This window comes from Notamacropus eugenii, chromosome 1 (genome assembly GCF_028372415.1).
Source record: "Notamacropus eugenii isolate mMacEug1 chromosome 1, mMacEug1.pri_v2, whole genome shotgun sequence".
In the NCBI taxonomy this organism is placed as follows: Eukaryota; Metazoa; Chordata; class Mammalia; order Diprotodontia; family Macropodidae; genus Notamacropus; species Notamacropus eugenii.
Window position 1 is genome coordinate 491907939 of NC_092872.1, and position 71318 is coordinate 491979256.

At 37.8% G+C, this 71318-nt stretch overlaps 4 protein-coding genes and 1 pseudogene across 6 annotated transcripts; 3 read left to right on the forward strand and 2 right to left on the reverse strand.

Annotated features, from left to right (window-relative positions):
• Positions 1–35: 35 nt before the first annotated feature.
• LOC140519699 (trichosurin-like) lies at positions 36–9598 on the forward strand. The gene is made up of 7 exons (XM_072633006.1): positions 36–208; positions 1767–1900; positions 3619–3692; positions 4154–4264; positions 6709–6810; positions 7008–7055; positions 9389–9598. Exons 1-6 carry the CDS (start codon positions 104–106, stop codon positions 7016–7018), a joined length of 537 nt encoding a protein of 178 aa, XP_072489107.1. The 5' UTR covers positions 36–103; the 3' UTR covers positions 7019–7055; positions 9389–9598.
• An 11716-nt stretch (positions 9599–21314) lies between these two features.
• On the forward strand, positions 21315–32204 carry LOC140519700 (major urinary protein 4-like). 3 transcript variants are annotated; one of them, XM_072633008.1, is made up of 8 exons: positions 21315–21510; positions 22379–23728; positions 26028–26146; positions 26443–26513; positions 27533–27643; positions 28491–28598; positions 28779–28825; positions 29521–32204. In XM_072633008.1, exons 2-7 carry the CDS (start codon positions 23636–23638, stop codon positions 28796–28798), a joined length of 522 nt encoding a protein of 173 aa, XP_072489109.1. In that variant the 5' UTR covers positions 21315–21510; positions 22379–23635; the 3' UTR covers positions 28799–28825; positions 29521–32204. The 3 variants fall into 3 exon arrangements, with proteins under 3 accessions (XP_072489109.1, XP_072489108.1, XP_072489110.1); XM_072633007.1 differs by having other exon boundaries at positions 28779–32204; XM_072633009.1 differs by lacking the exon at positions 21315–21510 and having other exon boundaries at positions 21517–23728; positions 28779–32204.
• A 5341-nt stretch (positions 32205–37545) lies between these two features.
• LOC140519703 (ran-specific GTPase-activating protein pseudogene) lies at positions 37546–38685 on the reverse strand (annotated as a pseudogene).
• A 742-nt stretch (positions 38686–39427) lies between these two features.
• On the forward strand, positions 39428–51475 carry LOC140519702 (major urinary protein-like). Its single transcript, XM_072633010.1, has 7 exons — positions 39428–40340; positions 41485–41618; positions 45098–45168; positions 45771–45878; positions 47357–47458; positions 47665–47709; positions 51281–51475. Exons 1-6 carry the CDS (start codon positions 40257–40259, stop codon positions 47685–47687), a joined length of 522 nt encoding a protein of 173 aa, XP_072489111.1. The 5' UTR covers positions 39428–40256; the 3' UTR covers positions 47688–47709; positions 51281–51475.
• A 10209-nt stretch (positions 51476–61684) lies between these two features.
• On the reverse strand, positions 61685–65669 carry LOC140519706 (major urinary protein-like). The gene is made up of 5 exons (XM_072633012.1): positions 65561–65669; positions 64874–64981; positions 63230–63331; positions 62979–63023; positions 61685–61886 (listed from the first exon to the last, which is right to left on the reverse strand). The coding sequence occupies exons 1-4, from the start codon at positions 65571–65573 to the stop codon at positions 63001–63003; spliced, it is 246 nt and encodes an 81-aa protein (XP_072489113.1). The 5' UTR covers positions 65574–65669; the 3' UTR covers positions 61685–61886; positions 62979–63000.
• Between the last annotated feature and the right edge of the window lie 5649 nt (positions 65670–71318).

Sequence of the window (71318 nt, forward strand, 5' to 3'; positions counted from 1 at the left end):
TGAAGGAGAATAAAAGGAGGTGACCTAGGAACTCAGAACATTCATCAAAATCATTCTCACGTTTTCAGTTGCTACTGCAGACACAGAGACTATCCCCAGAAAAATGAAGCTTCTGTTGCTGAGTATGGGCTTGGCCCTGGTCTGTGGCTTCCAACCTGAGTATAGCAGATCAGAGGAAGACCTGTCAGATGAAAAGGAACAAAAATGGGTACAAGGGCACAGGGTGGAATGGGTTGGGAGAGGAAGGGTGGTTGGGAGTAACAGATAATGAGAACAAAACCTCTCAACTCAACTGGCTTGGTGGAAGCAGGACTTAGGGCAAAATGGAAATATGTGAATGTGTGTTTTCTAGTAGCTAGCATTTCAGGGGCAGATAATTGGTATAGTGGATAGAGTGCCAGATCTAGAGTCTAGGAAGGCTCATTTTCCTCAATTCAAATCTGACCTTAGATACTTACTAGCTGTATGACCCTGGGCAAATAACTTAGCCCATTTGCTTCAGTTTCCTCATTTATAAAATGAGTTGGGGAAGGAAATGGCAAATAACTCCAGTATCTCTGCCAAGAAAATCCTAAATGGGGTCATACAGAGTCAACATAACTGAAATAACTGAACAGCAACAAATGTGGCATTTTATGCTCTATGAAGGACTTTACAGATATGATCTCATTTGATTCTCAAAACAGCTCTACAAGGTCTTCTGACTTAAAGTTGTCCTTCCCAATAGTTGTGCTGTCTGCAAATCTCAGAATCCGAAATCGTGCATGATTATTTATATGTTTGCCTATGACTTGTACGTCCTTCAAAAAAGAATAAGGAGAAATGTTTCAACCTTTTATTCCTGATAATATAATCTCATAGGGGAACTTTTTGTACTTGTTAAATGAAGGGGATGGACCAGGCAAACTTTGAGGACCCTCTAGTTCTAAAATTCTGTGATTCTATTATGCCATTCTTTCAAAAGTTAAACCTAATCCCAGAGACCATGATTAAAATCTCTTCTTGCAGCTTCTCATTGTCATAGAAAATTTGCTGATAGATCTCAGAAAATTTCATAGAAGAACCAGGCACTCCAAGACATGGAGTCTGAAGGTTCTTATTTTTTTTACTGCCATTTCAAATACTTTCTCAACAAGATGCTATTGGTAACTTGGAGCTTTGTTTGTGCACTTGAGTTGCTTTTATGTGCTGCAAGAATTCTGTTATGGTTTGGGGAGTGATCTCAGTCAGACCCAGTCAGAGAAGAGAGGAAGAGGATTTCCTCAGAGGCCTTACTGATTAGAGTCAGATAAAGGACCCAGGATTAGTCCAAGTCTTCCATAAGTGACTGTCATTGCTAAGTTCCCCAAAGGAAGCTCCCTACTGAAAGTTTTATGTTTCTCTTTCTCCCTCCAATTTTTTAGAAAATAAAACTAATTTGTTAGCTGTATTCAAAGGCAAGATACATAGTAACTGGCAATGAAAAATAAAATAACTTGCCAAAGATCACATAGCTAATAGTATTCAAGCAGGAGTGCAAATCAAATCTCCTGACACTGATTCTAGCACTGTTTCTACTCTTCCATGATGAAAATACACATATTAATACAGAACTGGAGTAGGGAACCTCAATATACATGCTTAGGCAGAATTGAGGTAGGAACCTCAGTTTCTTCCTTGATAAAATGAAGGGTTTGGGCTAAGGCCCCTTTCAGGTCTAAAATCCCATGTTCTTGTGATCAGGATGGTTTCTTCTCTTCCACTCTCACCCAAACCTTTTCCCACAGCTTTCTGGACACTGGGACACTGTTGTATTGGCCTCAAGTGATATATCTCTGATTCAGGAGGAAGGTCCTTTTAGGACTTTTGTCCAAAATATCACTGTAGAAAATGGAAACTTGAATGGATTCCTTTGGACAAGGTAAGTGCTGCTCATGTTAGCTGGGAAGAGTGACAGACATCTTGGCCACAGCTTTGGACACTCTCTCCCCACACAGGCTGAGCTTGTCTGTCCTAGATATTAGTCAGTGATGAAGCTTCCCTGGTAATTAGTCTTATAAACATGAAGGGTAACCTTGGAAAGGAGACAATGCTGACATAAGCTCTTTTCAAGAAGGAATTGCTTCATTCTTTTTGTTTATTCGTTTCAAAATTCCTAGCACAGTGCTTGGTACATTATAGGCACTCAGTAAATATTGAGGGATTGATTGATAAAAGGCAAAATACAGATTTGAAGGGTGTGTGCATTGGAAGGACTGTATTGATTGCAAATGAGGTTCAGGTCTTTTTAACTCCAAGCTAGGGGAGCCAATTCTTTCTTTCTCCCCTACTCTTCCTAAACCACTGCTCAGTCACCCACCATCATTTGGAGGCAGATTTAGCTTTGCTAAGAGAACAGAGAGGAGAGAAATAAATGTCACTAGGACATATTGATGTCATACCAGATAATATCAACAGAATCATCTTTTATCCATAAGGCTTGAAATGCTTAACATATTCTATCCACATCAAAAAGGAATTTGTGATTACATCAGTCTTCCCAGACTTTTAATTCCAGAATTTCTGCCAAGAAGAAAATCATAGAAGAGAAAACCCTGGGCTGAGTCCTAGTCTTTATTCATTCACTGACTGCTAGTGCTTAAATGACCGTCTCTTTTCAAGTCTGTGTTCCAATTACATCTTTTAAATGGGGACTATGCTATCTACTCTGCTCATCTTTTCTGAATGTTGTGGAGATAAAATGAGATCATGACATCATTTTATATTTATATAGTGCTTTCAAGTTTACAGAAAATTCTTTCCACAATTATACAGGGAATTATTATTCCTATTTTAAAACTGAGAACACTGAATCTCAGAGGAATAAAGTGACTGATCAAGGTCACTTTTTGGGGGAATGGAAAGACAATTTTCTTTTTATCCCAAGTTCTTAGCAAAGTGCCTGGAACATAGAGTGTACTTAATAAATACTTTTTGATTGACTGACAGTGAGGATCAAACCCAAATCTTCTGACTTCTGACAGTGTTCACCTAAGCCACTGTTCTTTCACAAATAAAGTCAATATCCCAAAGTATGCTTATGCAGACTTTCTGTATAAATATTTTATTTAACTGGCACATATATTCCATAAGCTGATTATGGATGTTAGAAAAATAAGAATTCAATAAACATATTCTTATCAATTTTTATAATGGCGAGCATAGTTTAATACTTTTTAAGGAATCAAAAGTCACTCAGGAGGCTTCATTGCTTATAATTTTATAGTAATGACTGAAGGCATGTAAGTAATACAGTGGATACAGTGCCAGGCCTGGAGTTAGGAAAGAGTTAGGCATTCAGATCTGGCCTCAGACATAAGCTGTGTGACCTTGGGCAAATTACTTAACCTTGTTTGCCTCTACTTCCTCATCTGTAAAATGAGGCGGAGGAGGAAATAATAACAACACTCCAGCGTCTTTGCCAAGAAAACCTCAAAATGGGACACAGAGTCAGATATTACTGAAATGATTAAGCAATAACAACAAAAATGGATGAAAAATAATTTGATGGACAAGATTGAGGTTTCTGGAATAGATTTTGAAAACAAAATTCACCATGCAAAGATGAAGTGTTATTATAATCCTAATCTTTATTTCCAGGAAAAATGGCCGATGCATTCCATTATATCTTACTGCTTTCAAGACTACGGAGGCATGGCATTTTAAGATGGACTGTAAGTATAAACAAGAATACTACTGTCATTCAGTCTTATTTACTGAAATGAATTAATGAACCCATTGATTAACCAGAGTATACAAACTAATGCCCCCCTCCCCCAACTGCTGTCCCCCTGACAGCTGTAGAGGTCAGATAATCTGTGATAGGACTAAAATGGGAACTAAATCATTGTGTGACCTTGCACATGTCTCTTCCTCTCTCTGAACCTCAGTTTCCCCACCTGTGACGTGATATACCTGGACTACATGGCCTCCCAATGTCCCTTTCATCTCTACCAATCTGTGACTTGGGAAGGCTCAAGGGAGGGGAGGTATACAAAACCATAGTTTGTTTGGGATGTCAGAGATGACTGAGAAATACCTTCACCTAGCGTGCAACTACAGGTAGATATCAAGTTTTCCCCCTAGTTCTTGTAGCATCAGAAATTTTAATCTCTACCCTCTCCTGATTTCATAGATTATGGAACTAATGATGTCTACTATGAAAGCTCGAAGCCAAATGAATATGCCACAATCATCTTGTATAACTACCATGATGGGAAAGTGAACATTGTGTCACAACTCTTTGGTATGTAACCTTCCCTGGCACTCATTCTCTTCTTCATTCCCTGACAGAAGATGAGCAGTGAAAGAAAAGAAGCAAGTGACAAAAACTGGCTCCAACAACAATGTGCAGAGTCTAAGACAAAGAAAACATTTTCCAGGACAGCAAATGATCATTCTGAGACCCTTAGAGGCAGACAGTCTGAGAATTTAATAGAATGTAAGCTTGTTGATGCAGGAGGTCATTTTTGTTTGTTGTCATTATATCCAGACACAGCACAGAATTTGGCATGGAGTAAGTTATTAATAAATGCTTGTTGAATGAATTAAGGAATCACCAGCCTTACTTAGCAAATCCTTATGCTGCTTGGGAAAGAATATAGAGCAAAGATCCCATTTAGTAGAGACCTTACTTCATAGTGGAAGAAAAATCTGTTGATTGATTCTCTCATTAATGAATGAAATGAATACAAAAGTGTAAAGTAAAATGGGAAAGTAAAAAAAAAGTGTCAATGTAGTTCCTAGGAGGGAGAGATCATTTCTGGTGGGGGATGAGGTAGGACTTCATAGAGATGATTTTTGAGCTTAAGGAGGGAATTGAAGGGAAAGAGCTGACTGGAACGTCCTTATAGGAGAAGGACCCCCAGGTAATGTGACAGTGATGAGATTGGAGTAGGAGGTATTGGGAAGAATCACACTTCTATATCACTCACAAACTTGTTATCTTTAACTTTAATCCTGCATTTCAAGACAGCCTGAGGTTCTATCAGACAGGCCAGGCCACATATTCCTCATCTTCCTTCTCACTTCTTACATGACCTGAAGGAATCACATTTCCTTCCTCTGTGAAATTAGGGACTTAGGCTTATGATCTCTCCTATATCTTACAGTTTTCATGTTGTAAAGAGTGTAATGAAGTGATTGTCTTCTAAGTGATGAGAGACAGGGAGAGTGAGGGAGGATCAGAATCTCTCTAAAAGGGATTTTCATAATTCCTCCAATCACTCTTATACTCATGAAAAGTTCAGGTTGAACTTCAGACTCTCCTGCAGCAAGAATTGTGATAACTATTGTTCTATCTGTCTCTTTTCATAGCCAGATTCCTGGAGGAAAAGTACCACCTCCACATTCTCACTTCCCACTCATTTTTCACTCTCTTTGCAGGATAATTTATCTGTGTTCCATTCCTATACACAGATATATTCCAGATCCCAGTAAAAGGTTCTCTGCAGATGACACTCCAATCAATATATTCAGTCATTATATCCTGTCCTTGAGTTCCCAGGGATATCTATAGATCTCCCACTGGTATATCAAACTCAATAGGTACATTCATTATATTTTTCTCTAAAATCATTCCTCTTTCTAACTTCACTTTTCTAAGAAATCACCACTCCTCCATTCACCTAGTGTCACCAACAAGAAGGCAGTTTTGACTCTTCCTTCTATTTCACCCATATTTACAATCAGCTCCCTCCAAAATCTTCTACCTTCAAAGTCTCTCTCTGTCCCATTCATTCTCTTCTGTCTGCTTGAAATATGGCCACCCTAATTTTTGTCCTCTTTACCTATGACCTAGAGTATTGCCACAAGCTTACCAACCTAACTGGCCTCCCTGTATTCTGTATCTCCCATCTCAAACCTAAAATTCTGCAGAGCCACCAAATGGATATTCCTAAAACACAGGGGTAACCAAGGCACTAACCAACTAAGCAACTAACAGTGGTTCTCTGTTGCTTCTAGCACAAAATAGAAACTCCTCTTTTTAGCATTTAAGGTGGTTGCTTAGCTAGCTCTAGCTTATTTCTGTAGGCTGATTACATCTGGCATATACTATGTTCCAGTCAAATTGGTCTACTTGCTATTGCTCTTGCAAGACATAGTTTGCCTCTGTTCTACTGCACAGCCTGTTACATTTGTTTGAGATGCTCTCCTTTCTCATCTCTATCCTTTGGGTCCCTTAGTTTCTCTCAAGGTTTGAGGCAAGTACCACATCCTTCAAGTCTTCCCTGATTCCCCTAGTTGTTGATACTCCACCCAACAAAATTGCTTTTGTATTTGTCATATCTATATCTAGCTAGATAACTATCTTGTATTTACTTTATCTGTGAAGATATAATTTCCTTTCTATACCCTCTAGACTATAATCCCTGCTAGCTGTGTCTTTCTCTCATTTCTATCCCTAAATTTGAGCATGTCCATACATAAAGTGTAGTAGGTGCTGAATAAATACTTGGTTGATTTACTGGGTGATTAGGGGATCGTCTCTCCTCCTGTTTTCAAGATACGAGATGTCATACCTCCTATTAGGTACCATGGAAGCTCCAGTTCCCAAAGTTGTATAATGAGTATGAATTCTTTCCCCACATCTCTCCATTCCTCTCCCATGCAGTCATTTCACTCCTTGATATTTGTAAATGATCAGTGAGTGAGACTCACTAACCACCTTCACTTTCACCCTGACTACAGGGCGGACTCCATATCTGAGCAACGAAATCAAGAAAAGATTTGAGGAAGATTTTATAAACAGAGGATTTAGGAGGGAAAACATTTTAGACGTTTCTGAAGTTGGTAAGTCCTGTATATTCCTGTCTCCTTATTTTCAATTTCTCTGGATGACATTTAGGAAGATTCAAAAGGATCAAAACTCTCTCAGATTTGCTTCTCTATCCTTACCCAAGAAAGTCTTATTCCTCTTCCCTCTGGGAAACAAAACCTAAGTAGGTCTTGAATGTAAGTACCATCGGCATCTTGCTTTCTCTCCACAGATCATTGCTAGGAGCTTGACCAATAAGGAAGCTGACTCTGTCCTTCAGGTTTGTGATATTTAACTTTGGTGTTATTCCTTGGGAATCATACTTCTTTAGAAAAATCAGAACAGGGTGCCTCAGGGGATAGCCACAAAAAAGGGGACAAATATAGATTAGGTTGATGAGACCCTGCTTTTTTGTGAGTCCCCAAAGTTTTTTTCTCCTTGGTAATCCTGGTAGATTCCTTTAAAGTAAATACTTAAAATGGGGAGATAAGGGTGATTAACATTCCCTTTCTGACTGCAGTTATTTTAATCATCCTGTATTTATATTTAACGTTACCCAATATTCCTTTTCTCTTCCTCTCTGTTCCCTACCCTTTCATCTTCTCTTCCTTCCCCTTCCCCTGAAATTAATGTGTGTGAGTTTAAAGAGAGTTTGGAAGGAGATCAGTGCTGAAGATTGGAATGAGGATGTGGAATTACCTCAAGGCTGGGGATTGGGAAATGCAAATCTGGAGGGAGATCAGGGCTAGCAATTGGGCTCATGGTGGAAGTGGAATTAATACCTTGTGATTGGGAAACATTCTTCACTTCAGTAATCCATACAAATTATATTTTTCCCATCTCTGATTCTCCTAAAAGATATCTGTATCTGCTTTCCAGAGAGAGTTATAGGAATAAGAAATTGTATTTTCCTGGTTGTTTTATTTTGGCCTCATCTTCACAATTCTTCATCCATGGAGCTTCCATTCATCTTAGATAATATATGCTGAATCTGCCACAGTCTATCTCTCGCCTTCTTATGGATCAAATTTACCTCCACTATATTTCTCTCCCAGGTTGCAAGCTTATTTCTTGCATTTCTGCTAATTATCATCCTATATCTCTCCTGCCCTTGTAGCTAAACTAAAAAAGGCCTCCTACAATAGGTGCCTCCACATTCTCTCCTTTTACTCTCTTCTTAATCCCTTACAGTATGGCTTTTGTCCTTTTCATTCCCCCTGAAACTGTTCTCTTTGAAGTTACTAATGATGTCTTAATTGCCAAATTCAACGACCTTTTCTCAGCCTTCATTCTCTTTGATCTCTCTGCAGTCTTTGACACTGCTGATTACTCTTTCTTCCTTGATACTCTCTTCTTTTCAGTTTTTGAGGATGCCACTCTCTCCTGGTTCTCCTCTTGTCTATGTGACTACTCCTCTATCTCCTTTGCTGGATGCCCCTATAAATCATGCGCTGTAACCCTAAGTATTCCTCAGGGTTCTGTCCTGGATCCTCTTCTCTTCTTCTTCTATATTACTCCACTTTCTCATCTAATCAGTTCTCATATATTTGACTACTATCTCTATGCTAATGATTCTCAAATCTTCCTTAAGACATCTTGAACCTGATGTCCAGTAGGTAACTTAAATGCAATGTGTTCCAGACTGAACTCAATATCTTTTCACCTAAACTATGCCACTCTCCTGCCTTCCTTATTACTATAGAGGGCAACATCATCCCCCCAGTTCCTCAGGATTGCAGCCTAGGAATCATCTGGATTCTTCACTATCTCTCACCCCTCATATCCAATCTGTTGCCAAAGATTGCCAATTTTATCTTTGCAACATCTCTTGAATATGGCCCCTTTTCTCCTTTGACATTGTTACCATTCTAATGCAGTCTCTTATCAACTTAAATCTGGATTATTGCATTGGCTTGCTGCTGAGTCAACCTTCCCCAAAACTCTCTGCACCCACCCCTCAGCCACTAACGTGATTCTTGTGAAAAGCAGCTCTGACCATATTACACCCCTGTCCCCCACCCCCAGTCAATGAAATTCAGTGGCTACCTGTTGCCTCTTGAATCAAAACATTCTGTCTGGCATTCAAAGGCCTTCACAACCCAACCCCCTTCTACCTTCTCAGTCTTCCTATACCTTACTTCCTGATGTCTACTCTTCTATCCTATGACACTATTCTTCTGGCTGTTCCACAAACAAGATATCACATCTCTTGGCTCTGGACGTGTTTTTTTTCTGGCTGTCCTCTATGCCTGGAATACTCTCTCTCCTCCTCTACAACTGCTAACTTCCCTGACTTCTTTTAAATCCCAATCAAAGTTGTAACTTCTATAGGGAACCTTCTACAACTCCTCTGAATTCTGGTGCCTTACCTCTGATAATTATTTCCTATTTACCTAGTATATAGCTTGTTTTGTATATATTTGTATATTGTTTCTATTAGATTGCAAACTTCTTGAAGGTAGAGATTATCTTTCTCCTCTTATTTTATATCATCAGCACTTAACGCAGTACCTACCTGGCATATAGTAGGAATTATATTTAATTGAGTTGTTCCCACTCCCAATTCAATCTGTGACTGTATTTTATAATCAGATTCTTCTCTTTGTTCTTTAGGGATTCCCAGGAGACTAATCTTTTTCTTGCTGGGCTCCCCACCTGCTTTCACCAAAGAATTTTCAGCATGATAATCACAAGTTCTGGAGGCCTCTTTGCCTCTTCTCCAAGCTTCAAGGCGATTCTGTTCTTAGAGTTCTGCCTCCTTTTAGGCAGTACTCTTGGGTGACACAATTCTTGCAAAGACCAATAAATGATTTATCCTGTGCACCAGTTGTCCCTAGCCTGTTTGAGATGCTTGGGGGCTAGGGGAGAGGGGACGATTTGTGAGCAATAGGAGCAGAAGTCTTCAAGTCTGTGAGAGTTTTTCCAAAAACCTCGATTCTTTTGCTTTTAACCTGATTAGCTTGCCTACAAGAATAAAGACATATTATAGAAGCCAGAATTCCATCACTCTGCTGGATTTATTTTAATAGGTTAGGCCTTGAGCAAGGGAAAGGAAAAGGCTATTACCTATGAAGCTTCTAAATATTTTAGGGAGTCATCTACTTTTCTTTGCCTTTTCCAGTACCACTGACTGTAGTTGCTGTGATCTCTCCAACTCTTTCTGTGTCTTTCTTCAGAGATTTTTCGAACTACCGTAGTAGTTTGCTCTCCAGTTCTGATCCTATTATGAGTTTCCTCTTATGCTTCAAAGAAATACCACTCCTAGAAATTGTAGTGACTCAGGCCTCATTAGAGGTAGTCTTGTCAGAAGAGCTATGATGCACAATAAAAGGTTTAGAAATCCACAAATAAATTCAAAATTTGCACTGAAGAGGAAATCTGGAAAACTGAAGAAGCAGAAGATAAATTGAAAAACAAGTACATATGATAAAATTAAGTTTCTTCTTTAAAAAATCTAACAAAATTGATAGATCTTTAGTCAATTGAATTAAAAAGAAGAAAGGAAATCAAGTGAACAAAATTTAAAATGAATGTGGAGAAATAACAACAAATATAAACTTTTAAAAATAACTACCAGAACCTACAATACATAATTATATACCTGCAAAAATGAGAACTTAAAGGAAATAGAGTACTGTCTACAATATATAAAAATACTGAGAATAATAGCACACCAAATAGAGATCTTTAATGATTTAGTTTCAGGAAGGGAAATTGAACTAGCTACAGAAGAGAAGACAAAAACAATAAACTCATTCTATGTGGATGTACAGGAAAATGTTATAAGACTTTTAAAGAACTTAATCCATGTTATCCAAATTATTCTCAGACACTGAGAAAAAACTTTACCAAACCTCTTTTATGACACAAATAAATTCCTAATCTCTAAACTTGGCAAGTATAAAGCAAATAGAGATAGCTATAGATCATTATTAATAATGAATATTGATTTCAAATTCTGAAATAAAATACTGTCAAAAGACTCCAGCAACACATGATTATTAATGTATTTTATATGATATCTATTTACATTACAGCTAACATAATTCTACTCTTGCTATGTTGCAAACTTTCCATTGTAACAAAGAAAAACAGTTAAAATTAGCTAACACAGGCTACACAGAATCAATCACTCAGATCTCGACTTTTCAAAGAAAAGGAGAGAAGTGCACTTGCTCATCCCTTCTCAAGGGACATGACTACTCATTATGACTCAACAGAATTTAGCCTAGTTTCAGCATTTTTTGTATTTCCTTCATTATTAACATATGCATATTGTTCTCTTGATTTTGCTTAGCTTTTTCTGAATCATTCGTACACATCTTCACATTTTTTCAGCTCCTCTTGTCATCATTTTTTATGTCTCAATAATATTTCATTAGAGTAATATACCACCATTTGTTCAGGCAATCACCAAAAGGTATATACATTGTTTCTTTGTTTCTTAAAAAATTCCACATAAACTAATATTGTGACAATTTTAGCATGCACACTTGACCCTTCTCTCATTTCATCCTTAAAGGCAAATTACTGAATAAAAACGTTCAACCCCCTCCTCAGTTCTGTATTAGGACATTTGTAGGTTGTGCCTCATACTTCCTTTTTCTCTCTTTCTCTTTGTCTCCTGTCCCTCTCCCCCTGTGTATCTCTGTCTCTCTGTGCATTTCTATCTCTCTGTGCAGTTCTGCATTTTTTTCTGATATGTCACACTCCTAGAAATATCAACTAATGAAAGAGAACGTCTATACCATTCTTGACACTTGATAACTCCCAGAGGGGTCTACAGTGGTTGTCCTGAGGTTGTATGCAATATTGGGAAGCATAATACTTACCAAGAAGGTGGTCTCCTAGTGGGTCAACTGCCTCCAAAGACACTCCAAACACATGCCTGTTTTCCTCTTCACTTTGAGAATAAACTTTATTGGCATTATTTGATTTTTATTTTAGGCAAAGACCAGCCTCTCAGTATATTGCCCTCCTAACTCTTTTCCTTGGCCTTCAATATTTTTACTCTACTTTCCCACAGACTCTCATGCTTGTAGAAATTACAATCTCTTCTTTGTTTATGTCTGGGTCAGATGGGAGCACATCTCTAGTCCCTCTCTGTCTCTTGTTTCCTTTCTTTCCATTAAAGTGGCTCTGCACTATATTACCAACCATATGCTACAACAAAAACTATAGTTCATTTATGCAAAAATATGATATTTAGTCCACAGAAAACTAATTTTTACTCTTACATTTCTCCTGACTATAACATTGTCTTAAATCTTTTGTCCCTTAGATCCTTCTGTCAATTGATTTTTATACAAAAAATTCTTACTCCTCTTTCTTTTTATCTGTCTTTTTTTAATACTAACTTTATTTATTTTTAGTGTTCTAAAATCACTACCACATAATTTAGGTTTTTTTCTCCCCACCTCCCCTCTCCCTCCTCAAGATGACATTCAATTTTATGTAGGATCTACACATACATTCCTATTAAATACATTTTCACTACAGTCATGTTGTGCAAAAGAATTATAATGAATGAGAGAAATCATATAACAAACCAAAATGGGATATATACAAAAAAATGATCTGCTATATTCTGTGATTGAATTTGATAGTTCTTTCTGTGGATGTGGAAGGCATTTTGCCTTAGAAGATCATTGGGAATACTTTTTTTAGGTCCTTGCATTGCTATAAAGTTTCAAGTCTACCAGAAAAAACTCTCACACACTGTGATCATTGCTGTGCACCAAGTTCTTCTGGTTCTGCTCCTTTCGCTCAGCATCAGATCATATAAGTATTTCCAGGCCTTTCTGAAGTCTTCTTGTTCATCATTTTTTATAGCATTATAATATTTCATTACAATCATATACCATAATTTATTCATCCATTCCCCAGTTAATGTGTATCCCCTTGATTTTCAGTTTTTGGCAACCACAAGGAGTACTGCTATAAATATTTCTGTACATATGGGACCCTTTCCCATTTTTATGATCTCTTGGGGATACAGTCTTATAAGTGGTATTGCTGGGTCAAAGGGTATACACATTTCTGTAGCGCTTTGGACATAATTCCAAATTGCTCTCCAAAATGGTTGGATCAGCTCACAGCTCCACCAACAATGTATTAATGTTTGAACTTTCCCACATCCTATCCAACGTTTATCATCTTCCTGTTCTGTCATGTTTGCCAATCTGATAGGTGTGATGTGATACCTCAGAGTTGTTTTGATTTGCATCTCTCTAATCAAAAGTGATTTAGAGCATTTTTATATGATTATAGATATTTTTAATTTCTTCCTCTGAAAATTGCCTATTCATATCCTTTGAACATTTATCAATGGGGGAATGACTTGTATTTTTGTACATTTGACTCAGTTCTCTATATGTTCTAGAAATGAGGCCTTTATCCTCAACTTCAGCTGTAAAAATTCTTTCCCAATTTTCTACATCCCTCCCAATTTTAGTTGCATTGGGTTTGGTTTTGCAAAACCTTTCAGTTTAATGTAATCAAAATTATCTATCTTGAACTTCATAATGGTTTCTATCTCTTCTTTAGTCAAAAATTCTTCCCTTCTTCATAAATCTGATAAATGTACTATTCTTTGCTCCACCAATTTGTCCATAGTATCAATCTTTATACTTAGATCATACACTCATTTGGATTTAATTCTTGTATATGGTGTCAGGCATGGGTCTATGCCTAGTTTCTGCCACTTTTCCCAGCAATTTTTGTCAAACAGTGAGTTCCTATCCCAGAAGCTGGGGTCCTTGGGTTTATCAATCGGTAGATTGCTATATTCATTGTCTACTGTGTCTTGAGTACCTAGCGTATTCCTCTTGTCTACTCTTCTGTTTCTTAGCCAGTACCAAATGGTTTTGATAATTGCTGCTTTGTAATACAATTTGAGATCTGGTAGTGCTAAGCCACCTTCCCTAGGATTTCTTTTCATTAGTCCCTTGATATTCTGGACCTATTGTTTTTCCAGATGAATTTTGATACTATTTTTTCCAGCTCTAGAAAGTAATTATCTGATAATTTAATTGGTATGGCACTAAACAAGTAAATTAATTTAGGTTAAATTGTCATTTTTATTATATTGGCTCAGCCTATTCATGAGCAATTGACGTTTTTCCACTCAGCGAGATCTGACTTTATTTGTGTGACAACTGTCTTGTAGTTGTGTTCATATAGTCCCTGAGTTTGTTTTGGCAGGTAAGCTCCCAGATATTTTATAGTGTCTACCCTAGCTTTAAATGGAATTTCTCTATCTCTTGCTGTTGGGCTTTGTTGCTGCTATATAGAAATGCAGAAGATTTGTGTGGGTTTATTTTGTAACCTGTGACTTTGCCAAAGATGTTTATTATTTCAAGTAGTTTTTTACTTGAATCTCTTTTAAGTATATCATCATATCATCTGCAAAGAGTGATAACTTAGTTTCTTCTTTGCCTATTCTAATTCCTTCAATTTCCTTATCTTGTCTAATTGCTACAGCTAACATTTCTAGTACCATATTGAATAACAGTGGTGATAATGAACATCCTTGTTTCACCTCTGATCTTATTGGAAATGCATCTAGCTTATCTCCATTGCATATAATACTTGCTGAAGGTTTTAGGTAGATACTGCTTATTATGTTGTGGAAAGTTCCCTTTATTCCTATGCTCTCCAATGTTTTTAAGAGGAACGAGTGTTGTATTTTGTCAAAAGCTTTTGCTGCATCTATTGAGATAATCATATGGTTTCCGTTAGTTTTTCTGTTGATATGATCAATAATGCTAATAGTTTTCCTGATGTTGAATGAGCCCTGCATTCCTGGTATGAATTCTACCTGATCATAATGTATTATTCTTATGATAAGTTGTTGTATTCTTTTTGCTAAAATCTTATTTAAAATTTTTGGGTCTGTATTCATCAGAGAAATTGGTCTATAATTATCTTTCTCTGTTTTGTCTCTTCCTGGATTAGGTATCAAAACCATATTTGTATCATAGAAAGAATTTGTGAGTACTCCTTCCCCAATTTTCCCAAATAGTCTATATCATATTGGAATTAACTGTTCTTTAAATATTTGATAGAATTCACCTGCAAATCCATCTGGCCTTGGAGATTTTTTTCTAGGGAGTTCATTGATGGCTTATTCAATTTCTTCTTCTGACATGGGGTTGTAAAAGTGTTCAACTTCCTCTTCTGTTAATCTGGGCACTTTATGTTTTTTAAAATACTCATTCATTTCTTTAAGATTGTCAAATTTATGAACATAAAGTTGGGCAAAGTAATTTCTAATTATTCTTTTAATTTCCTCCTCATTGGAGGTGAGTTCACCCCTTTCATTTTTGATGTCAGTAATTTGGTTTTCTTCTTTCTTTCTTTCTTTTTTTTTTTTATCAAATTGACCAAATTTTTTCATAAAACCAGCTGTGAGTTTTATTCATTCATTCAATAGTTACCTTAATTTCAATTTTATTGATCTCTCCTTTCGCTTTCAGTATTTCTAACTTGGTATTTACCTAGGGATTTTCGATTTGTTCTTTTTTGAGCTTTTTCAGCTGCATGCCCACGTCATCGATCTCCTCTTTTCCCGTATTATTCATGTAGGCATTCAAAACTTCCCACAAGAACTGCTTTTGCAGTATTCCATAAGATTTGGTAGGTTGTCTCATTATTGTCATTTTCTCGAATGAAGTTGTTGATTGTTTCTATGATTTGTTGTTTTACCCACTTCTTCTTTAGGATTAGATTATTTAGTTTCAAATTAATTTTTGGTTTATCTTTCCCTGGCTTTTTATTACATGTAATTTTTATTGCATTATGATCTGAGAAGGATGCATTGACTATCTCTGCCTTTCTGTACTGGATTGTGAGGTTTTTATGCCCTAGAACATGGTCAGTTTTTGTATATGTGCCATGTAAAACTGAGAAAAATGTATATTCCTTTCTATCCCCATTCAGTTTCTCCAGAGATCTATCATATCTACCTTATCCAGAGTTTTATTCACCTCCTTAACTTCTTTTTTGTTTATTTTAAGGTTAGATTTATCAGAAAGGGGGAGGTGGAGGTCTCCTACTAGTATAGTTTTGCTGTCTGTTTCTTCCTGCAACTCCAGCAACCTCACTTGTAAGAATTTGAATGCTATGCCACTTGGAGCATACATGTTTAGTAATGATATTGTTTCATTGTCTATGGTGCCTTTTAGCAGGATATAGTTTCCTTTCTTGTCTCTTTTGATTAGATCTATTTCTGCTTTTGCTTTGTCTGAGATTAGAATTGCTATTCCTGCTTTTCTTACATCAGGTGAAGCACAATATATTCTGCTCCAACCTTTTACCTTTACCCTGTGTGTAACCCTCCATTTAAATGTGTTTTTTGTAAACAACATATTGTTGGATCATGGCTTTTAATCCATTCTCCAATCTGTCTCCATTTTATGGGAGAGTTCATTCCATTCACATTCACAGTTAGGATTACAATCTGTGTTTTTCCCTCCATCCTCTTTCCCACCATTTGTGCTTTTAGTCCTCAACTTCTCCCTTCCCCTCCTCAATAGAGTTTTCACTTTTGACCACCTCCCACAGTCTTCCCTTCCTCCTTTCATCCCCCCTCCCTTTTACTTCCCTTTATCCTTACCACTTCTTCCCTGCTTTTTAACTTCCCCTCCCCTCTCTTTCCCCTTCCCCTCCTACTGCCTATAAGCTAGTTAGATTTATGTACTTAATTAAGTTTATTGCTCCCTCCTTGAATCAAATCAGATGAGAGTATCTCTCAAACAGTACTTCTCTCCCTCCCTTCTTTCCCTCTACTTCTTCCTGTGATGTAATTTATCATTTTCTGCTTTCTCCTTTTTATATCTCCTTTTCCAATCCCTTTGCGTGCTTGAATCGCATTTTTATCATCACATCACTTACTTTATATACGTTGCCTCTATCTACATATAGCCCTTTTATACTTCATAAGAGATGTACAATTCTCAAGATTAACAAGTATCATCTTCCCTTATAGGGATGTAAACAGTTTGCCCAAATTGAGTAACAAGTTTTTCTTTTCCCCTGTTTAGGTTTTTATGCCTCTCTTGAGACCTGTTTTTGAAGATCAAATTTTCTATTTAGTTCTGGCCTTTTCATCAGGAAGGTCTGGAAATCCCTTATTTCATTGAATATCCATCTCTTTGCCTGAAATGTCATGCTGAACTTTGCTGTGTAATTGATCCTTGGTTGTAGTCCCAGTTCCTTTGCCTTATGGAATATCAGATTCCAACTCCTTCAAACTTTTAATGTACAAGCTACAAGGTCCTGTGTGATCTTGACTATAGATCCTCAATATCTGAATGGTTTCTTTCTGGCTACCTGTAGTATTTTCTCCTTCACTTGATAGTTCTGGAATTTGGCAACAATATTTCTTGGTGTTTTTAGTTTGGGATCCCTTTTGGGAGGTGAACTGTGGATTCATTCTATGACTATTTTGCCCTCTGGATGTAACACTTCTGGGCAGTTTTCCTTGATGATTTCTTGGAAGATATTGTCCAGAGTCTTTTCTTCTTCATGGCTTTCTGGTAGGCCAATAATTCTTAAATTTTCTCTCCTGGATCTATTTTCCAATTTACTTTTCCAATTAGATATTTTACATTTTCTTTTATATTTTCATTCTTTAGATTCTGTTTGACTGATTCTTGATGTCTCATAGAGTCATTAGCTTCTATTTGTCCAGTTCTAATTTTTATCAAATTGTTTTCTTCAGTGAACTTTTGCATCTCCTTTTCCATCTGTCCAATTATTCCTTTTAAGGAATTAATTTCTCTGGCAGGTTTTTGTACTTCCTTTTCCATTTGTCCAGTTTTCCCAGTTAGGTTTTGTGCTTCCTTTTCCATTTGTTCAGTTTTCATTTTTAGATCTGTTTTTTTCAGTGAATTCTTTTTTCATCCTTTTAAAATCATTAGCCAGTTTTTCTTCTATTTCCTTCTTCAGCTGTTCCAGGAGAGCTGTTTCTGCATGCAAACAGTTCACAGTCCCTTCTGAAGTTTCAGATGGGAGTACAGTCTTACTACTAACCTCTTTGGTATTCGTGTTTTGGTGCTTGTCCCCATAGAAAGATTCTATGGTCTTTTCTTTCTGGCTTTGCTTTTTCTTGCTCATGATGGTGAGGCTTTGTGTGCTATGGCCTCTGGTTTTTTCAGTTAGAAGCTGGAGAATCTGTTGCTGAGCTGCGGGACTGGGAAAGCAGGTGCTTTTGTTTTTTCTTTTGTTTTGTGTTTCCAGCTAGCCCTAGGGCTAGCTTGTTAAGTGTGAGGGGAGTCTGGTCAGGGGAGATTTCCTCAGCTGAGCTACAGCAAAGGCAAACTCAGTTTTCATCCCTTCTGTGATTCCTGTCTTTCAGGTTAGCCCCTGCCACAATAACAGGAATCCCCCTTAGCTATTTTCCTAGCCTCAGGTGTTTCAGCCTGTTTGTCCCTTCAGCTGTTCCCACTGATCCAGGATTTTTCTGGGGAAATATTTTATGGTTCATTTGAGGTCAATGAGGGGAGGGGGAGATAGCTGATCACTCCACCATTCTGGCTCCCAAAAGATCAAGAAGGTGACTTACAGAGGTTTAATCTGTAGGCTGAAAGTCTCTGGAGCAGCTGCAGCTGATACCAGCAGCTGTCACTCATTCAGCTCTGTTGGTCTCCTGCCATGGGCTGCCATTCTGCCTTTCTTCCATACTGCTGTTGCCTGAGGCCCCCCTGGGGGTCTCTGCCTGGCCACGCCACTGTGGGACAGCTTTGCTGTGTGCTGTGGGCTCAACCCCTTTTAACTAATCCTTCCTGTCCATCTTAAAGTCTGTTCTGGTCTGTGAATCTGCCAAAGTCTGTCTCCTATTGGAATCTGCACCTCCAAAACTTGGTCAGATTCTCTTTTTAGAGATATCTGAAGGAGTTTGTCTCAAGTACTTAGGTTCTCCTATTTCTTTTTGTAAATAATATCTCCTTTATGTTCTAGAATTGTAAAATTTTGTTTATATTAATTAGGGTTTTATTGCTGATGGTGTCTATTTGTCTTGAATTGTTCTTATTTAGTGCTTACAAGTCACATACTGTATATACCTCAGATTTCTTTCGCAGAAACATCTAAAATACCAATCTTTTTTAAAAGTCATATATTTTATGGGTAATTAAGCTCAAGTCTTCAGGATACATTTTTTGATGTGCATACTAATTGTGTTTGCTTTTTTGAATACTGTATTCTATTCTTTTCCTGGTGTTCTCATAGATGTTGAGTAATATTGGCCTATTATATTCCACTTTCCTCCTTAGCTGGAAGTCTTTCTAGTTGGTTACAAAATTTTTATATGACATTGCAATTATAAAATTTTAGCACTACCCACCTTGAAGAATGGAATGTGTTATTTTTGTTATTGCTATTGCTGTTGGTTTTCCCTGTTTGAGACTCTCTTAACCAATAGTGTGATTTGTAGAATAAATGAATATTTACAAAATATTTAATAGTCAGGTGAACAGAAGAAGAAATGGAGAATTTAAATGAGTTGAAGATAAATTGAATATACAATAAATGAGCCAGAATTCTCAAGGGAGGAAGGAAAACAATCAAGATCACATGCAATTACAAATGGTTTCTAGAACTTCCTGGAGCAGAGCCACAATGGTGAAGTAGAGAAAGTGCTCATATCATGTCCCCCCACATTACCAACCAAATAACTTTAAAACAATCTCTCAGATTGAGTTCTGCAGTGGCAGAAGCAACAAAAAGTCAGAGTGAGGCATTTGTCTGGCCCAAGGCAACATGGGAGATCAGAATGAAAAAATCTGTGACCCAGAGTCCATGTGGATGAAAGACTAGTAGTGGGACTAAGAGGTGGTGAAAGAAGCAGCAGCAGCTTTGGGAGTTCTCAACAGTAAAGGCACATTAAGGCAGTAAGGGGACCTGGCAACCATTCGGAGAGAAATTATACGGAATATCTGCAAGCAATGGATGCAAGATCAGATGCTGTTGGGCAACTCCACTGCCCATATCTGCTTATGGGTCAAAATTTAAGGACAGAGAGGAGCATTTTCAGTTAAGAGTGAGAAGGAGCCCTGAGGGGCAACTGTTTGGCAACTCCACTGCCTATAGCCACTTCTAGGTCATAGTTCAAGGGCAGGAAGGAGCACTACTATTTGTATTTATTTTTTTAAGAGAACAAAGTCTGTTTTTTATTTCTTTTTTAAAAAATTATTTTGTTTTTAGTGTTCTACAATCACTTTCATATATCTTAGATTTTTTCCCCTCCCTCGCCCTCCTTCTCCCCTCCCTTCCCATTCTCTCCCTGAGACAGCATACAATCTCATATAGATTTTACACATGCATTCCTATTAAATACATTTTCACCTTAGTCATGTTGCATAGAAGAATTAAAATGATTGGGAGAAGCCATAAAATAAAACAAAATATAATACAAGAGAAAACAATCTGCTTCATTCTGCAATCCAATTCCATAGTTTTTTCTCTGGATGTGGAAGATGTTTTGCCTGGAGTCCACTGGGAATTTTTTAAGTCTTTGCATTGCTATGAAGGACTAAGTCTACCTGAAAAATTCTTCACACACTGTGGATGTTGCTGTGTATAAAGTTCTCCTGGTTCTGCTCCTTTTGCTCAGCATCAGTTCATATAAGTCTCTCCAAGTTTCTTTAAAGTCTTCCTGTTCATCATTTCTTAAAGCACAATACTATTCCATTACGTTCACATACCACAATTTGTTCAGCCATTCCACAACTGATGGGCATCCCCTTGTTTTCCAGTTTTTGACCATCACAAAGAGAGCTGCATCTATTGAGATAATCATGTGATTTCTGTTAGTTTTCTTGTTGTTATGAGCAATAATGCTAATACTTTTCCTAATATTGAATCACCTCTGCATTCCTGGTATAAATCATACTAGACCATAATGTATTATTCTCATGATAAGTTGCTGTATTCTTTTTACTAATATCTTATTTAAAATTTTTGCATCTATATTCATTATAGAAATTGGTCTGTAATTTTCTTTCTCTGTTTTGACTCTTCCTGGTTTAGGTATCAGCACCATATCTTTATGTGAAAAGGATTTGGTAGGACTCTTTCTTTCCCAGTTTTCCCAAATAGTCTGTATAGTGTTGGAATTAACTGTTCTTTAAATGTTTGATAGAATTTACTGGTAAATCCATCTGGCCCTGGAGATTTTTTCCTAGAGTGTTCATTGATGGCTTGTTCAATTTTTTTTTTTTCCGAGATGGGGTTATTTAAGTATTCAACTTCCTCTTCTGTTAATCTGGGCAATTTATAATTTTTGAAAAATCATCATCCATCTCATTTAGACTGTTGAATTTATGGGCACACAGTTGGGCAAAGTAATTTCTAATTATTGTTTTAATTTCCTCCTCATTGGAGGTGAGTTCACACCTTTCATTTTTGATATTGGTAATTTGGCTTTCTTCTTTCTTTTTAAAATCAAAGTGACCAAAGGTTTATTAAATTTATTGGTTTTTTTCATAAAACTAGCTCTTAGTTTTATTTATTCATTCAATAGTTCTCTTAATTTCAATTTTATTGTTCTCTCCTTTGGTTTTCAGTATTTCTAATTTCGTATTTACTTGGGAATTTTCGATTTGTTCTTTTTTGAGTTTTTTCAGCACCATGCCCAATTCATTGATCTCTTCTTTCTCTGTTTTATTCTTGTAGGTATTCAAAGATATAAAACTTCCTCCAAGAACTGCATTTGCAGTATAACATAAGATTTGGTAGGTTGTCTCATTTTTGTCATTCTCTGGAATGAAGCTCTTGATTGTTTCTATGATTTGATGTTTAACCCACTCATTCTTTAGGATTAGATTATTTAGTTTCAAGTTAATTTTTGGTTTATCTTTCCCTGGCCTTTAATAACATATAGTTTTTATTACATTGTGATCTGAGAAGGATGCATTGACTATCTCTGCCTTTCTGCACTGGATTGTGAGGACTTTATGGCTTAGTACAAGATCAATTTTTGTATACGTGCCATGTGTGCTGAGAAAAAGGTATATTCCCTTCTATCCCCATTCGATTTTCTCCAGAGACCTATCATATATACCTTATCCAGAGTATTATTCACCTCCGTACCATCTTTTTTTTTATTTTGAGTTCAGATTTGTCAACTGCAGAGAAGAAGAGGCTAAGGTCCCCCATTAGTATAGTTTTTTCTGTCTATTTCTTCCTGTAACTCCCTTAACTTCTCCTGTAAGAATCTGGATGTTATACCACTTGGAGCATGTATGTTTAGTAATGATATTGCTGCATTGTCTATGGTGCCTTTTGGCAGGATATAGTTTCCTGTTGTCCTGATTGCTTTTCTATAATATTTGAATGATTTCTTTCTGGCTACTTGCAATATTTGCTCCTTGACCTAGAATCTTTGGAATTTGGCAACAATATTCCCAGCAATTTTCCTTTGGGGACCTCTTGCTGTAGGCAGTTGGTGGATTCTTTCAATTTCTATTTTACCCTCTGGTTCTAGAATATCAGGGCAGTTTTCCTTGATAATTTTTAAAAAAATGTGCATGTTTTTGTTTTATCATGGTTTTCAGATAGTCCAATAATTTTTAAATTTTCTCTCCTGGATCTATTTCTCAGGTTGATTGTGAAAATAACTTCAACAGCTTAAAAAGTAGAATTGACCAAAGGGAAATGGAGATAAAAAAATTCACTGAAGACAGAGTACAATTGGTTGAATGGAAAAAAAGTACAAAAGCTAATTAATTAAACCAACACCTCAAAAGTTAGAATTGGGCAAAGTGGATGCTAATGACTCTATAAGAAATCACGGCTCAATCAAACAAATTCAAATAATGATACATTGAGAGAAAATGTGAAATACCTCATGGGAAAAACAGATGACCTGGAAAATAGATCCAGGAAAGAAAACTTCAGAAACATTGGACTATCTGAAAGTCATAATCAGCATCTTTCGAGAAATTATCAAGGAAAACGTCCCTGATGTCCTAGAACCAGAGGACAAAATAAATATTGGAAGAATTCACCAATCACCTCAGGACAAAAATCCCAAAATAAAAATTCCAAGGGCCATTATAGCCAATATTATTATATTATGATATTATTATATATAATATTAATATATGATATATGTATTTAATATATAATATATAATGATATATTATTATTATTATAGCCAGAATTATCAGGTCAAGGAAATAATAGACGATTATAGTGAAGTAACAGTATAAATTGAGTTGGAGCCCTGTATAAAGCACCATAGTAAGATTCTAAAAAAAAAAAAAAGTTGAAGGCACAGTCCTTTTCCTTTGGAGTTTTCTGTCTAATGGAGAGGACACAGATACACACACTCACAAATGTGCACCTCTTATGAGTTGTGACATAGTGATATATCAGCAAACATGAAGGAACATAATTGCAAATGGAGTCCTGAAATCTGAGAGAACACAATGGAAAAAAGTGAATTCAGGTGAATTCAAGATAGACTTCCCACTTTTTCCTTTCTTTAGCTCAGAATGGCCTCAGGGATGGACCAGAGATTTAATCTAACCTTCTTAACTGTAACGTTTGATCAAAGCACAAATATTTATTTGGAAGCCAACCCATTACAATATGTTCTGTTGGTCTTGGAAATGAACTTTAAAGAAAGAGAACAGTAGGTTCCTCAGAGGATGAACCATTGCTGTCCTTGGGATTATTGAAGAATAGCTAATGATTGGCAAATTTTCAATGAAGGAAAAGCCATTATGGGGAATGAGAGGGTCATTTTAGGGTCTCAGAGGAGATATAAAAGCAGAGAGAGAGCTGGGAACATTCATAGGAACCATATCTTTTCTTTTCTTGACTGCTGGAGATAAAGAAATAAGGGCTCTGAGGATGAGACTTCTGGTATTGACTATGGGCCTGGCCCTGATCTGTACCCTCCAGGTCAAGGCCACTGGTTCAGTAAAAGACATCAATTTTAACAAGGTACAAGTGGGTAAAAAGAACTGCATAGACTGACATGGGATTGAAGAGGGGATTTAGAGACATGAAACAGAGAAAAGCAGTACTAGAGTTAGTAGTGAAAACATCATCTGGGCTTGGATCAGCATTTTGCCACCATGAAACATTTAAAGTCTGAACTTGTGTGTGAGTGCATGCACTTCTGTGTATATTTATGTCATTGTGATTTAACTTTCTGAGGTTCAAATGGATTCTTCCTCACTGGAAAGGATGACTCACAATTTCCTTGTATTCACTTCTAATTAATCCATCTTAAATCCAAGTGCTCTAAGATACTGAATATCAAGTCTCTTTGACTTCGTTTAGTTATTTGAACCATCCCAATGCATGTATGTCTATGCACATGTGTATGTGACCACAGCATATTTACAAAATTTGGGAATAATTTCTAATATCAGCAGAACAGTTCCCTGTTTCTTGGATTGACTGGAAGCTATGGTGACATAGATCAATTCAGAGAAATTCCTTTTTAGGGTTTTTTTTGTTTGTTTGTTTGCAGGGGAGGAGAAGGGAGGAAGGGAATGGGAAGATGATAATGGGTAAGATAAATTGTTGGTCACTGCTGAGGTCCCTTTGTGGATTATCTGTGTACAGTTTTTAAGTCTTGGTTAGTATCTTAGATAATTCTACCTGTGTCTGCTCAGAGAATTGAGAGCAATTATACAAAATCACAGGCAGCATGGTGGAAAGATAAGAATACTATTAGAGAAAGGCAGTGCTATGGAGTGGAGAAAGCAAGAGAGTCTATTTGTTAAATTCTGACTAAGGCACTTATCAGCATTATGAATCTGGGTAGTTTACTTAATCTCTGGACCTCCTTTTCCTCATTTGCATTTGGATGATATTTGAAAATAGTAGCTTGATAAAGATTTAAACTTAAGGCCAGGTAAAAATAACTTTTGTTCTGTTAGAGAGACTCAGGATGTCAGGGCTAGAAGGAATATCAAAAGCCATGTGGGCCAATCCTCTCATTTTACAGCTAAAAAACCCATAAAGTCCAAGTTGGGTAATTGAGTTGTATACTGAGATATATGACAAATCTAAGACTTGGCTTCATATCTCCTGGTGCCCAGATGAGTGTTCTTCCCACTCCACAGCACTAGCTAGAAGTTTTTAAAAGACAAGGAAATTAAAAACAATGTAGAGAATGAAGGGGCTTTTTTGCCCTTAGAACCATGGGATTATACATTCATAGACAATGATGATGATTACCATGGAAGTGACCTGGTGCAACATCCTTGTTTACAACTGGTGCAGTGGATACAACATTGAACTTGGACTCAGGATAACCCAGGTTCAATTCCAGACTCAGACACATACCAATTGTTGTACCCTGGGCAAGGTACTTTGAGCCACAATTTTTCATCTGTGAAATAGGGATAACAACAGAACATGTTGTGAATCAATTGGGGTAAAATATGTAAAGTAATGGGCAAAATTGTAAGCAATATAGAAAGGTCAGTTATTATTATCATCATTATTGTTATTATTGTAAATATTATTATTATTATAGAGGCTTCCTACTGTGGTAGAGAGCTGGGCTTCTAAACTGAAGTGCAGTCTCTGAAATATATTTGTCCTTGACCCTAATGAAGTCACTACACTCTTCACTATACCCTTGTAAGATACTTACATGAAGTATCTTGTGTCAATAAAATTATTCCTTCTTGACTCAATAAGAGACCCTGGCCCCTCTAAATGACATCAGTATGTTGCACCTCATTAACACTACAGTTTCATTGTGGGCCCTTTTTTGACTATCTCTACTGAAGCATACATGAGGGGAAATCCTTCTCTAACACACAAAACATTTCCCCATCCCCTGTACACTCAGAGAGCATAGCTACCTACACAGACAACACTTCAGAGTGGGCAGAATCACTTAATAAGAAAATGAGATTCCAGTTCCCATGCTGGCATGAGCCCTACTGGAGTATAATGTCAGGGGACCTCAGAAACCATACTAGAAAATCTACCTCTGTCTCCCGGTATCAGGCAAAGAACATAGTCTCCCTTGTGTTTACCATATTTTATGTTCCTGTGGGGCCACAGAGCCAATGGACATAATTGTTTCCAGACATCACGAGGGGCAGAGTTCCTAATAACTGGGCCAGAGCCTGATTTCTTCTCTTCAGACTCCTGTCGCATTAGAACAAAGCCACATAAGGCCTTCTCCCCCACCCACAGCCTGATGACTTTCCCTCTTCTTTTTTCTCAGTTCATCTTTTCTTCCCTCTCCTTTTATTAAAATATTTCTCCATAGCTTGTAGGAAGGTGGTATCCTTTATTCTTGGCCTCCAGTGACGTGGCAAGCAACAGTGCAGCTTTTATCCACAGTATTGACATGAAAGCAGACCATCTGATATTTTACTTCACCCTCAGGTACGTCTAGTGAGAGAGTGATAATTGGCTACTGGGTCATAGCTTTCCTACACAAAGGTTAGCACAGGCTGCAGGATGGGAAATCCCTTCTCAACATTCCTCAGATTATAATGGGGTTGGAATGTAAAGAGTTACCTTGGGGGATGGCATTGACTGATGAAAAGATAATTGTGAGGAAGGGGAGAAGAGTTACCAGAATAAATGACAGCTTTCTGCCCAAGGCACACTGCTTGGCAGGGTAGCCCCAAGGCCCCCAACTTATGCCTAAGCTCAAGGTGTTTTTTACTCTTTTGCAGGAGAAGTGGTGAATGTAATCAAGTGCCGGTATTCGCTTACAAATTGGAAAACAATAAATACAAACTCCGATGTATGTATCAATTCTTATTACTACTTTAAGTTTATAAATGTGTTCCTTTATTAAGTTCTAATCTTGTTCTAGAATCAAATGAGGTAACAGACTGAAAGTACTTTGTGTTTGCAGATGTGAACTATTCTTATCATCAAAGAAAATAAAAAGTAACACAGATACCATTTTATACTTTTCAAAATGCTTTACAAAAATTAATTTCTTTAATCCTCAGAACCATTTTGTGAGGTAGGTAGTATATCATTACATTTTTTCAGATCAAGTTTCAGATAAGAAAACAGGTTTAGAGAAGGAAAGTGAATTGCTTGAGGTTATACAGTTTGTAAACTGAAGAAAAGTTGGAACATTAATTCTAACCTTGTCTTTAAGTCTAGTATCTTTCCAACTAGATACCATACTGTATTCATTGAATAGGCTGAATTTATTAATTTAATCTTGCAAAACTGATTTACAATAAAAGAGATAGAGTAGAAGACAGAAGAACCTATTTTATAGCTCAAGTATACACAAACAGAAACTGTACACTGATATAGGAGTGATGGGGAAAGCTGAATCTTCTAAGGAAGGTATTTCCATTCTTGTATTATTCGGATTGTTAGAATGTTTTCTTACATAAGTCTAAACATGTCCCTGTAATTTCACCCATTTTTCTCAGTTCTACCCTTTGGAGGCAAGTAGAATAATCTAATCCTTCTTTCTGGAAAAGCCTTGGGAAATATGCTCTAAGTCAGACATCCTCAGGTCCATCAACAAATTCTTAATTGGTGCAGATTTGAGTCTTCCCACTATCTTACCCACTTTAATTTGGTAACATCCTTCTTAGAATGTTTCACTGATAAGTAATCATAATAACTCTGAATTTAAGGTCCTTGTTAGGATGTAGGATAGTGGTATTATCTTCCCTATTGATGAGAGAAGTCAGGCCAAACCCTGGAGAAAGGGCAGTTATTGAATGTACAACTTCTGTTTGTTCTCACTTGTTGTACTATCAAGGGGATTTTGATCTCACCCCATTACAGATCCAGGCAACAATATACTCTATCTGGAAGATGCTGACCCAAATGATTATCTCCTGATTTATACAACTAATGAGATTCATGGGTTAGAAAGCAAAGGAGTGGAGCTCTACAGTAAGTATCTTCTAGCCTCTTTCCCTGGAATTCTGTCCACAGCATCAAGCCCAGGTTTGCTTTCTCTTTAATCCCACAATTCTTGTCCGTGTCCTTTATCAACCCACTTAGGGGATGTTTTTTTGTCTCCTGCTTTACTGAGAATACCAAGACTATTCAGTGAGAGATCTTGCATTTTCAGTGTCTTTCTGAGATGTAAGGTAAGTCTCTTCTGTAGTCACCATTCCTCCCTTGCTTTCTTTCCTTATTCCATTCCCTCCTATAAAACATGACCCTGATATTAGAAGAAAAACAAAGAATAGGTCAAATTGTTCCTAGAATCTTAGGCAAAAAGCAACAGAAAGTCTGATATTTCTGCTTAGTATTCTTCGTTTAAGGGGAAAGAAATGTTTATTGTTTGGCTGCACTGGTCCTTGAATGAGATGAGAAACAGAAACTGTGTTGCCTCTGGGAACATGGAGAACTATCAGGTTTTACCATGCACCATATCTTCACATCCTAAAACCTTCTGGATATTAACATTGATCTTGCTTCTGTTCCTTGCAGACCTCTAGCACTTCTATCTTTTCTTCTGATATATCTTTGGATCTTGACATCTAATGATATGTAAAACCCTAAAGATTTCTGGGTTTTTCTATTCTTCCTGCTATGAACTTTCTTTTTATGTTCTGTCTTTCCCAACTAGAGCCTAAGGAATTCCTTGAAAGCAAAGACTATCACATTTTTTCCCTATTTTTATCCAGAACACTCAGAGGACTGGTTGGAAAATATTAAGTGCTTAATTTATGTTTTTCATTCATTTATTAATTCATGATCTCTAATAATAGGTAACATTCTCTACATGCAGGTCGACAAAAAGGAGGGGCTTTGAATCAAGTCATAAAAAGTAAATTTGAAAAAATTTATACATCACATGGACTTAAAAAAGAAAATGTCATTGACGTGATGAAAACTGGTAAGTCTTTCTAATCTTTTTTTTCCAATTTCCCTGAAATAGGGAAAATAAATATCTATAGAACAAATCTCATCCTACTAGAGAGATCCCTATTTCTTTTGCATGTAGGATTGTGGCACTCTGAACATCTGTGGGGAGTTTGTATCCGAGAAACATTCATGTTCTACTTTTTCTCCACAGATCCATGTAGCCGACCTTAGAATAGGGAAGTTGACACCAGTGCTCAGGTTGGTCACATCTGATTCTAAGGCTATGCTCTATAAGCAGTGCTTTGTGCTCTGAAATCCAGCTGTGAACTGGATGATATTATCTAATCAGGAAGGACTTTGTATAGATCCAAGGCCATTGTTGTGCTTGCTTCTTCATGCTTCACTCCTCCTCACAAACTAGAACCGAAAGTAGGAATGGTAGTCCTTTTAGAATCTTCAATTCACCTTTAGCTGTTCTGAGAATTCTTTTCTTCTTCCCTTCTCTTTTTCCTGTTCCATTTACCTGGTTCAGTCCTGCTCTTGGGTACTTTTCCCCTTCTCCCTCCCTTCTCTCTATCTTCTACCAGATACCAAGAGACAGTGCCTTGGGGAGGGAGTACCATTGCCTGGGTGTGGCTCAGGAATCCATCATTGTTTGATATTCCATATCAAAACTTGAATCAAATGTCAATTTAAAGGATGAATATTTTTATTTTGTAATTCTTTAGACATTTCTATTGCATTTCTCTCCCTTACAATTAGTATTATTATTACTACCATCATTATTATTGTTTCAAAGGATCAGGTTAATCATTTATCACAAATTCTTCCTCACTGAAAAGATTCTTACACATATTGGATAGGAGATTGAAAAGATGAAAGTCACTTTCTAAAGTCCCTTCCAATTTTAAATTTCCAGGTATAATGTCTTTCCTTGCTCTTTTCCTCTCCAGGTCAAACATCAGAAGGCTTTTCAACATTTCTCATAGTGTATGATTTTTGGCCTCCTCACAAATAGGTCATCATCTTCTTCTTAAAGAGATCCTTTTAATCAATATTCCCTTAAAAAGGTGGTACTCAGAAATGGAAGTTATTAAAATATAGTATGAGCAAAGAAGAAACAAATTGAATAACTAACACCAATGATCTACATAACATAAATCCATCAGTTTAACCAAAATTGTATAAGTGTATCTCTACTATCTATGTATACACACATATTACAACACACCATTGATTTATATTAATTTCTGATCAGCCAAGACCTAGAATGGCATTTGAAGTTGCATATATTGTTTCCTCCTCTCCATATATGTTTCTACTCTGCTCAATTTCCCTTGTACTCATGTAATTAATTCTTTGAATTTTGTAAGGAATAAAAAATACATAATGCAAGATTTCCAATTTGTATCTATGCAAATTCTTTCAAAAATGAGTTACTACTACATCATTTATTTTTAAATGACTTGCGTATGTGAATGTAATTCAGTTTCATTTAATTTTTGTTGCTATGTGTGTTATTTTTCTGGGTTTTCTCATTTCATACTGCATCAGTTCAGATGTCTTCCAATGCTTCTTTGTATGGGCCATTTTCATCATTCCTTACAGATCGATAATAACACATTGCATTTATTTACTACAGCTTGTTCAGTCATTCCCAAATCAATAGCCATCTACTTTGTTTTTAGTTCTTTGCTACTACAAAAACTACTACTATAAATATTTTGATACATATGGGACGTTTTCTTTTAATCAGAGATCTTTTTGGTATATGCCTCGTAATGAGATCTCTAGGACATAGAATATAAATATCTTAGTCACCTTCTCAGTTTCATTTCAAATGATTTTGCAGAATAATTACATCACTTCATAACTTCATCAACACTGAATTCATGTTCTACAAACTTTATAATACTGACTAATCCTAGCACTCAGCTACTAAGCAAAACTTCAGAGTTGTCTTGATTTGTGTGTTTCCCTTATTTTTAGTGATTTAGAATATTCTCTTACAAGGGAACCAACGGTTTTTAGTTCTCCTCTTGAGAGCAATTTGTTCACATCTTCCACCACGTTATCTATTGGGAAATAGCCATTCTTATATCTTTCCATTAATTGCCTATTTATCTTGGGTATCATACCTCTGTCAGATATATACTGGAATGGTTTTTCTCCAACTAATTCCCTTTCCTTATTTCCCCTGTTTGTGTTCATTTTAGTCATACAAAGGCTTTTTATTTTCATGAAATTAAAATTATCCATTTTTGCTTTCTATAATTATCTCTTTTTGTTTAAAAATCCACCCTCTCCAGTGATAGCTGTGAAAACTGATCTAGTTGCCTTCTAATTTTTATACGACCTTTAATATTCAGGTTACATCCATTTTGAGTTTGTTGTGCCATATGGTGTAAGATGTTGGTCTAAACTTAATTTCTGCAAGATGTTTTTCCAGTTTTTTCAGCAAGTCTCAAAAATAGAGAAGGCACCCATAGCTATCAAGTTTTAGGTGTATTGAACACTAGATTATTGCCATTGTTTCTGATTCTTTCTTTTCTACTTTTCTATTTTTTTACTTGTACCAGATAATTTAAACAAATATTGCTTTATAATTTAGTTTGAGATTTGGATGTGCTATTCTATCTTCATTTCTAGTATCCTAAATTGTTTCTTTTTCTATTCTATATATTTTGTTCCCTCAAATAAATTCTAATATTATTTTATTTAGATCTATACAGTGTTACTTGGTAATTTGGTTGTTGTAACATTAATTCTATAAATTAATGTAGGTGATAATGTCATTTTTATTATATTGGCACTACCTAGTTTTGAGTACTGAATATTCCTCCTGTTACTTAAGTTATTCTTACTTTAAAGTGTTTTGCAGTTTTATTTCTATGGGTCTTAGGTCCGTCTTGGTATACTGATTGTAAGATATTTTATGCATTTTACAGTTATTGGTAATGGGGCTTCTCTTTTTATTTTTTACTTCTAGAGTTTATTATTTCTATATAGAAATCCTAGTTATTATGGGGAGGCAGTTATTTTGTGGTGTTGTGCTTTATCTTATTGATTCTCTCAATTGGTTTTATTATTTTTTCTTTGGGATTTTCTAAGTAAAAATCATTAGGAAATTGTGGTAGTTTTTGTCTTCTATTTATCAATCTTCACTACCTGTATTTCCTTCTTTTGTGTTATTCCCATTACTAGAACCTTTATTACTATGAAGTGTCCTGGTAACTACTGGATATATTCTGGCTTAGTTTGAGCCTAATATACCAACCTCTTGAAATAAGTTTGAATTGTTTTCTTAGTTATGGCATAGGGATGAAATCTGGGATTCATTATAAACCCTTCTCTGAAACTTTGGACCTCATGTGAAGGATTGGTAATACAAGGTGGTTTTGGTAGGGTAACATAGATGATACCAAGAAAGCATTTTACACTCTAACGAGCTCCACAGGGACATTTTCATGGTGCATACACAATTTTAAATTCAACAAATATTTATTAAGCAACTATTGTATATAAACAATGTATTATAGTTAAGACATGGTCCCTGCCTTCATAGAGTTTACAATCTATAGCCTAATAGTGGAAAAAGGCACAAAGCTACAATAAAAATAAACACTTGGAGACACTATATTCAACTTGTATGTGGATTCTCCCAGACACACTATCATAGATTCAAGGTATTCCAGGTTCAAATTTATTGAATAATCTTATAACTAACTACACACCCCAATTAAAACTTCTCTGTCAGAGTACACATTCAGTTCAATCCAAAGCTGTTTTTTTGTCTAAATAGATAATATTGATTACATAAAATTGAAAAGGTTACGCATGAACAAAATTAGTACAACTAGGATAGTAAGGGGAGTGATACAATGGGGAAGGGGGAATCAAATATTTCTGAAAATAGCTTTATAGCCAAGATATATAGGGACCTAACAGAAATTTGTAAAACCAATAGATAAGTGGTTGAAAGATGTAGTCAAACAATTCTCAAAGGGAGAATTGTGAATTATTAACAAACACATGAAAAAATTCTTTACATGACTAAATTAACCAGGAATCAACAAGTGTCATTATAGAGGAAAAAATGTGACTGAGGTGGATTTTCTTTTCTTCCAATTTAGAATGGAAAGAGGCCGATTTCTCTCATACTGGACTTGTTTAAGGCTATAACCTTCCCTTTATTCAGAATTCTCTCCAAAGGGTCCTCTTCATTCTTTCCACACAGAAGGCTGAATATGTGTAGGGAGACCCAATGTTCAAGGCTACCTGGTGATGGCTAAACTAAAGGAGCTCACACAGCTTTAGCCAAGGGAAAATGATGCAAATCTATGTAGATTTCTCTCTTTACCATGTTAGAGTGTTTATTAAAATGAATCACCAACATAAAATATTCTCAAACCTACCTAACTTGTCCAGCCCTCTAGTAGAGAAAACCCACACATCTGGCCAGAGATGTAGATATCCAACTGGTTTACATTATATGTATTCAAAAAAGGAATTCTCCTTTTCTCATACTGGAATAAGTTTACACAGTTTGAAGCATATGTGATCAACCATGGATTTTATGTGAAGCAAGAAAAGAAGGTAAATAAAAAACTTTGGAGAGATAGAAAAAAATCATATAATAATGTATTCTCTAATCCTGTGAAGCTGACTTTCTTGCACTTCCCCACATGAGACATTCTATCTCCTGACATTGAATTTTTGCAGGCTCTTCCAAATGCCTGGAATATTCTCCATCTTCATCTATGCCTCCTGATTTCCTTCAAGTTCCAGTTAAAATTCTGTCTTTTATGGGAAACTTTTCCTGATTCCCCTTATTGCTTGTACTTACCTTCCTTTGATTTTTTTCAAATTTATCCCACATTAATCTTCTTTGTATATAATAGTTTGTACCCCCTCATTAGACTGTGAAATTCTTGAGGGTAAGCACATTTTTTGGTCTTTCTTTATATTCTCAGCATGCCTGGCACATAATAGTTGCTTGAGTAAATATTTACTATTAATTGATAAACTAGGAGGAAAAGTGCAAAAGTATCAGTTAAAAAAATAGAGATGGCAGGGAGCTGTTAGAATGAGTTGTAGAGAATAAACCCTTTCCATAGCTTTTCTCAACTATTAGAAGGATGATCATCTAGCAACTATAGCCCATTTTTTTGTTCCATTAAGAAGGGACAAAGTAACTGAAGACAGCATGTACACTGAGCCCTAAGTAAAGAAACTCACATCACAAGATGCTTATGGTGACCTAACAGTCCCTTCCCATGGTTCCCTTTATTTTACCATCTTTTCCACAGATTAAACTAATTAACCCCCTACTGGAGCTGCTGTCACAAATTGCCAAGCCAATATTCTCAATAGTTTTCTTATTTTCTATGAAAGGGAAAAACAATCATATCTCTTGCAGACACACTACACTGGTAAAACCTACAGAGTGTCCAAACCAAAGTGCAAATTTCCTTTTGGCAAGATGTCAATTGTCATGTGGCACTTGGAGTAATTTCCCTTTGGCAGAGACCATTGCCATATGATATCTTGGTTGTTAAGAAGAAGAAGAAGAAAGAGTCAAATCAAAATAAATATTGCTTCACCTCATACCCAGTAAACTGGCAAATATAACAAAAAATGGGAATAGTTAGTGATGGATGGATTGTGAAAAGACATGTTCAATGTTGGTGGAGCTGTGAACCATTTGGAAAGGTAACTTGGAATTATGTGTAGATAGTCATACCATGTTGATCAAGAGGTATCAGTGCTAGATATCTAGGTTATCTAGAGGATAACCTAGGGAGGTTAATTACAAAAATATATACCCCAAGAAATGGAAAATATTCATAATAAGTTTCTTTTTGTAATGTCAAAGAACTGAAAAAAAGTAGTTGCCTTTAGATTTTGGAATAGCTAAACAAAGTATGACTCATCAATGTAATGGGACACTTTCAAAAATGATGAATGATGGGATGAATACAGAGAAATATGGGTAAACCTAGAAACTGATTACAAATAAAATATTCATGGAGGAAGAGACAAAATGGCAGAGAGAAAACATTTTTGTGTAGTTATTTTTATACAACTCCTCTTCAGTAACATAAGAAAATATGCCAAACTGAAATCTGAAAGACAAAACAAAGAAGAAATGTCACAGTGAGTCATTTTTCTAGCCTACAGAAGTGTTAGAAAACTGAATTCTGTGGATATTGTGGTGAAGGCTAACCAGGAACACAGTAATATGTCAGTGGTAGCCAAGTCAAGACCTGGAGTGGTAAAGGAATTGAGATGGAACATCAGGGAAAGAAGTACTGGAGCAAATGGAGAACCCAGGACACCTCTAAGTTAGTTCTGGGAGCAAGAACATATTCCATCTGGCAGTTCTGTCCCAAATTACCCAGTTCCAGGTTATAGTTTTAGGGCAGAGAGAAATGGACAAGTCTTTAAAAAGCAGGGGGCTGTAAGCTGAGTACTAAAAACAAAACAAGTAATAGAAGTGTACCTCTGTGATTCTGAGCCCAGGAGCAGGATGGTAGTTCAGTTATGACCCTTAGAAGAGCATGTAAGACTGTCCTAAAATAACCAAAGCAAGAGATGAAGATTAAAGGGGAGCCAGAAGTTCAGTCACACTGAGACTGCAGAACTTCCCAGTAGGCTAGTAATGGCTGAGTTCAGCGGAATCTTTTGAAACCCAACTACACACAAGACAATAAAACCAAACCTGAATTAGACACTTAAAGAGCTCAGATCAGGAGGTCATGGAAGAGATCTCTCCCTGGATAATACCAATCTGGTAGCACTGGAAACTTATAGATCTCCAGACAGAGCTGTGAAAGCAAGAGAAGGACATAAAAGAACAGAAAGCAAGGACAGACGTTACCCACCCCATGTATACATTAGCTCATCATAAACTATAGTGTTCAAAGTCAAAAAATAGGCCAGAAAAATGAGCAGACAACAATATCAACAAAAGAACCTGACTATAAAGAGCTACTAAGGTGACAAGGAAGCTGAGGACATAAACGCAGAAAATAATCACCTGAAAACATCTATAAGAAAAAGCTTAAAGAACAGTACAGATTGGACACAACCCCAAAAAAGAATTCCTAGGTGAGTTGAAGAAATTTTTTTTTTTGAGGGATACATTAAGTGGCACTTTATTGGAACACAAAACAATTACAGTGAGTGAGATGATCTCCTTTCGGAAGAGGGAGGGTGAGTAGCTGGTATACTTATACCCCACACCCCTCCCTGGCTTCTCGGGTTCCAGGGGAAAGCATCTTGGGGACATATACCTCCTCTTACACACATTAGGAAAGCATTTAAAAACATACCCTCCTGTCCCCCAAGAACTCACTCCGGTGGGGACAGCACAGGAAGAAATCAAAGCCAACAGAACATTCATGGAGTACAGTTTCATGTTTCCAGAGAGCATAAGAGAACATTTCATATGCAATCACTTAACTCTTTCTTGCGCTAACAGCCGATTTCTGAAGGGGTCTTTGGCCTCCTTCTCCTTCACTGACTGCCCCTGTACAGTCAGTCACCCTGCTTTACAAGACCAAACAGGAATGAGAGTATAACAAGGTCAGCAGTTGGAGAAGGAAGCTTTCCTTTGGAAGGGCACTCCATTGAGAAGGGACCAGGGGCTGGCATTTTTAAATGGACAAACACAGACCCAAACAGGGAAAACACCAGATCATAACGTTAACATCTAGAGCTGGGACATAATAAATACAGGTGAACTGGTGGAGGATGCTAAGTGAGAACCTTCAGCAAGTGAGACGGACATGCTTTCTTTGTTTTGTTTGAAAATAAAGTACTTTTGGTGGGTGGGAAGGAAAACAATTAAAGGAAACCTTCCAAGACTAAAAGTCTGAAGTGAGTTCTCTGACTACTACTAAGAAACACTACAGGCTAATATGCTTTTCAACTGTTTGTTGCTTTCCAAAGCTCACAGTGAATAGTGGAAATAAAACCCCAGCCTGGGTGCCTTTCTGTTCTCACCGATTACAGTTAAACATTTCTCAAGCTTATGGTAGAATAAAATGTTTAAAAAAAACAAAACAAACCCTTCAGCCATTAAATTGTAAAACCGTCCTCCCTGGGGTGGGGGGCGGGGGGGGGGGGCGCTTTCATTTTGAGTAAGCTGAAAGTTCTTGGCTTTAAAACTTAGAGTAGAGCAAAACTTCAAGGTGAGCAGCCAGAGAGCAAGCACAGGGACACACAAGACACAGCCACACCCAAGTGATGACTTCTCTGAGGGCACACAGGCGGCTGAGGTATCCTTCACTTCTAGGGGTGCTGGGGAATGACAGTCTGCATCTCCTGGGAGGGGATGTAAGGTGGATAGCTGACCGCCTGAGGCTGCCCACCCCCAGGCAGCGCTCAGGACAGCTCCTGACAATGACCAGGCCTTTCTCCCACTCAGACCTCCAAACACCCTGGGCGGCACCAGGAGCTTGGCAAGCCTTGCTCACTGCTCTCCCCAGGGGTCATGCATGCCTTCTCCCGCCTCAGCTAGGCTGCTGGAGCTCCCATAGGTGACAGATATCCCCCAGTGCCAACCAAGTCTGACTCTTGTACTGACCTGCCACACTAGGAGTGTTCCACAGCCCTGTGGGTGAAGTGCCTCATGCCAGAAGAGGAAAACACATTGGCTTGGCTTACAGAATAAGGCCTGAGAGTGGAACCTCCAGCCTGGCCCATGTGCCCACCAGGAGAGCCGTGACCCACAAAGGCCATACAAAAGCTACTTCCACTGACTTCCCCTTGACTCCCAGGCTGGCCAAGGCCACAACACTAAGGTATCCAGAGCACAGTGCCCTACTCCACAGCTTCCCAGAGATGAGTGTCCATGGGAGCCTCAACATCTTAAGCTATGCCAACTGTGCCCTAGGAAATAATGCTGCAACTGTGCTGGCTTAGCTGGCACATCACAAATGAAGAAGCATCTACCGTGGGGGTGTGGGGGGCCTTCCCAATCAAACTGAATGATGCATCCTCCAAAGCCCCCTCAGTCACCAACACAAAGACAAAGGCACAGACAACAACCATTGCCAGGAGTTCCAGCCATCAGCGTGTTTAAGTAAACATATAAAACTCAGGCCTGTCCTTGGAGGCAGGGTTCAAATGTTTTATTCACTCTTTTGGATGTACTATAAATAAGTGTTTCCACTATGGAAAAGAATGTTGTGAGTGCAGTACATGTGCCTGGGAATGGGTTTTCTGAAGACATCTTGGAAAGGCTAAAAGCTTAGAAAACAACCTGGAGGCTGGAATTCAGTTCTTTATATAAAGTCCCTTGTAAAAAAACCAAAACAAAACAAAATGAAACAAAAAGAAAGAAAATAAAAGGAAAGAAGGCGAGGCCTGCGAGATGATTTATTGCAGTAACACGTCCTGATCCTTAGTCTCCTTCTCAAGCACCTCGGGGCTCTCGGGCTCTTGGCTGCTTTCTTTCTTCTCCTTTTTCTCCTTCTTCACCCACAGCTCCGAGAACTTCCCACCACTTTGTCGGTGTTTTCTTTGCCTGCTCCTGCTTTCTTTTCTTTTTCTTCTATTTCATTGCTGCATTCTTCAGATTTTGCCTTAAACTTCTGGGCTCTTTCTGCATTTAGGAATCGAATCGCCAGCAGCTCAGGCTTGGGACTTTCATCAGCTAAGTCTGCGTGTGTGTTCCAGACCCACGCCCTGTCACTGCCTGCTTTGGGTTTCAGCTCCATCAGTGGTGTTATACAGTGACTGGCACAGATCTTCAGGGTTTTGTGCCTTCTCTTCTCCTTGTGTTTCAGCAGCTTCACGTCACCCGTCCCTCGCTCTTTCCATTCGGGAAGGTCGTTCTCAGATGCAAATCGGAACAGCTTGGCCCGCATCTTGAAGAGCTCTTCTTCATCTTCTTCCAGGGTCTTAATCTCCTGCTCAGGAAGAGACACGATGGGCTCAAACTGTGGGTCACGGTTCGAGTCGTCCACGTTCTCTGTGGACGCGTCGTGCCCCTCATGAGATTCCTTGGCAGCCGCCGTCGCAGCGGGAGGCGATGCGGCGGCGGCGGTGCTTGGTCCCGGCGGTGCGGCGGCGCTCGGTCCGGTCCGGTCCGTGCCTAGTCTGGCGCTGGCGCCTCGAGCCCCGCGCTTTCCTCAGCTCAGCCCCAAAGCACGCCCCCGCCCCCTGAAGAAATGTTTAAAAAAGCAAAACAAGACTTTTAAAAACTAAAAAGCAGTAGAGAAGAAATAGAAAAAGTGAGAAAAAGGATGAGAGAATTGCAATACAGTCATGAAAAGGGAATTAAATAATAATACTAAATAATCATTTAATTAGTTTTAATTAATAATATGAAATAATTGCAAGATATAATATAAATTATTAAATAAGCAAATAGAAATCATTAATTAGTTATGATTGATTAATTAATAAGCTTAGGAGAAGAGAAAAAACTTCCTGAACTAACTTCTTCAATAACTCCTTAAACTGGCCAAAGAAAGCTACTAACTTCATAAGATATCAAGGAATAACAAGACAAAGCAAAAGACAGAATAGTAGATGAAACTATGAAATATCTGACAAGAAAAAGAGCTGACCTAGAATATAAATCAAGGAGAAATCATTTAAGAATCATTGGAATACCTGAAAGCCGTGAACAGAAAGTGAAGCAATGAGAATCTAGACAAATAATTTACATAATAGGTAAAACTCTGTAAATGGAAAGAATAACAAAAGGAAACTAAATGTTACAAAATTACAATAATCAAATTTGTCTGTAAAGAATTTATGTAAAGGGAACTCCTGATTTCTTTGGAGAAGTGGGCTTCTATGAGTGGAACATAATAGGTATTGGTCCTCAATATGAGGGATGGCTCCCATGGTGGCAATGGGGTGGGGAGATGGAGGAGATGGATACATTGGAAAATGGTTACGTTTTTGTGATGTGAAACCAAAGTGTATCTATGAGTTATACTGGTAGAGTGAGTTTCATCTCTGGGAGCACTTTATACCCTTAAATTCAAAGAAAAAGACCAAAGAAATAAAAGAATGTCCTTAGTATGTTTTATTGTCCACAAAGGAGATTACATCCAAACATTTCAGTTTGGCCAGTGCCTAGAATTGTATTTTGCAAGCAATAGATACTTAATAAATGTTTCTTGAATTTCTGCAACTAGACAGAAAGCTATGAGACAGTGATGAAAAAAATTTCTTCATTTGGACATTTTTCCCACACTTAGACAAGATTCGTGTACCTTAGGTGCTTTTTTTGGCAAGTTTCAACACTTTTTAAAATGGGGAACTCAGTGTAATCCTTTCTGAGAAGTTAATTGCCTGACTGACACAAGGACAAAAAACATACAAACTGCGTTTTCTGTTCTCAGGATAGACACAGAGCTTATCTGAAGAAGCTGGCTCAACCCAACGCTGGCTGTTGATCTTGGAAATTTATATTTCAGAACTGTCAAATTTTTATTGTCAAAAAATACTTTAATATTCTGTCCTTGGGGCCTTTGGTTAGCAGTTACTCATTGGTTAGTGACTGAATAAAGTATTCTTTGAAGGATTAAGTCCCCTTAGTGCCACATCATCAGGAACTCTATCCTAGAATGAGGTATAAAGGCAGCTGACCAGAGAGTCTGAGAGTTCATCAGAATCCTCACACATTCAGGTGCTACTGAAGCATCAGAGATAAACCCTTCAGAAAATGAAGATTCTATTGCTGATTGTGGGGCTGGCCCTGGTGTGTGGCCTCCAGGGTCTCAATAACAATGCACAAGACTCACCAAAGGTAAGTGAGTAAGAGTAGAAACAGGTTGATAGAGTTGTCTGGAAAAGGGGTGAGGGTAACTGGAAAGTAAAACAACCTCTTTGGGAAGAACAGAGAAAAGTAGGACTTGCAGCTAAAAGGAAAAAATGTGCATTTCTGTCTTCTCACTCAAAACTAACCACCCCAATAGTTGCGCTGTTGGCCAATAATATGAAATTACACATAAGTGTGTGCCCATGCCCTATTTCTTTTATATAACTAGAATAAAAAAGCCCCAGATTCTCATTCATCATAATACAGATCATAGAATAAATTCTGTATCTGAAAAATGAAGTGTTTCACTGGGTTATATATGAATTTTCTTTCTCTAAGATGTTGAACTCCTGAGACTCCATTCTTAAAGAAAAACTACTGCAAGTGAAATCTAGGATTTCTGCTTCTGATTGCAATAGGAAATGAGATGATAAATCCCACCGTCTCCTTTTCTGCAACCCGCCATTTAAACCAGTTTTGCTGTAAAGACTCAGATGGTAGCTAGAAGGCTTTTGTTCTGTGCATGTGCCAGGATTTGATGCTACATGAATTCTCTGATTGAGTATTATCTCATATTCAGGTAGAGAAGAAGAAAAGCGTGTCTCCAAGGACCATGAGTGATTAGAGTCACAGAATGAACACAAGTGTTTCATTAGTAATAAGGGAGAATTACTGTTAGGACCCCAGTTGAGATCTTGTGTGTTCTTGTGGCAATCTCTCTCACTTATCCCCAAATAATTGAAGAAATTATCAATCATATCTAAGTCCAAAATACATACCAAGAGGAAAGGAATATAATGCTGTGACTAGAATAATGCCATGAACCACACAGTGCCAATGCAATTTGGAGAAATGAGCAAACCAGGGCCTTCAAAGTTTAAATAATTTGCCCAAAGTCACAGAATGAGTTAGAATAAGAGACTCCTAGTCTCATTAACTTTCTGCTATACTGTGAAGACAATGTGAAAACCAGGTAGAATTAGGGTAAAGATATAATTCACCATTCAGGCTTCAGTTTCCTCACTTGTAAAAGAAGGGATTTGGACTATAATCCTTCCCAGCATACAAAAATTTTGGGCCTGTGTGACCAGAGGTGTCTTTTTTCAATTCTCATCAAAATTCTTTCTCATAGATTACTGGAACATGGTTCACTGTTGGACTGGCCTCAAATGTGACATTTAAGATTGAGGAAGGAGGTAGCTTCAGAAAGTTTGTCAAAAATATCACTGAACAAGATGGTGTTCTCACCGCAGCATACTTCAGGAGGTAAGTGCTAGCTGTGTTAGTTGGTGGTTATGGAAATGGGGACAAAAATCTGGGTAATAGTTTTGTTTTTTTTTAACACAAAAGAAAATGGTCTGCTTTATTCTGTGATCCAGTTCCATAGTTCTTTCTCTGCATGTGGAAAGTTTTTTGCTTCAAAAATCCATTGGGAAGTTTTAAAATTCTTGCATTGCTATGAAGGACTAAGTCTAACAGAAAAATTCCTCGCACACTGTAGTTGTTGCTGTGTACAAAGTTTTCCTGGTTCTCTTCCTTTCACTCAGCATCAGTTCACATAAGTCTTTTGAAGCATCTCTGAAGTCTTCCTGTTCATCTCTAAACACTTTTGAGAGCTTCCTAGAGCAGCTAAGTGACACAATAGACACAACACTGGGACCTGAGTTCAATTTTGACCTCAAACACTTTTTTCAAAATTTATTTATTTACTTTAAGTTTACAACATTCATTTCCACAAAATTTTGTATTCCAAATTTTCTCCCCATCTCTCTCCTCTCCCCAAAACACCAAACATACTGATTAACCCTTCCACCAATCTTCCCTTCCTTCTAACACCCCCTCCCTCCCCTTATCCCCAGCTTCTCTTTTGTCCTGTAGGGCAAGATAAATTTCTATACCCCATTACCTGTATTTCTTATTTCCCAGTTGTATGCAAAAACAATTCTCAACATTTGTTCCTAAAACTTTGAGTTCCAACATCTCTTCCTTTATTCCTCCCCACCCAACCCCACTGGGAAGGCAAGTAATTCAACAATGGAAACTGGCTGCTGCTTGGGTCAGTAACTGTAGTTACTGCTCCCAGCTGCTGCTGTTGCTGGCTCTGCCACCCCCTGGGGCCGGAGCTAGGGGGAGACTCTGCTCCCTTATCACCCAGCTGAAAAAGCCCTCTCACTGACCTTTGAAGTGTTGTTGTTGCCTGTGGGTTGAGGGGTCTAGGAACCTCTGCTGCTGCTGGGGATTCCTCTCCCTAAGCCTGCTCTGGTCCTGAGCCTTCCAGTGCCACATGGCCAAGGCTGGGCTGTGCTCTGCTCTGCCTCTGGTGTGACAGACCTTTCCCATCAGCTTTCCAGGTCACCCTGGGCTGGAGATCTCCTTCATTCCATTGTTCTGTAACTTCTGCTGCTCTAGAATTTGTTGAGAGTCATTCTTCACAGGTATTTTATGGGCTGTGGGAAGAGCTAGAGTATGTGTGTCTTTCTACTCTGCCATCTTGGCTCTACCTCAGTCCGGGTAATAGTTCTGAGATCTTTAATTCACACAGACTGAGCCAGAAATCAATTACTGATGAAGTTCCCAGGATGTGGTTGTTTTCATGAACTTTAAGGACAAATGTTCAAGGAAGAAGAAATTAATGGCTATACACATACTTGAACCTTGGGTGCAGTGGTAAGGGGCAGTACTGATTAAAAGTATTTTTACATGAAGCTTGGATCTTTTGAATCATCCCCTGGGGATGATTTCTTTTCTGTTCCTAACCTCCCTGGGTCACCAGTCTCCATTTCTTAGTAGAAAGGGGATACCTACCTAAGGCCCCTCTGCTAAAATGATAGAAAGCAGAATGAAAGAGAGGGAAGAAAAATTCTCACTTAACTCACACATTTGCAGTAACTTATCCAGTCATTCCCCATTTGATGGGCATCAACTTTGCTTGCAATTCTTTCCTCCTCCAAGAAGTACTATCAATATTTTTCCTAAGAAAGTGTTTTTCTTTTGTCATGGACTTCCTTGAGATGTATGGTTATCTTTGGGAACTCTGGTCCAGAGGACATGGACATTTTAGTCCTTTTCTTAACATCATATTAAATGGTTTTCCAAACCAATTGGACAAATTTGCAACTCCAAAAATAATGCATTTGCTCTTTGTCCAGACCTTGTAAAATAGACTATTCCTATTCTTGTCATATTTGTCAATTTGCTAAGTAAGAGGTAAATCCTCAGAGTTTTTTTTAAATTTGCATTTCTCACATTATTAGTGATGGGGAACATTCTTCCCTTTAGTTGTTAACAGTTTGTCATTTTTTTCTGATTATTTTTGCTTATATTTACACTCAAGTCATCTAGGTACCTCATTAGATAGAGTACTGGGACTAGAGTCAGGAAGACCTGAGTGTAAATTTGGCCTCAGACACTACTAGCTGTATGATGCTAGTCAAGTCATTTCACCACTGTTTACATCAGTTTCCTTATCTGTAAAATGGTAATAATAATAATAATAGCATCTATTTCTCACAGTTGCTATGATGATCAAATGAAGCAATCTATGTAAAGTACTCAACACAGTATTTGGCACATAATAAACACTTTATAAATATTATTATTATATCCTTCAACTATTTTTCTATTAGGAAAACGCTTTGTGTCTCATATGTTACTATTAGTTTCCTACATATTTTGAGTATTTTAGACTTAGATAATTTGATTCAAAGATTTTTTCTTCCCTGCTGCCTGCTTCCTTTCTCATCCTACTTATTTTATTTTATTCAAGCAAAATATTTTCAATTTCATTTAGTAGAAAATGTCCTCCTAGGTATATTCATGAAGGCAGTTTAATATAATTTTCTGCTTTTTTATGACCTTTAATATTCAACCATATATCTTTTTGAGTTATGGTATAAATTTTATAGCACAATATTGTCTTAAATCTAATTTCTATGAGAACACTTTCTTGTTTTCCCAGAAATTTCTGTCAAATACAAAGTTCTTTTACAGGTAATTTATATTTTCATGTGTACCAAATTCTGATTATTTCTTGTCCTTTCTTTTTTTCCTGCTCTACTTTTCTGTCTGTAAAAAATGAATATTAAATAGTTCAGATTATTTCAGTTATATTGATTAAATTTGGACAATTTTTGTTTTTCTCTGAGATGTTGTGAGTATAAAATACAATTTAAAAGTTCATATTTTATAAAGTACTTTCCGTGTGAAGAAGTTATAACTTTCTTCAACATGAGTTTATGAGGTAAGACAGAATATAAATATCTCTGTTTTGCAGATGAGATCCTTAATTCTCAGAAAAATAAAAAGAATAGCTTTCTCAAGGTCATACAGGCAGTAAGGGGAAGAACCATGATTTTAAATGAGATCCAGTTTCAGTTGATTTATGGAATGCCCAGTGATTATCCCAAAATATTTTCATGCAGAACTACTACTTCTTTATAATCCAATACTCTTCTAATTTTATATCATCGTATCTACTGCTCCAGAGATACTAGATTTTCAAAAGACTGAATTTTTTAAAAATAATATACAACAATTTTTTGAAATAATGACATCAGTTTCATCCTTTCAGAGACGTTAGAAGTCACCTTAGATTCAACATTGTTTATAAAATTATTGTAAGACATAAAACGTATGCATTTTGCAGATGAAATTATAATGAATAAAACAAATTCAACAAGATATTTCCTAGTAAAATTTTCTTTGCAAAAATGAGATGTTCTTGTAATTCTAATTTTTATTTCCAGGGAAAATGGTAAATGCATTCAGTTTTCTGTGAATGCTTACCCAGGAAAAGATGGTGAAATGCACGTGCAATGTAAGTATAAATGAGTATACCAATGTCTTTCAGTATTATTCTGAAATGAATTAATGCACCCAGAGATTAACAAAGAAGTGGACAGTGGTCAGAAACTATGCAAAAATGCCTTTTTGCAGTGTATCTCTCCACTTCCCTGTGTTAATTTCATTGTAACTGTATTGTGCAAAGCCTAGATCAGACCCTTTGGTCTTCTCATTTCCTCCTTACAAAGCTCTAGAGATCCAATTAGCCATTATGTGGTTGAAATAGAAACTAACTCACTACGTAGTCTTGCACAAGTGTTTTGTCCTCCTTTGGTCTCAGTTTCCCCATCTATAAAATGAGGTGCTTGGACTAGATGGTTTCCAAAATTCCTTCCATTTCTGACATTTTGTGATTCCAGAGGAAAATAAGAGGAATATTGAAAAAAAGTATAGGTCTGTCAAAAAAACAAACAAACCGCAGTTTGGTTGGAATGGCAGAACTTATGATGGAACTGAAGTTTTCAGGAAACACTGAGAAAGACCTCTACATGAAGCTTAAATACAAATAAGTCTCAACTCTTTAGCTTTGTTCCTGTAGTTTCAAAATTCTGACTTGACTTTTTGAATACTTCACAGATGATGGAGAAAACGTTTTCACCATCCAAAGTATGGACTCTAACCATTTGATGTTTATCTTGTATAATACCAAAGATGGAGAGGTGACAGTTTGGGGAGAACTCTATGGTATGTATTCTATAATCCTGTACTAATACTATTCATCTTTTCTTTTTCATGATAAGAGTACTAAAGGAAAACTAGTTGTAGCATTGTAGCTTTGAGGGTGAGCCAAACTGTCTCTCACTACCATTTAAATGCCTGAGATCAGGGGGAAAGTAAAAGCTTCCCAATACAGCAAACTGTCCATGTTGAACTTCCTTCAGTAACTTCTGAGGGCTACTTTGAACCTTAAGTAGAATTCAAAGTTTGTAAGAGCCAGGGGGGAGAGAGAGAGAGAGAGAGAGAGAGAGAGAGAGAGAGAGAGAGAGAGAGAGAGAGAGAGAGAGAGAGAGAGAGAGAGAGAGGAAGAGAGAGAGAGAGGAAGAGAGAGAGAGAGGAAGAGAGAGAGAGAGAGAGAGAGAGAGAGAGAGAGAGAGAGAGAGAGAGAGAGAGAGACTAAGAGGCAGAGACAGACAGTGAGAGACAGAGAGAGGTCCCAATATAAATCTTTCTTTCTCTCTGCTCTGAAAAATGGTAAATTTGAAATTAATTATTATCTGTTGTTCACCCCAAGCCTCTGATTAGTAAAGAAAATGTGAATGGGGAGGCTTCTGGCCTAATACTGAGTCATTAAATCTATATCTCTTCCCTCCTGGGTGCCTTATTTTTGCCATTTTGGGCTGTACTCACTGAATGACAGATATAGACTAACAATGGAATGGTAAGTCATGTTTATCCTAAAATCAAATTTTAAATCCAGGTAAGCAGAAAGAGCAAATCTTCTAAGAGATAGAAATAAACTTTGGGAAGGATATAGTCATCCTTGGGAGAGATTGACTGAATGTGAAGAAGGGAGATGAATAATCAGGACTTCAAGTCTTGGGAATCTTAATGGTTTCAGCAATGTGATCCTAATCTCATCTTTCTCTTCATTGTTGTATCACTGGCCCTGACATCCCAGATTTGCTCTTCATAACTCCTGTTTTTCTCAGTTTCTGAGATGACTGTAGGTTGCCCATGTTAGGTTCCCCTACAGGTTCACCTCCACACCCTGGATTCTCTAGTTCCTTTCTCCCAATAAAAATTTATTTTCGTATTTCTTATAGAATAGATGTTTAGGCATTATAACTCCAGGGGGTCACAGTTGCATTTATTTATTTGTGAAGATATTTCTTTCCAGTAGATTATAAACTCTTTGAGAGATAGAGCTACCTCTCCATTGTCTTTGTATCACTAATGCCTCACAAAGTACTTGGTACATGGTAGGTACTTAATGCTTGTTAATTGACTTACTGATAATCAACAGGGAATCCTTTTTCCTCCTTTAATAACAGGGGTAACAAATCCTGGGGTGCATGATCGTTCCAATTCCCAAAGTCTCTCAAATCAAAGTCCTCTTCCTTTGTATTCTGAACTCCACATTCATCTAGTTTTTTTCTGTGTAATCTTGAAAGTGATTAGTGAGAGAGACTTAGCAACCATCCTAACTTTCATCCTAACTACAGGCCGAACTCCGAATCTACCAAATCAAACAAAGAGGAAATTTGAGAAAATATGTGAAAGATTTGGAATTAAGAAGAATCAAATTATAGATGTGTCCAAGGCTGGTAAGTTCCGTCCAGTACCGGCTCTAATTCCCCATTTTCCCTGTGAGACTGAGAGGAGACAATTTCATAGAATGGAAACAGGCCCATTTTGATTCCCTTTGCCCTCACCCAGATGATCTTAGTGCACTTACCTGTGAGATAGTGACAAAAAACTCTGAGAAAGATTCATATCTAAAAATCATTGATATTCTGCTTTGTCTCTACAGATAGATGTGAGAATCTTAAATAAGAATCTTCAGACAGTCATGAAGGTTTGTAATCTTAATCTATGGGATTATTGCCTGGGAGTCATATTTCTTTTTTTTTTCTTTTTTAATTTATTTATTTAACTTTTAACATTCATTTTAACAAAATTTTGGGTTCCAAATTTTCTCTCCTTTTGTCCCCTCCCCCCACCCCAAAACACGGAGCATTCTAATTGCCCCTATCATCAATCTGCTCTCTCTTCTATCATCCCTCTCCTCCCTTATCCCCATCTTCTCTTTTGTCCTATAAGGCCAAATAACTTTCTATACCTCTTTACCTGTATTTCTTATTTCCTACTGGCAAGAGCAGTACTCGACAGTTGTTCCTAAAACTTTGAGTTCCAACTTCTCTTCCTCCCTCCCTCCCCACCCCTTCCCTTTGGAAGGCAAGCAATTCAATGTAGGCCAAATCTGTGTAGTTTTGCAAATGATTTTCATAATAGTCATGTTGTATAAGACTAACTATATTTCCCTCCATCCTGTCCTGTCCCCCATTACTTCTATTCTCTCTTTTGATCTTGTCCCTCCCCATGAGTTTCGACCTCAAATTGCTCCCTCCTCCCCATGCCCTCCCTTCCATCCTCCCCCCAACCCTGCTTATCCCCTTATCTCCCACTTTCCTGTATTGTAAGATAGGTTTTCATACCAAAATGAGTGTGCATTTTATTCCTTCCTTTAGTGGATTGCGATGAGAGTAAACTTCATGTTTTTCTCTCACCTCCCCTCTTTTTCCCTCCACTAAAAAGTCTTTTGCTTGCCTCTTTTATGAGAGCTAATTTGCCCCATTCCATTTCTCCCTTTCTCCTCCCAATATATTTCTCTCTCGCTGCTTGATTTCATTTTTTTAAGATATGATCCCATCCTCTTCAATTCACTCTGTGCACTCTGTCTCTATGTGTGTGTGCATGTGCATGTGCATGTGTCTGTGTGTAATCCCACCTAGTACCCAGATACTGAAGAGTTTCAAAAGTTACAAATATTGTCTTTCCATGTAGGAATATAAACAGTTCAACTTTTCTAAGTCCCTTATGACTTCTCTTTGCTGTTCACCTTTTCATGCTTCTCTTCATTCCTATGTTTGAAAGTCAAATTTTGTTTTCAGCTCTGGTCTTTTCATCAAGAATGCTTAAAAGTCCTCTATTTCATTGAAAGACCAATTTTTCCCCTGAAGTATTATACTCAGTTTTGCTTGGTAGGTGATTCTTGGGTTTAGTCCTAGTTCCTTTGACTTCTGGAATATCCTATTCCATGCCCTTCGATCCCTTAATGTAGAAGCTGGTAGATCTTGTGTTAACCTGATTGTATTTCCACAGTGCTTGAATTGTTTCTTTCTAACTGCTTGAAATATTTTCTCCTTGACCTGAGAACTCTGGAATTTGTCCACAATGTTCCTAGGAATTTCTCTTTTTGGATCTCTTTCTGGTGGTGATTGGTGGATTCTTTCAATATCGATTTTGCCCTCTGGTTCTAGAATATCAGGGCATTTTTCCTTGATAATTTCATGAAAGATGATGTCTAGGCTCTTTTTTTGATTGTGGCTTTCAGGTAGTCCCATAATTTTTAAATTGTCTCTCCTGCATCTATTTTCCAGGTCAGTTGTTTTTCCAGTGAGATATGTCACATTATCTTCCATTTTTTCATTCTTTTGGTTTTGTTTTGTGATTTCTTGGTTTCTCATAAAGTCATTGGCCTCCATCTGTTCCATTCTTATTTTGAAAGAACTATTTTCTCCAGTGAGCTTTTGAATCTCCTTTTCCATTTGGCTAATTCTGCTTTTGAAAACATTCTTCTCCTCACTGGCTTTTTGAACTTCTTTTGCAAGTTGAGTTAGCCTATTTTTCAAGGTGTTATTTTCTTCAGCATTTTTTTGGGTCTCCTTTAGCAGGGTGCTGACCTGCTTTTCATGCTTTTTTTGCATCTGTCTCATTTCTCTTCCCAGTTTTTCCTCCACCTCTCTAACTTGATTTTCAAAATCCTTTTTGAGCTCTTCCATGGCCTGAGCCCATTGGGTGGGCTGGGATACAGAAGCCTTGACTTTTATGTCTCTCCCTGATGGTAAGCATTGTTCTTCCTCATCAGAAAGGAAGGGAGGAAATACCTCTTCACCAAGAAAGTAACCTTCTATAGTCTTATTTTTTTCCCCTTTTCTGGGCATTTTCCCAGCCAGTGACTTGACTTCTGAACAATCTCTTCACACCCACTTGGCCTCCAGATCCTCCCAGCTAGCACTTGGGGTCTGAGATTCAAATGCTGCTTCCTAGCCTCAGGGCTTTGGGTGGGGGCAGGGCAGCTATTCAGTGTGAGATTAAGTTCAGGTGCTCAGGTGGGGGGCAGGGCCGCCTCATGGCCTCAGTTCCCTCAGGGGGTTTATGCAGAGACCTTCAACAATGGATCCAGGCTCCTGCCTGCTTGGAGAGCCCCTGTCCACTGCTGCCTCCACTGCTGCCTTCCAAGGGGGTCCGAGCCACGGGGACACCCCACTCCCCTCTCGACCAGCCAAAGAGACCTTCTCACCGACCCTTGTCACCTGTGGGTGGAGGGACGTGCGCAGCTGCTGGAAATTCTGTCCCTGAAGCCTGCTCAGATCTGCTCCTCTTCGTGCCGGGGCCACAGCAGAGCTGGGCTCCGCTCCCAGTCCAGGGCGCAACGGACCTTTCGGGTCAGGTCTCTCTGGAACAGAAATCTCGTCCTCTCCATTGTTATGTGGCCTCTGCTGCTCCAGAATTTGTTGCTCCAGAATCTTTTTTACAGATATTTTATGCGCTGTGGGTTCGGAGCTAGCGTATGTGCGTCTTTCTATTCCACTATCTTGGCTCTGCCTCCCAAGAGTCATATTTCTTCAGAAAACCACATCAGGTTGCTCTGGTCTTCAACCACATGTATAGATACATGCATATATGGTAGATCAGCTTCTGATACTCTATTGAATTTTGGTACTATTAGAATCTTCAGTTTAACTTCTCCTTGGTCATCCTGACATTTTCAGGTAAAGCAAATACTTCAGGTGGGGGAATGAAGGTGATTCACATTCTCTTTTTCCTGAAGTCTTTTTAAATGCTGTTCCTTGCCCCTTTCTCTATCTGCCAAAAGTTGATATCTATGAGGTTAATATGAGGATGTAGAATGGTCAGAGAAATGGGGCTTGGAGGGAAGAGAATGAAAGGGATCAAACCAAGGATTTGGGAGAAGGATGTGAAGGGATCTCAGTGTTAGGAAATGGGGTGAGTATCTGGGTGAGGTTTTGGGATGGTGATTGGAATGACCATCTAGATTTGCTATCCATTCAGTCTAATCTATTAAATGCATTCATCTAATTGAGGGAGGATTTTTGTTTGTTTCCTAGCCTAAGTATAATAGAAATAAAGATTTTTATCAGGATGCTTTTCATCCTCATCAAATTCCATTCACAGTAGGTTTCCCACTCACCTCAGATAATATTATTAAATCTCCTGAAGTCTATAGTTCCCTACCTACCTTCTTATGGGTCAAAATTACCTCCAGGATGTCAATTTTTCATCTTTGTTGCAAGTTCTACCTCTTACTTCCAGTTCCTAAGTCATTTTGTGATGTCTCACAGGAATTCCAAGGATGAAACATTCCTGTGTTTCTGCAAATCAGTCCTACTTCCTCCGAAGAATTATCACTATGGATGATGAAAATTCCTACTGGCTTTCTCTACTCTTCTCCAGGGAGATGCCATTCCCCTCCCTGCTCTTCCTTATCACAGGCAAGACTCTTGCCTGCAAATGTCTAATAAATGATTAATCCAGTACACTGTGTCCCAAATAAATTGGGTATTTGGGGGAGGTGGGTAAGGATTGAAGAGCAGTAGTAGAAGGAGACATTATCAGTTGTAAGGCAATTCACCAAGGCACCTCAAATGACAAAATTTTATCTGTACATGCTATTAATTTCTTTAGTTTTTACATGATAATTATTAATGTTTATACAGCACTGTAACATCAATTTGATACTCACAGCAGCTATGCATATATATTCCCAGGGCTTCTCTTCAAAATATAATAAACTCTTCTCCTCTAAGACAAAATCAAAATGTTTATTTGAAACAACCCTATTGCAATACCAGAAGGCAAGATTTAGTAAGGCACTCATCATCCATTCAGGGAGCACCAACATTGCAAGCAAGTTCCCCTAGGCTAGTTCTTCTCTTAGCTTGTTTTTCTCTCTGCTTGTTTCTTTCTCTGCCAACACTTTTCCCTCCAAGAAATACAATACATTCTGCTTCCAATCAAAGTCTGGGCACTTGATTGGCTTAGTGCAGAGAAGCTGGGAAATCAGCACTTAATTGAAAAGGTGTGGGAACCCTGTGACTCAGAGCCTAATAGGCTCTGAACCAGAGCTCCATGTGAGCTCTATTAGTGGACAGAGAAGATCTTATTTTCCATTAACCTTACATGCATCTATTTACCAGGGAAGCTTTCCTTACAACTTCGTACCCCTTCAACGCTGTCCTTTTTCTCCCCACCTGGTACCAGAATGGTGCATACAGAACTTTTGATTTGATGCTCAAGGAAGTGATTACTCTGAAAGGTGCTAAAAGATATTCTGTGAAACTATTCTCCCAATGGTATCCTTAAGAGTTAGCCAGTAGACTCAATTAACACAAAGCAAACGCTTATGTTAAGTTGCCCAAAGTAAGACCACCTAGAGTAACATAGTAAGAAACTAGAAGTAAGATGAAGCAATTCTTATTCATTTTTCTTTCTGTCTTTGGGAAGCTAATTCCTGGTTAATCTGCTTAGAAGTTGCCTTATTCCCAGTCTTCTTCTTTATTGATGATTTTGGGGTATTTTTTGAGCCCATTACATTCTCACTACTTATTCCTGATAAGTTTTCTGAAATAATCTTCTTCATAGTTTGAAACCTCCTCTATTGTCATGGTGTTCATAGACATCTTGAGACTGACCAGCTTCATGCTTTTTGTATTGAGAACTGTGAAAGTCTAGCTAGTTCCCTGCTTTCCATCTAAATTCCTAGAAGAAAAGTGACCACAAGTTAATAGGAGTCTTTCCATCAAGTATGGAAAAGTCTTCCTCTTTAGCCAGATCTGCATTGGACCATCTTCGCCACACCCACTGAATTATATTACTGGGGTTTTTTGTCATAAGGCTAACCAGGAATAGTGGTTTCTATTTTGGTTATAGTTTGTGTGTGTTGTCAAAGGAAAGTCAGTCTGAGATAGTGACATGAAAAAAAGTAGAGCACATGACAACCAGAGTTTGAAACATGAAGTAGTCAGATTATTTGTGTTGTCTGTCCTTGTCACACAGGAAGAGTATAGAGATTGTGTATTTAGGATACATGAAAGAAAGCACAAGGTAATTTGACTCTCTAGTGTTATTACCAAATGCTTTTTAGTTTAGTATATTACTGTCTACCCTTATATTGATGCAGATTTCATTACTTTAGATTTATATTGCTTTCCCTTTTTTTTTTTTTTTAGACTCAAAGGAAATAATTTATTACCTTTTAGCACACACTCTCTGGGCTGTGCTTTCAACATGAACTAATAGGTTCAGTCTCCAGGGGACAGCTAATACCCCAGGGTCCAAGATTGTTTGTGAGTCCACACTCCTAAAATCAGAGCTCAAAAGGCCCCACTGGTACACTTACCTTTAATAGTCTGCCAGTAGACAGCACAAAGCAAAAATATTTACTGATATGACATCACAAAAACAATAGTAATAAAACATTCTCTCCTCCCCATAAACCTGGGGCACATTCTCCCACAAATGTAGATTTAACTATACCTGGAAAAAATGGTCATAAAATTAGAGTACACTAAGAGTGATGTGCAAGATTAGAGAACTCATGTGGCCAAGAGCAGTCACACCTCTGGAGCTATGGGGCTGAATGTCCTTTCCCTTTTGGTGGTGTCTTCATACTGATTCTCCTGGGCAGATAATCTACTGAGGAAGTCTCCTAACTGAGTCTTTGGACTGGTTTGTCTCTGAAGCTTGACTTAGTTCCTACCTTTGAGGATTCATTCTAATCCTCTCTGCTCCCAGCCTCCATCTCAGTCATTAGTTCTGATGCCAATCAGTATGATCAATGGTGTTGAAGGGAAGAGAAAAACATTCCCTCTCCCCTTCCTTCCCTTACCTCTTAGCCTCTGGTAGAGGAGAAATTGGAAGAGCAAAGATTCTTAAGAGCTGGATTGTTTCTTCATTGTTCTTTTTATTATTATTTTGTTAACTTATTATTTTATTTATTATTATTTTAATTATTATTATTTTATTTATTTTCAGTGTTCTACAATCACTTCCACATAACTTAGATCTTTCCCCCTCCCTCCCCATCTTTCTCCTCCTTCCCCTCTCCTTCCCCAAGTTGGCATACAATTTTATATAGGTTCTACACATACATTTCTATTAAATACATTATCACCTTAGTTATGTTGAATAGAAGAATTAAAATGAATAGGAGAAATCATAAAAAAATTCCAAAAAGTAATACAAAAGAAAATGATATGCTACGTCCTGCAATGGAATTCCATAGTTCTTTCTCTGGATGTGGAAGGCATTTTGCCTTAAGAGACCACTGGGAAATTTTTAAGTTCTTACATTGCAATGAGGTTCTAAGTCTACCAGAAAAAATCCTCACACACTGTGGTTGTTGCTGTGTATAAAGTTCTCCTGGTTCTGCTCCTTTCGCTCTGCATCAGTTCATATAAGTCTTTCCAGGCCTTTCTGAAGTGTTTCTGTTCATCATTTCTTACAGCACAATAGTATTCCATTACATTCATAACCCACAATTTATTCAGCCATTCCCCAATTGATGGGCATCCCCTTGATTTCCAGTATTTTGGGCACCACAAAGAGAGCTGCTATAAATATTTTTGAACTTGTGGGACCCTTTCCCATTTTTATGATCTCTTGGGGATACAGTCCTAGAAGTGGTATTGCAGGGTCAAAGCATATGCACACTTCTTTTTTTTTAATTTTTAAAATTGACATTTATTTTTTGTTTTTACATTGCTTATGTTTCTTTTCCTGTACAAGACATCCATTCATAATAACAAAGCTTTATTTTAGTTTTTTTTTCACTTTTTTTTATTTATTTAACTTTTGACATTCATGTTCACAAAATTTTGGGTTCTAAATTTTCTCCCTATTTCTCCCCTCTCCCCACCACAAAACACCAAGTATTCTAATTGCCGCTATCACCAATCTGCCCTCTCTTCTAACATCCCTCCCTTCCCTTGTCCCCATATTCTCTTTTGACCTGTAGGGTGAGATAACTTTCTATACCCCATTACCTGTATTTCTTATTTCCTAGTGGTAAGAACAATACTTGACAGTTGTTCCTAAAACTTTGAGTTCCAACTTCTCTTCCTCCCTCCCTCCCCACCCCTTCCCTTTGGAAGGCAAGCAATTCAATGTAGGCCAAATCTGTGTAGTTTTGCAAATGACTTCCATAATAGTCGTGTTGTATAAGACTAACTATATTTCCTTCCATCCTATCCTGTCCCCCATTACTTCTGTTCTCTCTTTTGATCCTGTCCCTCCCTATGAGTGTCAACCTCAAATTTCTCCGTCCTCCCCATACCCTCACTTCCATCCTCCCTCCCACCCTGCTTATCCCCTTATCCCCCACTTTCCTGTATTGTAAGATAGGTTTTCATACCAAAATGAGTGTGCATTTTATTCCTTCCTTTAGTGGAATGTGATGAGAGTAAACTTCATGTTTTTCTCTCACCTCCTCTCTTTATCCCTCCACTAATAAGTCTTTTGCTTGCCTCTTTTATGAGAGATAATTTGCCCCATTCTATTTCTCCCTTTCTCCTCCCAATATATTTCTCTCTCGCTGCTTGATTTCACTTTTTTAAGATATGATCCCATCCTTTTCAATTCACTCTGTGCACTCTGTCTCTATGTGTCTGTGTGTGTGTGTGTGCATGTGCATGTGTGTGTGTGTAATCCCACCCAGTACCCAGATACTGAAAAGTTTCAAGAGTTACAAATATTGTCTTTCCATGTAGGAATGTAAACAGTTCAACTTATGTAAGCCCCTTATGACTTCTCTTTGCTGTTCACCTTTTCATGTTTCTCTTCATTCCTATGTTTGAAAGTCAAATTTTGTTTTCAGCTCTGGTCTTTTCATCAAGAATGCTTGAAAGTCCTCTATTTCATTGATAGACCAATTTTTCCCCTGAAGTATTATACTCAGTTTTGCTGGGTAGGTGATTCTTGGTTTTAGTTCTAGTTCCTTTGACTTCTGGAATATCCTATTCCATGCCCTTCGATCCCTTAACGTAGAAGCTGGTAGATCTTGTGTTATCCTGATTGTATTTCCACAATACTTGAATTATTTCTTTCTAACTTCTTCAGATATTTTCTCCTTGACCTGGGAACTCTGGAATTTGGCCACAATATTCCTAGGAGTTTCTCTTTTTGGATCTTTTTCAGGTGGTGATTGGTGGATTCTTTCAATATTTATTTTGCCCTCTGGTTCTAGAATAGGGCAGTTTTCCTTGATAATTTCATGAAAGATGATGTCTAGGCTCTTTTTTTGATCATGGCTTTCAGGTATTCCCATAATTTTTAAATTGTCTCTCCTGGATCTATTCTCCAGGTCAGTTGTTTTTCCAATGAGATATTTCACATTATCTTCCATTTTTTCATTCTTTTGGTTTTGTTTTGTGATATCTTGGTTTCTCATAAAGTCATTAGCCTCCATCTGTTCCATTCTAATTTTGAAAGAACTATTTTCTTCAGTGAGCTTTTGAATCTCCTTTTCCATTTGGCTAATTCTGCTTTTGAAAGCATTCTTCTCCTCACTGGCTTTTTGAACTTCTTTTGCAAGTTGAGTTAGCCTATTTTTCAAGGTGTTATTTTCTTCAGCATTTTTTTGGGTCTCCTTTAGCAGGGTGCTGACCTGCTTTTCATGCTTTTTTTGCATCTGTCTCATTTCTCTTCCCAGTTTTTCCTCCACCTCTCTAACTTGATTTTCAAAATCCTTTTTGAGCTCTTCCATGGCCTGAGCCCATTGGGTGGGCTGGGATACAGAAGCCTTGACTTTTATGTCTCTCCCTGATGGTAAGCATTGTTCTTCCTCATCAGAAAGGAAGGGAGGAAATACCTCTTCACCAAGAAAGTAACCTTCTATAGTCTTATTTTTTTCCCCTTTTCTGGGCATTTTCCCAGCCAGTGACTTGACTTCTGAACAATCTCTTCACACCCACTTGGCCTCCAGATCCTCCCAGCTAGCACTTGGGGTCTGAGATTCAAATGCTGCTTCCTAGCCTCAGGGCTTTGGGTGGGGGCAGGGCAGCTATTCAGTGTGAGATTAAGTTCAGGTGCTCAGGTGGGGGGCAGGGCCGCCTCATGGCCTCAGTTCCCTCAGGGGGTTTATGCAGAGACCTTCAACAATGGATCCAGGCTCCTGCCTGCTTGGAGAGCCCCTGTCCACTGCTGCCTCCACTGCTGCCTTCCAAGGGGGTCCGAGCCACGGGGACACCCCACTCCCCTCTCGACCAGCCAAAGAGACCTTCTCACCGACCCTTGTCACCTGTGGGTGGAGGGACGTGCGCAGCTGCTGGAAATTCTGTTCCTGAAGCCTGCTCAGATCTGCTCCTCTCAATGTCATGTGGCCAAGGCAAGGCTGGGCTCAGCTCTGGGTCTACAGCGCTACCGACCTTTTGCGAGAGGTTTGCAGGGCTCTCTGGAACAGAAATCTCGTCCTCTCCATTGTTCTGTGGCTTCTGCTGCTCCAGAATTTGCCGGGGGTGCTATTTTACAGATATTTTATGAGCTGTGGGTTTAGAGATAGTGCATGTGTGTCTTTCTACTGCACCATCTTGGCTCCGTCCCCTCATCATTTCTTATAGCACAATAGTATTCCATCATGATCATACCCAGAAACTTGCTCAGTCATTTTCCAATTGATGGACATCCCTGCAATTTCTAGGTCTTTGCCTTCAAAAAGAGAGCTGCTAGAAGCATTCTAGAATATGTAGCTTCTTTTCTTATATCCCTAATCGTCTTGGGAAATAGATCAAATAGTAATATTGTGTGGTGAAAGGATATGGGTAGCTTAACAACTCTTTGGGCACAATTCGAGATTGTTCTCCACAATGATCTGACCAGGATTTCCAGTTTCAGGAGCCAAGATGGCAGAGCGGTCAATGATTGTGATCTCCCTCTCCTTGTTGGCCTTGATGAACCCAGAGAATATCGCCCCCGGGAAAAACTTTGGAAAGGTGGGAGCAGCTCTCTGTATGGTGGACAAAAACTGGAAATCAAGGTCATGCCCATGAATTGAGGAATGACTAAACGGTTGTGGTATATGAATGTAATGGAATACTATTGTGCTACAAGAAATGATGAACAGGAAGACTTCAGAGAGGCCTGAAAGGACTTACATGAACTAATGTTGAGTGAAAGGAGCAGAACCAGGAGAACTTTGTACACAGCTTCAACCAGTGTGTGAGGAATTTTTTGGTAGACTTACAACTTCATTGAAATGCTTGGACTTAAATAATTTCCAATGGATTATTGAGGCAAAACACCTTTCACATCCAGAGAAAGAACTATAGAATTGTATTGCAGATAGGAATAGTCCATTTTTTAAAAAATTATGTTTTGTTTTATTTTATTTTATAGTTTCTCCCATTCACTTTAATTTTTCTATGCAACATGTATTCAATTGGAAAGTACATGTAGAAGCTATATAAGACTGTACACTGTCTCAGTGAGGGATTGGGGAAGGTTGGGGGAATGTTGGGGAGGGAATGGAAAAAATCTAACATATATGGAAGTGATTATCAAACACTAAAAAGAAATAAAATAATTTAATTTAAAAAAATGAAATGGTTTGATGATTTTGCAATTCCACTGACAATGAATTAGTGTAACAATTTTTCCACATCCTTTCCAACATTTGTCACTTTGTCCATCTTATCATTTTAGTCAATCTGGTACATGTAAAATGATGTCTCAAGGTTGTTTTTATCTGCATTGCTCTAATCAATAATGATTTAGTGCATTTTTATATAACTACAAATTGTTTAATTTGATCCATTAGAAAGCTGCCTGTTCATACCATTTAACTGTTAATCAATTCAGGAATTTCTTGTATTCTTATATATTTGAATATGTATATGTATAAATATATATGTACACACACACACACATATATATATATATATTTATATATTTATATATATGTAGACAGATAGACAGATACATACACACATATATACACATTTCATGATATCTCTAGACTTCTCCACCAGGCTGCTTCCACTAACATTTCCACTCTTCTTCTCATCTTCAACCTCTCTCCACATACTAGTTACATCCCTGCCACCTATACAAATCTCCATTTCTGCCTCATCCTTTAAAGAATTCACTTTCCTTTATCATGTTTCTGTAGCTCTTTTCCACTCCATGGTTAATCTCCTTGAGAAAGTCAATTAAACTCAGTTCTTACACATCTTCTCCTCCCACTCTCTTCTAAACCATTTGGAGTCTGAATTACAACCACATCATTCAACTGAAACAGACCTCCCCAAAAATACTAAAAATCTTTTGACTGATAAATCTAATGGATTTTTAAAATTCTTATCTACAGGGTGAGATGCATTTCTACACACAACTGAATGTGTTTGTTATTCCCTCATTGAGCTAGTTATGATGAGCCTGAGGTTTAAAAACTCCCCTCCACAAATTTATCCAATTTTCACTGCCCAGTGAAAGTTCTTTCATTCGTGCTTTTCTGAGATAATTTCATAATTGTAAGAAATAAAATAATGTATTAAAGACTACACTAGGAGGGGAAAAAAGAGAACCAAAAAAGTAATTGGGTTTTACTTAGGATAGAGGGATTGATCATAACTGACAATAGAAATGAATCAAACACTCATAATGCTTCTTTTGTTTCTGCAAAGCAGTTTTTAACTGAATTTTGAAATGGAATTTATGGTGTGAAAATGACAAACAGGGAAGGTAATAAGAATGTATGCATTGCCTACTAAGTTCCAACATTCTTGCAAGGCACTTGCTATTCTTATTCCTGTTTAGTAGGTATAGTAACTGAGGCAGATAAAGAGTTAGTGACTGGCCCAGGGCCTCATAGCTAGTAAGTATCTGAGGCTGGATTTGAACTCATATCTTCCTGACTTGAGACCCAGTCAGTCTATTTACTCTGCTACCAACCGTCTTTAGGAAATTGATAATGAAGATAAATAAAGGGTGTGTTTGGTAGGAAAGCACTTAGCTATCCATAAGGCACCCAAGACATCCATCCTAAATTAAGTATATCCTCAGGTTGTGAAAGAATAGGCAGATGTGATTGCTGAGCCACTGAGAGTGGTGTTTGAATGACTATGGAGAATGGCAGCAACATCCCATGATTGCAGAAGGACATATGTGCGAATTTTCTAAAAAGGGGAAAGAATGCAGTGTGAAATTATAGAACAGTGAGCTTGACTTGTATTCCTGGAAACATTTTAGGATATATCATTAAAGTGATTGTTGGTGTCTATCCAGAAAGGGAAGCGGTCATTTTCTAAGTCCTGCCTGGCTTCCTAAAGAACAAGTCATGCCAAACAAAGCTCATTTCCTTTATTCACAGGATTCCCAAACTAGTAGATGAAGGGAAGGCTGGGGATGCATAGTTCAAATGGATGTCAGGAGAGCTTTTGATAAAGGGTGTCATGCTATTCTTCTAGACAGGAAGGAAAGGTATCTACTGGAAAATAACTCTAAAAAGGAAAAACAAACCAAATCTAAAGTAATTGACCCTGGATGAAGAAAGGGGTAGACATCAATACACCAAACTATAAACCGGGTGCTAATAACACCAGAGATTCAAATGACCTTGTGCTTTCTCCCATCTATCCTACCTACACAGTGTGTATCTCCTTCCTCTGTGCCAAACACAGACAACACAAATAATCTCACTACTTCATGATTTAGACTCTGTCTGTCATGTTCTCTACTTTTATTTCGTGACAGTAGCTTAGACTGACCTCACTTCTCTCTACAACATTCGTAAACGATAAATGGTAGAACCCATTATTCCCAATTACCTATATGACCAGAAAAGGGAATATAATTCAGTGGGGTGGGAGAAGATGGTGCAGTGCATATCTGGCTAAAGAGGGAGAGGTTTCTGTGCTTGATGGAAAGGCTCCTGTTAGCTTGTGGTCAGTTTCCTTCTAGAAATTTAGGTAGAAAGCAGGGAACTAGCTAGGCATTCACAGTGTCCAATGCAAGAAGCATGAGGCTGATCAGTCTCAAGATGAGTATGAACACATTGGTAATAGAAAGAGGAGATTTGAAACTATGAAGAGGATTATTTCAGACAAATTATTAGGAATGGGTGATGTGAATGAAATGGGCTCAAAACAAATACAAACAGCAGGAAAGAAGAAGACTGGATATAAAACAACTTCCAAGCTGATTAACCAGAAATTTGCCTCCTAAAGACAGAAAGGGAAATGAATACAAATTGCTTCATTTTGCTTCTGGTTTCTTACTGTATTACTCTAGGTGTGCTTACTCTGGACGACTTAATAGGTGTCTTTGCTTTTTGTTAACCGAGTCTACTGGCTAACTAGTAGGAGTAAGGATGCCTTTGAAACCTTGGGGTCATTTTAGGAGAATGTATCCACAGCAACTTTATTAGCAACTTTGAGAGTAATCATCACCTTAAGCATGGAATCTGAAGTCCTGTAAGTACCATAGTGGTAAGTGGTGGGAGTGGGCAGAAAGAAAGAGGGTAATATAGACATGGTAATAAGTTGTAAGGAAAGGTTCACTGCATTAAATAGGTGTTGTATAAATATTAATAACTATCTCGTAAAAATTAACAGAATAAATAGCATGTGCAGATAGAATTCTGTCAGTTGAGGTGCCTTGGTGAACTCTTATAAACTGGATAATACCTCCTTGGGTGTCTGCTCTGCAATATCTGCCCACCTCTCCCAGATACCCAATTTATTTGGGACACAGTGGACTGCATTAATCATTTATTAGATATTTTCAGGCAAGAATCCTGCCTGTGACAAGGCAGAACAGGGAGGGGTACAGCATCCTCCTTGAGTCTGGAGGAAAGAACAGAAAGCCAGGAGAAATTTTCATCATCCATATCAACAATTCTTCAGATGAATTAGGAACGGTTCACAGAAACACAGGGATGTTTCATCTTAGGAATTCCTGTGAGACAGTGAAAGAATTCTGGTTATATAATATCACAAACTCACTTAGGAATTGGAAGTAAGAAGTAGAACTTGAAAGAAAGATGAGAAATTCACATCCTGGAGGTAACGTTGACCCACAAAAATGTACCTAGGAGGCATAGACTTCAAGAGACTCAGTAATACTGTGAGATAAATGAGAAACCCATTGTGATGAGGATGAAAAGCAGTCAAATAAAAATCCTTATTGTTATTATGCTCAAGCTAGGAAACAAAACTTTAGGAGGTGGAAAAGCATAAAAGTCTTTCCTGAATTAGGTGATTGTATTTAATGGATCAGATTGTATGGATTACAAATTCAGATTGTCATTTTAATCAACATGCCAAAACCTCAGCTGGATCCTAGCCACATTTCCGAATACTGAAACCTCTCCATGTCCCTCTCCCAATGCCTTCCTTTAATTCCTTTCCTTACTTTCCCTTCAGCCCCCATCTCTCTGACCATTCCACATCCTCAAATTAATCTCATTTACATCTTCTTTTGGAAAGGAGGGAAAGAAGCAAGGGACAGAATTTAAGTAGTCTTAATGAAAAGAGAATGTGAATCATGAATCAGCCGTACTGCCCCACCTTAACCACTTGCTTTCCCAGAAAATGCGAGGATGACAAAGGAGAGGTCAAGCACTGTTGAAGATTCTAATAGCACCCTATGCAGTAGGGTATTACAAGCTGATCTATATCATATATGCTTATATCTATATCCACATCATATCTATATCACGTATTTCTTTCTGTCTATCTGTCTGTCTATCATCTATCTATCTATCTATCTATCTATCTATCTATCTATCTATCTATCTATCTATCTACCTATCTACCTATCTATCTATCTATCTATCTATCTATCTATCTATCTATCTATCTATCTATCTATCTACCTATCTATCTATCTATCCGTCTGTCTGTCTGTCTATCTATCTATCTATCTATCTATCTATCTATCTATCTATCTATCTATCTATCTATGTAGTTGAAGACTAGTGCAACCTGCTCTGGTTTCCTAAAGAAATATGACTCTCAGGCAATAATCTCATAGTTTAAGATCACAAACCTGCATTCCAGGATGAAGTTCTTTATCTAAGTTTCCCACAGCGATCTGTGGAGACAAAACAGGATCCCAATGATTCTCAGATAGGAATCCTTCTCAGAGCTTTTCGTCACTATCCAAAAGGTAAGTGAACTAAGATTGCTTGGGTGAGGACAAGGGAAGTCAAACTGGGAGTGTTTCCATTCTATGGAATTCTCTCCTCCAGGCCTCAGATGGAAAATGGGGAATTAGAGACAGAATTCAGCAGAACTTACCATCTTGGGACAGGTCTCTAATTTGATCCTTCCTAATACCAAAGCTTTCACATATTTCCTCAAATTCCTGCTTTATTTCATCTGGCAGATCTGGAGTTCGGCCTGTAGTAAGGGTGAAAGTGAGAATGGTTCCTAAATCTCTCTCACTGAGCACTTTCAGCAATACATAGGAAAGGAGGTAGCTAGATGAATGTGGAATGCAGAGTACCAGGGCATGTGGCCTTTAATCTGGGTGACTTTGGATATTTCAATTGTCATATGTCCCAGTATTTGTTACAACTATTAATAAAGGAGGAAAGAGAATCTCTTCTTGATTTATCAGTAAATCAATTAACAGGCATGTATTAATCACTTACTAGATGCCAAGCACTATATAAGGCAATAAGACTCAAAGACAATAGAGAGATAGCCCTTTCCCTCAAGGACTTTACAATCTACTGGATAGAAACATCTTCATAAATAAGTAAATGGAAGTGTGATTCCCTGGGGCAATAAGGTCCAAACTTCTGTTACATAAGAAATATGAGAGATGAATAAAAAGTAAAATTTTATGAGGAGACCAGAACTAGATAACCTGGGGGGTGGAGATGAGAATGTAGGGGAACCTAGCGTGGGCAACCAACAGTTGTCTCCGAGACTGAGAGAGACTGGGAGGTATGAGAAGCAAATCTGGGATGTGAGGACCATGTGATACAACAATGAAGAGAAACATAGGATAGGATGACATTTCTGAAATTTTTAAAATTCCTCAACTCCTGATTACTTATCTCCCTTTTCCACATTCCCTCAGTCTCTCCCAAGGAACATCGTATCCTTACCAAAATTTATTTCTGTCTCTGAGGGGATTTGCTGTTTCTGCTTAACTGACTTATCATCTGATTTTAGGATAAATGTGATTAAGCATTCCACTGCAAACCTATGTTTGTCCTTCGGTGAGTACAGTTAAAAATGACAATAATGGAGCACCAAGAGGGAAGATACATAGACTTAATGGCTCAATAATAGGCCAGAGGCCTCCCCACTCACATTTCCATTACTGGCTAAAGATTTGGGATAGACAATAGAAAATAATTAATTCCAAATTTACCATTTTTCAGAGTAGAGAGAAAGAAAGATTTGCACTAGGACCTCTCTCTGACTCTTCTCTCTCTCTCTCTCTCTCTCTCTCTCTCTCTCTCTCTCTCTCTCCATCCCTTTCTTCCTATTTCTTCCTTTCTTTCTGTCTGTCTTTCTGTGTCTCTGTCTCTCTTTCTATTCCTGTCTTTCTCTGTTCATCTCTCCATCTCTCTCTGTCCCTGGCTCTCAGTGGCTTTCTCTCTCTTTCTTTCTTACACACACTTTCTCTTTGTTTCTCCGTCTCTGTCTCTCTCTCTTTGTTTCTCTGAGACCTAGCTCTTGCAAAGCTTGAATTCAACTTAAGTTTCAGAGCTGCCTTTAGAAGCTGCTAAAAGGAAGCTCAGCATGGACATTTTGCTGTACGAGGGAGCTTTTATTTTCCCCCTGATTTCATGTATTGTAAATTGTATTCAAACACAGTTTGGGCCACCCTCCAAAGCTACAGTGCTACAACTTATTTTTCTTAATGAATGATTTCATAAAAAAGACAAAGGGAATAGTATTAGTGTAGAATCATAGGATACATACCAAAGAGTTCTCCCCAAACAGTTACCTCTCCATTCTTGGTATTAAACAAGATAAATATCACATGCTCAGAGCTGAAACTTTGAACAGTGAAATCATTGTGTCCGTCATCTGTGAAGCCATCAAAAAGTCAGGTCAGAATTTTGAAACTACAGGAACAAAGGCAAAGACTTGGGACTTAGTAGTAGTCAAACTTTGTGCAAAGGCCTTTCTCAGGGTTTTCTGGTAAACTCATTTTCACTATAAGCTCTGCCATTCCATCCAAACTGTAATTTTGTTGACAGACCTATACTTTTTCACCATTCTTCTTATGTGTCTTTAGAGTTACAAATTTTTAGAAATGGAAACCATCCAGTCCAAACATCTCACTTTGTAGATGAGGAAAGTGAGGCCAAGACATGGCAAAAACACTTGCTCAAGGATACACTGTAGATTAATTTCCATTTCAACCTGATAATGGCTAATCAGACCTCTAGAACTCTGTAAGGAAGAAGAGAAGATTAAAGGGTATCATCTAGGCTTTATACCATGCAGTCTTGTTGTAATTAAGACAGGATTTTGGAGGGACATCTGCAAAAAGGCTCTTTTTGTATAGTTTCTAATCTTTTTCTACTTCTCTGTTAATCACTTGGTCCATTAATTGCTTGCAGAATAATACTGAAAGACATGGAGATGCTCATTTATACTTACATTCCACATACATGTGACCATCTTCTTTGATGAAAGCAGTCACAGAAAATGGAACACATTTTCCATTTTCCCTGGAAATGAAAAATAGGATTATAAGAACACCTCATTTTATGAAAGGAAATTTTACTAAGAAATACTCTGATGTATTAATTGGATTAATTTTAATATTATTTGAAAAATACACACTTTTTCATTTCTTACAATGGCATTATACACAACACTGAATCTAAGGTGGCTTCTAACTTCTTAGAAAGGATTGAGTTCACCACTTAAAAGATGTTGAATGTTTTAAATTAAATCTGTATGGCTTGAAAATCCAGAATCTCTGGTATCATGAATAATGGTGATATTTAAGTAGGGAAAATACTACATTAGAGAAAAGAACTCTCTCTTCAGTACTTATGAAATAAAAATGCTTTAGGATAATCAATGTGCTTTCCATTATTCAACCGAATTTGGATCTGGATTCAAATCCTGGTTCATCACCATTCTAACATTGTGACCTTGGGCAAGCAAGTCTTTTCTCCTTTTAGACAATTTGAGTTCTCATCATCTAAACAGGGATATTAATGTTCTGCCTTTCCCCATAAGCTCACTGTGGAGAAAACCTATAACTTCTTTAAAATGAAAGGACTACATATAAATATGAACTTTTCATTGTATTTTAGAGTCACAACATCTCAGTAGTAGAGCTAACAAACACTATCCAAATGCAAGTAGCTCAATTGAAATGATCTAAACTATTTTGTACTCCCTTTTACAAAAGATGGAAAAGTCGATGAGGAAAAAATGAAAGAACAAGAAAGAATCAAAGGTTGGTACATGTGAAAACAGAAATTACCTGGAAAATGTATTTATATTTGTATTTGACAATAATTTCTGGGCAAACAAGAAAGTAGTCTGGCAGAGATTAGGTTGAAGACAATGTTATACCATAAATGTATATGATAACTCAAAGTGATATATGGTTGAATATTAATGGTCATAAAAATAAGCAGCAAAGTATATTGAGCACCTTTCACAAGTACACTTAGGAGCATATTTTATACTGAATGAAATTGAAAAGTTTTTGTTCGAACCAAGTAAAATAACTAGAATGAGAAAGGAAGCAGTCAGTTGGGAAGAAAAACAAAGCTTTGAATCAAATACATCTAAGTTTAAAATAGTCAAACTATATAGGAATGAATAGCAATATATATGACCCAAAGCCTTTGCCCAATAGAGAAAGTTGAAGCATATAATAATAACATCTATAAAGTGTTTATTAGGTGCCACATACTGCGCTGAACACTTTGCATGTATCATGTCTTTTGATCAGTACAATAACCACGAAAAATGGGTGTTATTATTATTCCCATTTTACAAATAAAGAGACTGAGAGAAATAGAGGTGGAATGACTGACTAGAATTCTAGAAGAATTGTAAGTAAAGTTGATGCCCATAAATTGGGCTAAATCAGGTACTGCAAATTTTCTTCCCCTCTCTCTCACTCTGCTTTTTGGGTTCTTAGCAGAGGGTTCTCAAATATCCCATCTCTACTTGGAGATGGAGACTGGTGATTCAGGAAGTTTGGAACAGAAAGGAAAAGGTAGGTCCACCAACGGGTGAGATTCAAAAGATCAGAATTTCATATAAAAATACTATTAATTTGTATTGCCTTTCAGCACTGTGTACAAGCTTCCAATATTTAATTTCTCTTTCCTTGAACAGTTGGCCTGAATGTTCAAAAAACCAACCACATCCTGGGAACTTCATCACTAACTGACTCTTACCTCAGCCTGTATTGGTTAAAGGATGCCTGAAGTATTATTTCCCAGGTTTTTGTCCCCCCTTCCACATCCACCAATTAATACAGGTAGCACTTACCTTTTAAAATAGTTTGCATAAAGAACACTACCATTTTGTTGGGCATTGTTGACAAACATGCGTAAGCTACCTCCTTCCTCTATCTTAGATGTCACATTTGAGGCCAATGCAACAGTGAACCATTTTCCGTTAAGCTGTGGAAAAGTGTTTGGATGGGAAAAAAAAAAAAAAAAAAAACGTCCCTCGTCACTTGGGCATATAACATTTTCTAAACTGGGAAGGAACATAGTCCCATCCCTCATTATACAAATGAGGAGACTAAGACCTCAAAAATGAAGTATATCTTTATCCCAGTCCTACCAGATTCACACTTTATCTTCATAGCAAAGCCTTAAGCTCAGGAGACTAGGATTTAGGTGATCTGAGTTCTAGTCTGGCTCTGATACTAACTCACTCTTGTGACTTTTGGCAAGTTATTAACCTTTTAGTGTCCTAGTTGTTCATTTGTTCAATGCAAGGCTGGGGAACCTGAGGTCTAGAAACCACATGTGCCCTTGTAAGTCTTTTGATGTGTCCTTTGAGCTGAGTTCAAGTTTTACAGAACAAATCTTTTTATTGAGAAAATTTGTTCTGTGAATTTTTCATTCAGTCCAAAGTCCACACTTGAGGACCTAGAGGGCCACTTATGGCCTTCAGACCTCCGGTGCCTCCACCTTCTCCCTCCCAAACTGCCAGCCCTTCTTTCCTCTATACCCCCAGGATGGGTCTAATTATATTTGCACTACATGTTTCATGGCATTATTCTACTGATAACATTATTTCCTCTCGTATTACCATGTATCTTGGACTTAGATATGACTGGTAATTTCTTCATTCATTTGGGAGTTAGGGAGAGATTTTTGGCACAAGAACATAGAAGACCTCTACTGGGGTCCTGAAATTAATTCTCTTTCATTAATTATGAAAGACTTGTATTCTTTCTCTGACTCTAATCACTTATGGTTTTTGGGGATTCTCTTTTCTTCTACTTTACCTGTATGTGAGATATCTCCTCATCACGGAATTCATATGACATCTAATCCCAGTATATGTGCAGAACAAAAGCCCTCAAACTACTATTTAAATACTATCAGCAAAATGTGTTTAAATGGTAGGTCACAGAAAAGGAGACTTCCTGGAATTTATCATTTCATTTACTGTTGTCATCATAATCAGAGAACATAAATTTCCATTGTAATTGTTTTTCTCTTTTTCTTTTTTTTTTTTTGAAAGAATGGTATCTTACAGATTCCAGCATCTTACAGACAGAAATTTTTTATAGATCACCCAGTGCAACCATTCATTGTCACATGCAAAATCTGTTCCATGGGTTTATTTTTAAAGAAATAGGCCATGGGCACACAGTCATGGGTAATTTCATATTTTCTGCTGACTTTAATTCTTGGGAGACAATACAATATTGGTAAGGTCAGTTTGAGTGAGAAGACAGAAATGCACATCTTTTCCTTTCAGCTGCAAGTCCTATTTTTCCTTTATTCTGCCCAAAGAGGCTCTGTTTGTATTACCAGTTACCCTTACACCTTTGCTAGACAACTGTATCAGCCTGTTCCCTTTCTTGCTCACTTACCTCTGGTGAGTCTTCTGCTTTTATTTTGTGAGGCTGGAGGCCACAGACCAGGGCCAGTGCCACAGTCAGCAGTAGAGTCTTCATCTTTTGAAGGGTTTCTCTGTGAGGTTTCAGCAGCACCTGAATGTGTGAAGATAATGATGAATTATCTGGCTCTCTGGTCAGCTGCCTTTATGCCTCACTCTGGGGCTGGGTTCCTGATGATGTGGCACTAAAGAGACACTAATCCTTCAAAGTATACTTTATGTAAAGTCACTGTCTGGGGATTAACTGCTAGCCAAAGATGTCAAGGACAGATTAGTAAAGTACATTATGACAACAAAATTTTGACAATATTGTAATGCAAATTTCCAAGATCATTAGCCAAAGTCAAATTTGGCCACCTTCATCAGATCACCTGTATGTGTATCTTAACATAGCTCCTATGATTTTTGTCCTTCTGTCAGTCACGCAATTAGCTTCTCAAAAAGGATTACTCTGAGATCACCTTTTTATAAAATGTTGAAACTTGCCTACAAAGGACCTAAAGTAATGCAGTTTTGTCTTAGCTAATGTGGGAAGAGTGACCAGATAAAAAAACAACTCTCATCACTGTCTTCCTGTTTGTAGAAATTCAATAAATATCTTGTCAGTGCTACGGTTTGCAGATCATAATTCTAGGTATTGACCAAGCTGAAATGTTTGGACTTGATCTCCTGTGTGGTGCATATAATCTAGTACACAATAAAACATTCTAAGGACATTCTTTTTTCTGGTCTTTCTCTTTGAATTTAGGGGTATATAGTGCTCCCAGAGATGAAAGTCACTCTACCAATATAGTCCATTAACTCCTTGTGAATTAGCCTTCTTAAAGAGTTATATTGTGGTACTGAGAGGTTAAAAGATTTGAAGGTCACTTGTATGTCTGAGTCCTTGATCTAATGACTAATTTCAATTTGTCTTAAAATAAAATCTTATTCAACCTAACATATATTTATTAATACTCTATTATGTTCAAGAATCTGTAGTAGCTGGTAGTAAAACAACGACATCAAGAAAACAATCCCTGCTCCCAATTCATATGACCAGGTGAAGTTTACCACTTGTATATTTGAAAGTAAATCAATCACTCACATACACACACATATATATATATATATTATATATATATTATATAATATCATATAATTTCTAGTGAGTGAGAAAGTGCCTCTACTTATTAGTAGAGACATCATGCCTCATGAAAGGATGATCTGTGGAACCACAAGGAGTAGTTAAGAAGGGAGAGAAATCCCTTTCTCAAAGGCATGGTGTCAGCAAAACTATGTCCCTCATTGTCAATAACTAGCATTCCAGTTTGACTAGAATGGAGAGTGTGTGAAGAGGAAATAGTATGATTTAAAATGGGAAGGTAACCTTGACCCAACCTGTGGAGTGATATAAAGGACAGCTACAGAGGAGGATGTGTGTTTTGTCCTGTAAGTCTGCTTCAGAATCATCATGGAGTGGGGAGGAGCCAAGATGGCAGAGTAGAAAGATACACATATGCTAGTTCCTACCCCACAGCCCATAAAATACCTGTAAAGAAGAACTCCCAAGAAATTCTGGAGCAGCAGAAGCCATAGAACAACAGAGTGGAGGAGATTTCTATCTCAGAGAGACCTGAAAGACTAATGGGAAAGGTCCTGTCAAGCACAAGATGTGGAGCAGAGCCCAGCCCTGCCTTGGCCATGTGGCACGGAGAGGAGCACATCCAAGCAGGTTTCAGGGACAGAATCTCCAGTAGAAGTGCAGATCCCTAAACCCACAGGCACCAAAGATCAGTGAGAGGGTCTTTTTGGCTGGCCGAGAGGGGAGCAGAATGTCCCCATAACTCAGTTCTCTTCAGGAGGCAGCAGTAGAGGCAGCAACAGATGGTACTCCCAAAGCAGGCAGTAGCCCGCATCCATTGTTGAAGGTCTCATCAGAAATCTCCTGAGGGACAGCCCATGTGGTGGTCCTGCCTCCACTTGAGCAGCAGATCTTAATCTCACACTGAATAGCAGTGCTGCCCCCTGCCTAAATTCCCTGAGGCTTGGGAGCAGCTCTTTTGAATCTCAGCCCCCTATTCTGGCTTGGTGGAACTGGAGGCCAGGAGGCTGTGGAGAGGAAACTCAGAAGTCAAATAACTTGTTGGGAAAATGAGGAAAAAAGGGGGAAAAAAAAAGACCATAGGAGGTTATTTTCCTGGGGAACAGGTGTCTCCCCCCATCCTTTTGGATGAGGAAGAACAAGGCATACTGTCAGAGGAAGTCAAGGTCTCTGCCTCCAAAGGGAGCTTAAACTGGACTCAGGCAATAGAAGACC

Coding starts and splice junctions, on each gene's coding strand:
- LOC140519699 (XM_072633006.1), top strand. CDS start 104: ATGAAGCTTCTGTTGCTGAGTATGGGCTTGGCCCTGGTCTGTGGCTTC. Junction 209..1,766: donor ATGAAAAGGAACAAAAATGG/GTACAAGGGCAC, acceptor CTTTTCCCACAG/CTTTCTGGACACTGGGACAC. Junction 1,901..3,618: donor AATGGATTCCTTTGGACAAG/GTAAGTGCTGCT, acceptor CTTTATTTCCAG/GAAAAATGGCCGATGCATTC.
- LOC140519700 (XM_072633007.1), top strand. CDS start 23,636: ATGAGACTTCTGGTATTGACTATGGGCCTGGCCCTGATCTGTACCCTC. Junction 26,147..26,442: donor ATATTTTACTTCACCCTCAG/GTACGTCTAGTG, acceptor ACTCTTTTGCAG/GAGAAGTGGTGAATGTAATC. Junction 27,644..28,490: donor CAAAGGAGTGGAGCTCTACA/GTAAGTATCTTC, acceptor CTCTACATGCAG/GTCGACAAAAAGGAGGGGCT.
- LOC140519702 (XM_072633010.1), top strand. CDS start 40,257: ATGAAGATTCTATTGCTGATTGTGGGGCTGGCCCTGGTGTGTGGCCTC. Junction 41,619..45,097: donor ACCGCAGCATACTTCAGGAG/GTAAGTGCTAGC, acceptor TTTTATTTCCAG/GGAAAATGGTAAATGCATTC. Junction 45,169..45,770: donor TGGTGAAATGCACGTGCAAT/GTAAGTATAAAT, acceptor AATACTTCACAG/ATGATGGAGAAAACGTTTTC.
- LOC140519706 (XM_072633012.1), bottom strand. Junction 63,332..64,873: donor TGTTTGGGGAGAACTCTTTG/GTATGTATCCTA, acceptor CCCTTACTACAG/GCCGAACTCCAGATCTGCCA. Junction 63,024..63,229: donor TAGAGACCTGTCCCAAGATG/GTAAGTTCTGCT, acceptor TTGTCTCCACAG/ATCGCTGTGGGAAACTTAGA.